The sequence below is a fragment of the Limanda limanda genome, chromosome 1 (assembly GCF_963576545.1).
Source record: "Limanda limanda chromosome 1, fLimLim1.1, whole genome shotgun sequence".
Lineage (NCBI taxonomy): Eukaryota > Metazoa > Chordata > Actinopteri > Pleuronectiformes > Pleuronectidae > Limanda > Limanda limanda.
The window spans coordinates 31,631,427-31,703,515 of record NC_083636.1 but is presented as its reverse complement, the minus strand read 5'-3'; the positions used below and the strand labels follow the sequence as shown (position 1 = coordinate 31,703,515).

General features: G+C 41.4%; 2 protein-coding genes across 2 annotated transcripts in view; both read left to right on the top strand.

The window, feature by feature from the left end:
* Nucleotides 1-29,453: 29,453 nt before the first annotated feature.
* sema4d (sema domain, immunoglobulin domain (Ig), transmembrane domain (TM) and short cytoplasmic domain, (semaphorin) 4D) lies at nt 29,454-59,337 on the top strand (the record flags this gene model as incomplete). Its single annotated transcript, XM_061071222.1, has 16 exons — nt 29,454-29,513; nt 36,701-36,759; nt 47,972-48,105; nt 49,270-49,415; nt 49,501-49,563; nt 49,658-49,756; nt 49,875-49,968; nt 50,162-50,278; nt 52,012-52,163; nt 52,933-53,108; nt 53,258-53,414; nt 53,577-53,799; nt 54,509-54,621; nt 55,040-55,212; nt 55,432-55,478; nt 56,379-59,337. Coding segments are annotated over 16 exons (2,814 nt in total), but the record flags the coding sequence as incomplete, so codon positions are not given.
* Nucleotides 59,338-70,648: 11,311 nt separating this feature from the next.
* Nucleotides 70,649-72,089, top strand: part of shc3 (SHC (Src homology 2 domain containing) transforming protein 3) — a 12,653-nt gene continuing 11,212 nt past the window's right edge. The window contains exon 1 of the mRNA XM_061075759.1: nt 70,649-71,287. Within this exon, the coding sequence (XP_060931742.1) occupies nt 70,649-71,287 (639 nt within the window). The remainder of the gene's footprint in view (nt 71,288-72,089) is intronic.

Sequence of the window (72,089 nt, the reverse complement as noted above, 5' to 3'; positions counted from 1 at the left end):
AGCAAAAAAGGAAGGAAATGCTTGATAGAACAGGAGAATGCTAGTTGTTTAACAGAAACACCTGAAATGATAAAAAAACTTGTACATTCTTTTTTTGTTTTTTACTAGTAGCATCAAATGAAAACATGATGTTGAAGTTTGGACAATGGCAACATTTCCTCCTGTGTTTTCTTATGCACAAGACCTTAACCTCATAGTGCTGACAAAATATCAATTTCTTCTATTCAAAGCTGATACGACATAGCTCTCAAAAGCAAAGAGGTGGAATAATTGTATTTTGTTGCTGGATTACACAAAAGAAAAGTGAAGTTTATATTTTCATAGCTCCATACCCGTGCAGCAGAAGGCCTCATGTGTCTATGGTGCATGTCAGGTAGGTTATTTTTAAAACCATCCTGATTGCATTCAAGGTCAAAGACATCACCCAGTTACTGCTGAACACAAGCACTGGACAGAAGATCTATATTGTGCCCAACCTTATTTCAACCACTTACCAGCGGGCGCAGTTAGATTGTATTTTGGGAAGTGAAAGGATCTTTTCAGAACAAATCTCTCCCCACTAGTGTCATACTCACTCTGTCTTATAAGTAATACCTTCATGATCTCATATGTCGCAGCACAGATGTGTTCTTTACGTCACTACAACACAATAGGCACAATAGCAGGATTTGTTGAAACTGTTTTAGAGAGGTAATAATTTGTTGTAATTCTGGAGGTCTGCAGTTTGTAATATATTGCATTGCACTTTGTGTTTCCATAATTTTGTCAACCCATTTATATCAATGCGGATTGACTAAATAAGTACATAAATAAATAAGTAAAACCTGGTCATTCACATCACAAATAAACTCGTAAGACACTTACTGAACTGTTGATTCTTTTTGACACTGATCACATTCATCAGTGATGTGGTCAGAGGTGTAACAACGTTTTCAGGAGAGCTTGCTGTTTCTCAGCTTTCTCTGAAGCTACTCTGTTAATAGTATGGGTGAAATTTAAACTAAAAATCTCTCCAGGTGTTTTGTTAAACTCAAACATTAATATTAACACTTGGCTCTTTCTTGTGTTTCAGTTCCTGCCAGTTCACAGTCCGTCAGGAGGAAACTCTGCCAAAGTCGTAGTTGAGAACCTGGATTTTATTTTTTTCGTCTCATTGATAAATTATTTCACTTGTCAGTGGTTTTCTGCTACGAAAGATTGTTATCTGTAGCTGATAGATCCATTGTGTGGTTGTATAGCGACTTTGTGTTAGATTCATTTGATGCAGACAAATAAGTGAACGAACACTATAATTTTGCTCTCTCTCCGAATGGAGGATCTGTTTTTAGGTAAACGTGAAAGACTGAATGTGAGCTTTCGCTATAGATGGCATCTATTTAAATTATTTGGGATCTACTTTACCATTACTTCCTCGCTACTTTGTTCTTAATGAACCATTCTGTACAGCGATGCCCTGTATTACCAGGTGTCGGTTTCAGGCCAATTCTCATTTCAAAGGGAGTTATCTGTCCATAGTTAGAGGACTCCGGGTTAAAGATGTGTGTATGTGTGAATTAACAGTTATCATTCACTCTCCTGTTGTTTCAGAGCACTCAGAGTCCCAGCTACAAACTGGGCGGTCTCTCTCTCCCACTGGTCTCCCGCCAGGAAAACGCTTGAGAGAACCTTCATCCTTTCTGAAAACAGTCACTGGCTTTAATGAATGCGAAAATCTAATTACTGATAGTTTACCTCTACTCCAAGGTACAAGCTGTTTTTGTTGACTTCTTGAGCTTCACACATCTAAGACATCGTTTTGTTGTGGTGATGTTTAAACTTCACGTAAAGAAAAATTGGTGCAGCTAATAACTAAATGTCATAAATATACGATTTGTCAATTGTAGCCATAACATTTTCTATTTAGTTTCTTGTTATGTATATGAAATGTTCTCTCCTTTTTTAAAGGTCGAGGGATTAAAGAACAAACTACCCAGTAAATCAATGTTTATCTTGTGTAAATTAAATGTTTTTACTTTGTGTGAAATATCTTGATATTTAACAATGAATTAAACTGTCAAAAGTGTGCATTTATTTGAGACTTATGGCATTGGTACATTGATCAAACATCTTCCCTTTCTGTACGCCCATCTGCGTTTCTGTCTCCACACTTTCAACAGGAAAAAGTCTCGTAGGTAACTTCCTTTTCAGCCACTTCCGGCTCTTGATTGGAGGCGTCTTTTCGAGATCTTCTCCTTTTGTATTTTACCCGTTTGTCACACTCTTTACGGATGATTTTAATCCATTCTCCCATTCCCTCTTCTCCTGTGAAGGTGATTTTTGCATCAGTGGAGGGCTCATCCATCCTATCTCTTTGGTTTTGTAATTTATCTGTTTGTCATACTCTTCAGCCATCATATCAAACCACTCATCTAATCCCTCTTCTTCTGGGACAGAGCTGTTGGCAGCATTGGAGGCTTCATCCATAATCTGCTGAGACTTTGGTGGATAACACTCTTCAACTAATCCATTCTCCGTCTCTTTGGCTTTGTAACTAATAAGGAAAGCAAAAGGTGGATATCGGCAAAGTCTTCTTTGGCCATTTCATCCAGAATATCAGAAACTGACGACATTGTTGTTGAATTGTTTGCATTGTCTGTTTGTAGTCAATGTTGAGCCACTTCCGTTTCTGGATTCGAGGCGTCTTTCGTAATCACAGCGGGTTCTTGTGAGTTTGAACCATACTTTTACGTAGTAAAAAATATTTGAAACATAATTGTTTAGGAAATACTTAAACTTAAATTTGTAACTCTTGCTTTTTTCAAATATTTTTTAAGATAGTTGAATGCAAAGCTCTTGACCTTGGGACACGGAGTCAGAGATCATCTTCCCTTTCTGTAGGTCCATCTGTCTCCACACTTTCACCAGGAAAAAGTCTTGTAAGACACTTCCTTTTCAGCCACTTCCGGCTCGATTGGAGGCGTCTTTTCTCATCGACAGCGGGTAAAGGAGTCCTTCTTGGTTTGAACCGTACTTTTACCTAGTACAAAATATTTGAAACAAACATTTTTAGTAAATGCTTAAACTTCAATATTTAACTCTTTTTAAAAAAATATTTTTTAGATAGTTGAATGCAAAGCTGTTGACCTTGGGAGGGACACAGGGAGTCTGAGATCATCTTCTCCTTTTGTATTGCTGATTTTTTTCTTGGTCCTGGAACTGCATACTTAAGTCTTCCTCAATTGCAAATGTCTTTTGAACGATATGCTTCAATTCCTCTATAGTCTCTGGGATTCCTGAAGGCAAAGGAAGCTTCCGTATTTCTTCTTGCAGTATGACTCGAAGTTTGGCAGAGATGGTCATGATTCTGTAGTTGAAGAGAGAGACGCTGGTTATGCTGAATTTGGGCATGGAAAGAACCAAATTCCCATTTAAAAGAGATTAGGTAAACATAAAAATACATTTTAAAGATTTTAGTGTGTAAGGTTCAGTGTGCAGAATTAAGTGACATCTAGTGGTAAAGTTTCATGTTGCAGCTGAATATCCCTCACCCTCCCAAACATACGAGAACCTGTGGCAGCCTTCAGTTGTAATAAAATTATGATTTAGTTTGTCCAGTTTGGACGACTGTAAAAAAAAAAAAAACATGGCGGACGGTGAAGAGACGACCCGCTCTCGATGTAAATATAAAGTATTTAAACATAAAGGTCAGATTCTAGGGTAAAGACAACAAATTTTGACAATTTAGATGAAACACTCGCGTGAAATGTATAGTGTATGTATCTACCTAATCTTGCAGGGGAATGTGATGCTTCAAGGTGATGAACCACTTTTGCTGAACAGTGTATGCTGCAAGAGGATAAGATTCTGTTAACTCTTGCAGCTTAAGGACAGTCGCTTGTCTTGTGGATTCCAATGCAAAGGCCCTGAGGTGCTCACAGTACTCACACAGCTCGCCAAGGACAATGAGGATTAGACTCAGTTCAACAAACTCTGGAAGCCCTCCAGTGGATCAAAAATATGGCAAGATCATTCCCACTGAGTAACTGGTGCCATGGCAAAACACTGTATTGGCCACATGAACACATGTCTCTCCAGGAAACTTTCTTTGTACCGCATTCCTGTACGTTTTCCTTGAGGACATCCAAAGGCACTGTGGACAGATTTGAGACATTGAGGGCAATGTGTCACCTGTCTGTAAGTGGACTTTGCACCTAGAGCTGCAATGATTAATCAGTTAATAGATTTGTTTTCCACCATTACATTAATCGCGAAGTATTTTGATTATTCATTCATCATTTTAAAGCATTAAAATAAAACAATACTCATTTAATGATTTCTTTACTCTACTAGGAAAGTAAAAGATTTTAGCACATCATCTTGGGCATTGGGTTAGACTAATTAACATATTTTACAATTTAATGGGTGATTAATCAATAATGAAACCAATAATGAAAATAGTTGCTGTCCAATTGGTATCCTACACAGCCTTGCTGAGTCAATAATTGAGCTGTTTTATTTCATTAAAAAGTATTTGAATATTTAAATCAGAATTTCAAGATTTTTCAAGGATTTCCAGCAGCTGTGTAACCCTGTTTGTGAGACGATGGTGGATGGGTCTGAATAATTGGCTGTAGAAAGGATCAAGAATCCAGACCGACACCAGTCCTCTTTGTGGACCTGTCCCCTCTGTGCAGCAGACAGAGAGAGGACAGGCTGCTCTTTGAGTTTACAGCTGAGTTTACAGCAGTTTCCCTCGTTTTAAGATTATGTTTTTAAATCGTTTTGCACCTTGGTTTTGAAACTTGTTCTCCACCGCAGCTTCTCTTCGTGTCGCGGTCTAGAGAGACAGACAGAAAGAGCGAGTGAGCGAGCGAGAGAGAGAGAGAGCGCTGGAAGGAGGGAGGGAGCGAACAGGACGCACATGTCACATGCGTCCTGCAACAGCCAAAAAAGACACTTCCCATTTCGGACATGTTTATGGCCATTTGCAACGTCGCACCTACGTTAAAACAGTCTATGGTTAAAACATGGCACTGACCATAGCAGCTCGCCTGCACAGCCGCGGCCCAACGGAAGCCGGTGTGATTAACTCACAACCGCGACACGGAGAGCAAACGCGAATACTTTTCTTTAAATATAATTCGTGTAAAGCCACTTACTAATATTGTCTTCACAAAAACCCTCTTGCATTATTTATATTTCTGCAAAAATGTGAAAACTGAAAACACTGTAGTAAATAACCTTACCTTGAAGTTGTAGTTCAGCCGTCGATGAGAAACTGGCTTCAAGATGCACAAAGTCCGATGAAACTTTAAAACAAGTCAGTGCTGATTAAAATGAAACCAGAGTCTGTTACTGCAGTGCATATTTCAGGAACATATTCTAGAGGAAAGTTTACCTGGTCAACGCGGGTGATGGGACCGGTCGCCGTGCTGGAAAGTTTGAGCCAAAAGTAAGCTCCGCCTCTTGAACTCTGACCGGCAACAGGCACAGCCTATGGCAAAGCACTACGCAGTTGCAGGAAATCACGTGACTTCCGCTACGTTGCAGCGTTAATACAACAATAAAATGTTTGTTGCATAGTTGTATGGAAGAAGATTGGTTGAGATGACGTAAATACATTTTGTTAAGAAAAATAATCATAATCTCCTTTTTTTTTCAACAGATGCAGATTAAATCCACAAATTAATATATATATATTTATGTGAAGCATCAGCAAAAAAACAATTAATGGTGCTGACAGGGTCTTAATGGTGGTTTTCATTTATGCAAACAGCTGACATGCCATGGGAAGTTTTTTTAAACGTCTCTCTCTCTCTCTCTCTCTCTCTCTGCCCACTTTTACCTAGAAAACAGGTGATGTGAAGTTAACGTTAATGATAACTCAAGTCCTCAGAGTTTTTCTTTCTTGAAAAGGCTAAAATGACAGTTAGGCCTACTGTGTATCTTAGTAAAGAGTTAATACTAGTCAAACTGCTGTGAACTCAGCTGCAGACACAGAGAGAATGAGCTCGGAAATAATGTCCTAAACTCATTAAAGTAAAATGCAGCTTTAGCAATCACTTAAAACAATATGAATGAAAGACGAAACACATTGTCTCGGATGAAATAGTTGTGAAAGCATAGCTTTCTTACAGCTTTCTTTATTCCACCCAGTCACTTGCCCAGTTCATATTTTTCTTTATTAATCAGTATTTGACTGCCCTCTTTTTATGTGTGTTTGACGTTTTATGTCACATGGATAATGTGTCTAAATGTGTCAAAACTGCTGTTTTAAGGCATACAACTTGCATAGTGTTGCTTTAATGGAGCAAAAAGGTGACTGACCATGTGTTTTTCATCGGGTCATATTTAAATGCCCAAAAACTTTAAATCCCTCATCATATCTGCACGGCAACAAACAGTTTGATTGAGGATTTTTGGGGGGAATCCTTTGTAATTGTATGCTTCCCTGGAAAGACCGATGTAGCCCACATTGGAAAAGCAGTGACAATACATTGAGAGAGAAAGAGAATGTACACTTAAATTAGGGGTTCATTTGGTGACCTGCTGTTACATTTTCTAGCCAGTAGAGGGAGGTACCAGCCATCCTCCTAATCTGATCTGTTTTGAGTTTTTTTTACCTGTCGACCTTCCTGTCTGCCATTTTGTCGCTCAAGCAAGAAGGACACTCCCTGCTTTGCTCAGATCGTTATCTGATGATTCGTGTCGATGTGTGAGGTAACCCTGCTGACCTGTTGAAATGTGCAGGGAGTCTCACTATTCAACGGTGAGTAGTCAGACATCCGTAGTTGCTCATTAAGAGGAGATTTACAGTAGAACACGGAGCTAAAAAAGTCCGCTAGCCGCTATGCTAACAGTTAGCGGTTGCATTGTAATTCCACTGTCATTCGCTAATTGCCTTAGCATGTGAGATATGGGGGAAAAGTTGTCAGCTAACCGCTATTCGGATCTTTGTATGTTAATTGTCCTTTGTTAAATGTTAATATCAAAAGCTACCTTGTTAGCTCGGTTGTTTATAGAGGTTATTAGGGCAGATTTAAAACACCTCGCCATGTTCATTTACTAATGTCAAATAGCTGTGGAGTTTCTACTCATTGAACTTCAGTATTAGCATATATTCATTGTGTGCCTTACACGAGAAAACCATAGGACTGATAATATATGTATGAATGTATGCCTTAAGTCAATGTGATTCTGTTTTGATATTAATACTTGAACTTTATAGTATTCTAATTTAATTAAGCATTGAGTTTTATCTAAAATAATTATATTTTGTTGTAAAACAGAGCCAATTATAGGCCATAACTTGTAGTGGAGGCTGTATGTGTGTGATATTTGAGCAATTGTTCATGTTAGCAGATATGGTCAAGATATTACTAGTGTGTGGATGATATTCCGTATTCACTTGTGACCTGTCTATAGGTCAGGTTTTGGGTGAAAAACGAATTCTCCGGTGCAAGAGAGGACATCAAAGAACCAAGATTCCAGTTAACTAGATGGCGAGTCGACTTAAAGATCCTGAGAGAAAATGTTGACTTCCATGTTCTTCACTCCACGGTGTGGTAGGAGAGATCCTGTACAAAGATGGATTGGGCCCCAACGATCAATCCACAAATTTGACTTTCAAGACTGGACTTACGGACTTTAAGTGAGTTTTATGTGCACACTTTATTTCATTTTATTTAATTTATTTTTGTTTATATTTGGGGGCAATTGTTGCTGTATTCTACTGTCAAACAAACTTGAACTGCAGTTTGTGTTCAAATACAAGTTCATTTAAAGAAATCCTGTTGTGTAATTCTCATTACTGATTCTCAAGTTTAGGGCTCCTACTGACCTAGAATCTCCTATCCTGGTCCACATAAACTCGTCACGTTTACTATGCTACAGGACGGTTTAATGCGACAAGATTCAAACACACACTCATTCAAAAGATGAGTGTCTTCTGGGACAGAGTTGTTCATCTGTTTGTCATACTCTGCAGCCATCATATCGATCCACTCATTTAATCCCTCTTCTTCTTCGACAGAGTGGATCTCCTGTTTGTCATACTCTTCAGCCATCATATCGATCCACTCATCTACTCCCCAGTTTCCTGTGACGGAGATGTAGGCAACAGTGGAGACTTCATACACACTCCTCTTCTGAGACTTTTGTGGATAAAACTGTTCAACTGGATTCATCCATGATCTCCTTCGCTTTGTAACTAATAAGGAAAACAGAAGGTGGATATCAGCAACGTGTAATTTGGGCGTTTCATCCAAAATATCAGAAACTGAGGACATTGATGTTGAATTGTTTGCGTTTTCTGTGTTTTTTTCTTTTCGTGTCTTTTCGTAATCCACAGCGGGTAAAGGAGTCCTTCTGAGTTTGAACCGTACTTTTACCTAGTACAAAATATTTGAAACATACATTTTTAGTAAATGCTTAAACTTCAATAATTAACTCTTAAAAAAATTATTTTTTAGATAGTCGAATGCAAAGCTGTTCACCTTGGGACACAGGGAGTCTGAGATCATCTTCCCTTTTTGTAGTTTTTGTAATTTACCTTTTTGTCAGTCTTTTTACGGATCATTTTAATCCATTCTCCCAGTTGCTCTTCTCCTGTAAAGGAAATTTTGGCCTCAGTGGGGTGTTTATCCATCCTATCTCCTTGGCTTTGTAACTAATAAGGAAAACAGAAGGTGGATATCAGCAAAGTGTAATTTGACCATTTCTTCCAAAATATCAGAAACAGAGAACATTGTTGTTGAATTGTTTGCGTTTTCTGTTGTCTTTTTTCTGTGAGAAGAGACATTAAAAAACAGGGTGTCAAAATGTTAAGCACCTTCCGTTTCTGGATTGGAGGCGTCTTTTGGTAGAGTCCTTCTGAGTTTGAACCATACTTTTAGCGAGTAAAAAATATTTGAAACATCATTTTTTAGTAAACGCTTAAACTTTCACCAACTTTCAGCCACTTCCGGCTCTTGATTGGAGGCGTCTTTTTTTCATCGACAGGGGGTAAAGGAGTCCTTCTGAGTTTGAACCATACTTTTACAGAGTAAAAATATATGAAACATACATTTTTAGTAAATGCTTAAGCTTCAATTTTTAACTCTGCCTTTAAAAATTATTTTTTAGATAGTCGAATGCAAAGCTGTTGATCTTGGGACACAGGGAGTCTGAGATCAACTTCCCTTTCTGTACGTCCATCTGTCTCCACACTTTCACCAGGAAATAGTCTTGTAAGTCACTTCCAGCTCTTGATTGGAGGCGTCTTTTTGTCATCGACAGCGGGTAAAGGAGTCCTTCTGAGTTTGAACCGTACTTTAACCTAGTACAAAATATTTGAAACATACATTTTTAGTAAATGCTTAAACTTCAATATTTAACTCTTGTTTTTTTAAAATATTTTTTAGATAGTTGAATGAAAAGCTGTTGACCTTGGGACACAGGGAGTCTGAGATAATCTTCCCTTTTTGTATTGCCGATTTTTTTCTTTGACCTGGAACTGCATACTTAAGTCTTCCTCAATTGTAAATGTCTTTTGAACGATATGCTTCAATTCCTCTACAGTCTCTGGGATTCCTGAGGGCAAAGGAAGCTTCTGTATTTCTTCTTGCAGTATGACTTGAAGTTTGGCAGACATGGTCATGATTCTGTAGTTGAAGAGAAAGACATTCATTATACTGAATTTAGGCATGTAAAGAACCAAATTCCCATTAAAAAGAGATTAGGCAAACATAAAAATAAATTGTAAAGATTTTAGTGTGAAAGGTTCAGTGTGTAGAATTTTTGTAGTTTTGGTAATTTACCTTTTTGTCAGTCTCTTTACGGATCATTTTAATCCATTCTCCCAGTTGCTCTTCTCCTGTGAAGGAGATTTTGGCCTCAGTGGGGGGTTCATCCATCCTATCTCCTTGGCTTTGTAACTAATAAGGAAAACAGAAGGTGGATATCAGCAAAGTGTAATTTGGCCATTTCTTCCAAAATATCAGAAACCGAGGACATAGTTGTTGAATTGTTTGTGTTTCCTCTTTGTAGTTGGTCATTTTTCTGCAGTGGGTCAAAATGAGCACTGGATCAAGTCAAAGTGTTTATCACATGCACCAAATAACAGCGTCATCAGAGCAGTGAAATTCTTATGACCTGGCAGGCAACATCTACGCAGTAGACAGGCAATACAAGATAAAAAAAAACATAGTAACAACATAAGATAGTACAACAATTTAAATTTAAATGAAGGGCAAGCAGCAGTTTACAGGGTGAGTAATATTAAATTAAATAATATGCATATATGTGTAGTAAGTGATAAGTGTAGTTGTATGAGTCGGCAGCAGAATGTACTTGGTGATTGTGACTGTTCAGTGGGTCAGTGTTGCAAGTTCAGAAGCCTTACAGCCTGGGGGAAAAAGCTGTTTGTGAGTCTGGTAGTCCGTGCTCGGATGCTCCGGTAACGTCTGCCAGACGGCAGCAGTGTCAGAATTCCATAGCCTGGGTGGCTGTGGTCCTTTATGATGTTCCGTGTCTTTTGCAGGCATCTTGTGTTGTAGATGCCTTGCACGGAGGGGAGATCCGCTTGCTTTCCTCTCCTTTATTTCCTGATCTTTTGAGACAGCTGTCGGAACGACGTGTGTTATCTCTGTTATTAAAAGTGGTCTCAAGTGAAGAAGGCTGCACTGGATCCATCCTTTATCTATTTGGCTTTGTAACTGTGAAAGGGAAAAGGAAAGGTTGATAGCAGCAAAGTGTAATTTAACCATTTCATCCAAAAATATCAATGAATAACAACAGCTTATTTTTATTCCACCCAGTCACCTGCCCAGTTCATTTTTTCTTTGATAACCAATATTTGACTGCTAAGTTTTTCACGCTGCTCTCTTTATGTTTTATGTCTATGCACCCTGATCCATGGAGGACAATATTTTGCTCCCATGTTTTCTGTAATGTGTGTTTTGGTTGAGACTAATAAAGCTGAATCTAAATCTGTTTAAAATTTCACAAACTCATAGATTTCAGTCCTCTAAACATGACACCTGATTTGTTTTCATCAAGATCCATGAATTATCGTCTGAGAAATCAATAAACATGTTGAAAAAACATCCTGTAATCTCACAATGATGAATGTGACAAGAAAAATCCTGAATTTGCACCAAACTTGCGATGTCTCATTTTCAAACCATGGTCTGTACACGTTCAACATGCTAAACGAAAATGTAAAACTCTAAATTAAATTGTAGCTTTAACAATCACTTAAAACCATATAAATGAAAGATAATACACATTTTCGGTGGATTAAATAGTCGTGATCAAGTTTACCTTTCTTACAGGAGATGATTGGTCTTCAGCCAGTGTTGCAAATATTTGTATGTCATTTAGTTTACTGACATACACTGACAGTTATTAAATGGTGATTTTTTTTTAAATAAATTCCAATCAGGTTGAGTTTGTTTACTTCCAAGCAAAGATGCATAGAAACATTCCAAACCTCATGAAGACTAAATTAAATAAATTTTAATGTGAAATGTTTTAGTTTTTTTTACAGGTTAGTGTCTATATATTATGTTTTATTTGACTAACAGTTTTATCTGTGTATTTTATACTTTATGCACTGGTGCAAACAGCTTACATGATGTTGAACAATGAAATAACATCTTAGTTTCCTATATGAGCTGATGCTATAAACCCAGACAGGACATTATAAACAGTTGTGCTGGAAGCAGCAGGAAACACAATTTGTGGAAATGACGAAAATTGTTGACACGCCAGTTAATTAAAATGTATTCATTAAATTCTTTTTTTTTTTTTTGAACGAATCTTTTACATTTTATTTTACAATTGTGCTTGGCAAATAGTGGATTTAATAAAATTGTATTTCCTTATTAGGGCCCGAGCACTGAGAGGCACTGACAGACAGTTATTGAAATTGTAAGGATTATTATTAGATGCTCAAATTCTTACCAAAATTTGCAAAAAAAATTGAAAGTGGTGAAAATTTACTTTTCATTTATTTTCAGTTATTCATTTATTTGTAATTTTTTTTTGTATTTATAATTTTTTTATTTACCTCCTGCGCAGAAGTCGACTGCGCACCTCCTTCGCAGAAGCGAAATAGGTGGATGAAGTCCTGTCAATTTTAGGGGTTCATTATATTGCCATGGACACTTTGACATGCAGATGGGGAACTTTCGAATTGAACCAGCAACCTTCTTATTGGAGAACAATCACTCTACCCGCTAGGCCATATCGTCTGCTCATTCCCCTGAGAAACTAATCACATTAAGATACTTTACTAGATATATTTGACAGCCTTACTTAAAAGTTACTTTTATATTTTGGGATTTTAGATACTGGATGATTTAACATGCTTTAAAAACCTATTGTTAGAGAATAACCCAGTAATTTCCAACCTTGGCTTCTGACGCCTTGCAAGAATCACAGTGTGGGACACATTTAATTTAATATATTTCTGAAAATTCATGCAAATCCTTCTAGTTTATATTCAGTGATCAAATAAATTATATATTGTTCCAATCAACTAGCACAAGGAGTAAGGGTCATTCCTTACTCTCCTATCCTGGTCCACATTAACACTCATTCTAGTGTAACCAAGGGTTACACAAGTCACGTTTACTATGCTACATTCACAGGATGAGTTTGTCTTCTTGGACAGAGTTGTTTTTCTGTTTTTCATACTCTGCAGCCATCATATCAATCCACGCATTTAATCCCTCTTCTTCATCTTGGGCATGGTGGATCTCCTGTTGTTCATAGTCTTCAGCCATCATATCCATCCACTCATCTTCTCCCTCTTCTTCTTCGACAGAGGGCATCTCCTGTTTTTCATGCTCTGAAGCCGATCTCTTTGGCTTTGTAACTAATAAGGAAAACAAAAGGTGGATATCAGCAAAGTGTAATTTAGCCATTTCATCTTGAATATTAGAAACCAAGGACATTGTTGTTGAATTGTTTGCGTTGTCTGTTTGTCATTGGTCATTTTTCTGCAGTTTTTCTGTGAGAAGAGACATAAAACAACAGGGCTCAAAATGAGCACTGGCTGGACCCTGGTACCTGGTGAGGAGGCCTGGAGGTTGTCTAGAGGTGGATAAACACCTAGCAGGAAAGAATCTTCATACACCCCCCATTTAGCAAACTCCTCAGGATTGAATGCTTCAAACTCTTCATCGAAACAAAATGTCCTCTCCTTTATTTCCTGTTCTTTTGAGACAGAGCTGTCAGAAGGACGTGTGCTATCCTTGTTATTAAATGTGGTTTCAAGTGAAGAAGGCTGCACTGGATCCATCCTGTATCTCTTTGGCTTTGTAACTGTGAAAAAGAAAATGAAAGGTTGATATCATGCAAAATGTAATTTAACCATTTCATTCAAAATATCAACAAATAAAAACAGCTTCTCTTTATTCCAGCCAGTCACCTGCCCAGTTGATCTTTTTCTTTACTGACCAGTATTTACCTTTCTTACAGGATAATTTTAGTCTTCGGCCTGTGTTGCAAATATGTGTGTTAGTATCTGCTGTTTTTGATTTGCTATATTCCTTTATAGCTATTCTTCCTTTATCAATGTCATCAAAGGAGCCTTCTCTTGTGTGTCTTTAATCAAGCTCTCTTAAATGAAGAAGGCTCCTTTGATGACATTGAAGAAAGGAACATAATAACTGAACAGTAGATTCTATATTGTGCACAACCTTAAGAATCCCAACCTTAGAAATCATATTTCAACCACCCACAAGTGGGTGCGGGTAATTTGTATTTTGGGAAGTAAAAGGATATTTTCAGAACAAATCTCTCCCCAGTGTCATACTCACTCTGTCTTACAAGTGTTATACCTTCATGGTCTCATATGTGGCAGCACAGATGTGTTCTTTACGTCACTACAACACAAACTGACCAGAGGGACCCAATTGTAGGATTTCAATACACATTAAAGTGACGTGTTAGCACAATACTAAGGTACTTCCTGAAGTCAATGAAAGAAATAGAGAAGCAAACTGACCAGAGATTAAACACTGACTGGCCAAATTATTATGTACACTTATTGCTGAAATAACAGAAAGACCTCTGTATAATACAATACAATTGAACATAAACAAAACTTTGAGCTTCTTTGAGGGTGGATAACTAACAGGGCTGTTATATTATGTAGCATTAGCTTTAGTGTTCCTTCTAATGGACAATTGTCTGTTTATTATGGTAATATGTGTTATTATAAGCAATTGTAGTGTGTAGATAGGTCATGTTATTTAACTCAATAATGAAAGTAGGAAAGTAAGCTTCAAATGGCACAGGCCATGGGTTACAGTGATGCAGCTAATGTAAATATTAGTTGCGATGAACCTGGCTGTAGTTCAATGCTTTCTTTGTGAAGTTATTGAAGTCTGCTACTTGACAATGATGATGGAACTTCATAAAGTATTGAACTACAAACAGGCTCATCACTTTTTGGGTCCCCTGGAAACATTCATGGAGTTGTCTTCACTATTTGCAGCACGTTTCTGTACTTGCATGTGTTTTCTTCATTTGCAGTGTGTTGAGCTCTCATGGCCACCGTAGTATTTAATGGCTATATCACAAATTAATGAATCAATAACTAAGTAAGAAATTATTTTAAAAACGTGTGAGCAAATCTGATCCCTCTCGTGTTGCCAAGGTATGGCTTCTCAACTGGATGTGTTCTCCTGTTGACTGTATAAACTGGCAAGTCAGAGATCTTTACAAGCAACGATTTATTTTTAATTTCCTGACGACAGACATTTTGCACTTCATTTCCCTCATTTTTAAGTAGTACCAGGAACATGTATTGCAAAATGCTGAATACTGATTATGTTTGAAACACTGAATCCACCACTATTTCTCACAATAAGAAGGTAATAGATGTTCTGAATGTACAATTCAGCGGCTTTGGCTGAAGCTCAAAGAACAGACGTTCAGGGAATGAAGGAAGAAACATTCTCCATATTCTCAGTCAAACATCAGACTCACTTGAATCAAACTGCTGTTTTAAGGCTTAAAAGTTGCATAGTGTTGCTTTAACGGAGCAAAAAGGTGAATGACCATGTGTTTTTCATCTGGTGATATTTAAAGGCCCAAATACTTTAAATCCCTCATCATATCTGCTCTGTTTCCTCAGAAAACCTGCTGCGAGGGCTGACGACCCAACCGACCTATCAGAGGGTGGTGAACGAATACCTGCACCTGGAGGTGGGCTCTCACCTGCCATAGCGATGTGCACAACGACGGAGCGCTGAACGACAACAAACAGTTTGAATTAGGATTTTTGTGAGGAATCCTGTTTTTTTTTTTACATTTCTCTGGAAGGACCAGTCCCGTTTTTTATGCTACAGGACGGTTTGAATCGACAAGATTCAAACACACTCATTCACAAGATTAGTGTGTCTTCCGGACAGAGTTGTTCATCTGTTTGTCATACTCTGCAGCCATCATATCAATCCACTCATCTAATCCCTCTTCTTCTTTGATAGAGTGGATGTTCTGTTTGTCATACTCTGCAGCCATCATATCGATCCAATCATCTAATCCCCCGTTTCCTGTGACGGAGATGTAGGCAGCAGTGGAGACTTCATACACACTCCTCTTCTGAGACTTTTGTGGATAAAACTGTTCAACTGGATTCATCCATGATCTCCTTCGCTTTGTAACTAATAAGGAAAACAGAAGGTGGATATCAGCAAAGTGTAATTTGGACTTTTCATCCAAAATATCAGAAACCAGAACATTGTTGTTGAAATGCATTTTCTGTTGTAATTTTTCTGCGGTTTTTCTGTGAGAAGAGACATAAAACAACAATGATCAAAATGAGCACTGGCTGGACACTGGTACCTGGTGAGGAGGCCTGGAGGTTGTCTAGAGGTGGATAAACACCTGGCAGGACAGAATAGGTTTCATTCATCCCCCATCTAACAAAGTCCTCATGATCTAATTCTTCAAACTCTTCCTCCAAACAAAATTTCCTCTCCTTTATTTCCTGTTCTTTTGAGACTTCTTTTGAGCGGTCAGAAGGACGTGTGCTATCTCTGTTGTTCAAAGTGGTCTTAAGTGAAGGAGGCTGCACTGGATCCATCCTTTATCTCTTCGGCTTGGTAACTGTGAAAAGGAAAAGGAAAGGTTGATATCAGCAAAGTGTAATTTAACCATTTCATCCAAAATAACCCAGTTCATTTTTTTCTTTGTTAACCAATATTTGACTGCTAAGTTTTTCACGCTGCTCTCTTTTTATGTTTTATGTTTATGCACCCTGATCCGTGGAGGATCACATTTTGCTCCCATGTTTTCTGTAACGTGTGTTTTGGACGAGACCAATAAAGCTGAATCTATTAAAATTTCACAAACTCATAGATTTCAGTCCTCCAAAAATGAAACATGATTTGTTTTCATCAAGATCCATGAATTATCGTCTGAGAAATCAATAAACATGTTGAAAAAAAGTCCTGTAATCTCACAATGATGAAGAATCTGACAAGAAAAAAACCTGAATCTGCACCAAACTTGCGATGTCTCATTTTCAAACTATGGTCTGTACGCGTTCAACATGCTAAACGAAAATGCAAACTTCTAAATTAAATTGCAGCTTTAACAATCACTTAAAACCCTATAAATTAAAGATAATACACATTGTCGGTGGATAATAGTCGTGATCAAGCTTACCTTTCTTACAGGAGATGATTAGTCTTCAGCCAGTGTTGCAAATATGTGTATATTCTTTTATAGCTACTCTTCCTTCTTCAATGTCATCAAAGGATGACACACAGGAGCCTTCTCCCGTGTGTCTTCAACCCAACTTTCCTAAATGAAGAAGGGGTCTTTGATGAAATTAAAGAAGGATATTGTGCACCACCTTAAAAATCCAAACCTTAGAAATCATATTTCAACCCCCCACTAGTGGGCGCAATTAATTAGTATTTTGAGAAGTAAAAGGATATTTTCAGAACAAATCTCTCCCAACTAGTGCATTACTCACTCTGTCTTACAAATGTTATACCTTCATGGAGTCATATGTCGCAGCACGGATGTGTTATTTACGTCACTACAACACAAACTGCGCAGATGGGCACAATTGTGGGATTTCAATACACATTAAAGGGATGTTTGATTTTCGCCTCTAGATGGTGCTGCATTGACACAAAACTCGCATAATACTCAGGTTACTTCCTGAAGTCAATGAAAGAAATAGAAGAACCAAACTGACCAGAGTTTATACACTGACTTGCCAAATTATTAGGAACATATAGCTGACATAGATGATGCATTATACATGATTGTGTATTATATTATATCTCATTCAGTTATGGTGTCATAAGAAATTGTAGTGTGTAGATATGTCATGTATTTTTACTCAACAATAAAAGTAGGAAAGTCAGCTTTAAATGGCACAGGCCATGTGTTATCGCTTAAATGAGAAGCACACAAAACTGTCTTTGTCCACTTTTGTGCAAATGTGTGAAGGTGTCTGGTATGAAATAGGCAGGATGGCCTGCTTCCTCAGAAACTATTTCTATCCAATGGGTTTCACACCACCTGCTCAACAACAATCTTAGCAGGTGTGTGGACAAGAAGAAATCATATGAAAGCTCTGTTGCAGTTAATTGAGATAGTGTGTGTGCTGTGTGTTGCTTTTTCAATTCTTTCATACAGCTCAACATGGTGGAACTCATAGTGTAAATCCTGTCCTGTACCAGTTGACACACACATCCACTCTCCCCTTTGACTGATCTCAGACCAGTGCTGGCCTTTCCAGTGTTGTGAATAATTGTGGCCTGCCTTGTAGCATGGATACACCAGCTAGGACTCTAAATATATCACACTGGTGTGTCTGAAGAGCTCGGGCACGAAGATCATATACTTACACTTGAAATCTACACCTTGCTCGTCCATTGTGCGTGTGTGTGTGTGTGTGTGTGGGTGACTTTGTACATGTTACATTTACATTTTGGGCGTCTATCTGATGACATTATCGAGAGTGGCATAAAAAAAGGGTTCACTGTGAAGTGGATTTGTGTCTCTGTGTTTGCATTGGCCTCATTATTCAACATCTGCACTTTGAGCATTAACATTTCATTCAAACGCAGAGCTACAGTAAAGTAAAGGCCAAAGTCACTTTAAGAAAGAACACACTGACCAAACAAGAAGGGCCCACAAAGACAGAGACATTTCTAGAAAACAGACACATGAATAAAATAGGTCTTCGGGAATACATATCGTCCTAAGTGGCAACAAATCATTTTAGCTCCAGTATTATGTTTGGGTTTCAGCACACATTCCTCCGTCACCTGTTTTCTCTTAGCAGCACGTCAGAGAACGAGTGAAGATAAACCCAGCTGCTTTTCGTATTCATTTCAGGCAGCACTTACCGTCCCCTTTTAACTGCGGCCAGCCTTCACCTCTAAGCTCTCAAATCACCAGGGGCTGATATGAATATAAACAATTTGTAGTTTAGCCAATGATGCCTGGGAGGGTTAGCATATTTAAGGATGTGGCTTCATTCGACTCTTAAAAAAAAAGGACATAATAGACTTATTCAAGCTCAATTGGGCAGGTAAATTTCCCTACATTTGTGATTCAGTGAGCCCACAAAGCAGCCACAGAGGTACGTGGCGACGCTGTTCGGTCTTACGCCAGCAGCGATCTGTCTTTGACTCAAAGATGGTATTGTATTTGGCCCGCAGTGCCATGGAAAGCCCCACTCCCTTCTCCTCCGCCCCTTGCACAATAAGACAAGGGTCAGCCTGTCTTCCTTCCACTGTGTTTTTGATTCACTTCTCCTTTAGGAAAATGTTGTGTAACCTTTGACCTCCCGCCATGACTTTTTAAACCCACTGGCTCCACCCACAGAGTCTCCTTCAGCCGGGGTTTCAAGGCAGCTGATTCCTTACCACGACTGAGGACTCAAGGTCCTTGGATGTCTGGTAAATCTTGGAACTTCAATGACATGCTGATCTGGTTTGGGTGATTTTGATAAAACTCACTCATATTTGGAGCTCTGCAAGATGGAATGTGGACCTTGATGTTCATAAAATCCTGGCTATAGGACCTTGTTCTTTGTGTAAAATACAAAGAAAGGTCACTGAAATAATATAGCCTACGTGCACCATATTGCTAAACACAGAGTGTGAATTGCCATAACTCTTTTGCAGCTGTCTATTATGGTTGCAGTGGTGTTGGAGGAAAGATCCAGGTCATGTACTTAAGCAAGAGTCGCAACGCAACAATGTAAAGGCAAGCTACTACAAGTTCAAGTTCTGCATTTAAAATGTAAGAGAATAAAAAGTACAGAGGTTTTAAGAGCCTCTTTTCCATCATGTCCAAACAATCAAATTCAAAGTAAGTGCAGAATGGCAGTTTATGATGTTATATAATCAATACTGAATTATTATTACAAATGCATTGACATACAGACACAATTTCAGTGTTGTAGGTGCAATTATTTCCACACAGCACTCATAGCGCAGCCAGCTAGCAGGTGGGAGAGACAGCTAGCCGACTGCTTGGCATAAGGCCGACTGGGAGATGGCACTTATATTGTAATCACTGGAAAAAGTGCATTTCTGAACGCAAATGTCTGAGGGAGACGCCTCGCAGTTCCTACGGACTTTCTGCGCCTGACCTCCTACAGAGTCTAAGAAATCCAGCAGAAGTCAATGTGAGAACACAGCAGGGGAATTCAACCAAGACATATGCCACAAAACCAAAACACTAAAAGAAAACAAATATCTCCGGGTGAAACCGATGTTGCTCTGTGCAGGGAACCAACTGCTGTGTTGTGCATGTTTGAAAGCTAAACTCTGTAGCCAATTCACCGGATCTTACCCGGGGGTCATGTCTGAAGACGACAATGGACTAAAAGTGAAGCCAAAAGCATCTTGATCACTCCCTGGTGGCGGGCAGCAGTATAGGTCATTAATCCCACCTGTACTTACAACAGTCTAAATAACCCTCCTTTTTTTTTTTTTTTTGCTTTTTAACTGTTTCCTATTGGTTGCATACAATTTGGGATTTGTAACTTGTAAAGCACCTTTTAATTGTGTCTTGAAAGGTGCTGTATAAAAAATATCATTATTATTATTATTAGTAGTAGTAAGTAGGAGTAATATTTCAGAATCAGAATCAGAATCAGAATCAGGTTTATTGGCCAAGTAAGTTTGCACAAACAGGGAATTTGACTCGGTAAAGTGGCTCTCAGTGTGCTTACACAAAATACACATCACAAAACAAAACAGTACAATACGAACAGTCACAAAAACAATACAAAATACAAACAGTGCGACAGTCTAAGAAAAAAAGTGCAGGTATAACACGTATGTGAATTACGGTTATACAGTGAAGTGAAATAAGATGACCATAATTAAATATGAGTATAATATATATTATATATAATATAATATAATTCCGGGAGAAACTGTACACTGTTTATTATAAAGATCCAGGGTTATTGCACAGTGTCAGTGGGTTGGCTGTTCAGAAGTGAGACAATATTTATTCTATGGTGACATTTTGTACTAATAATCTAACCTGCAAAGTTCTGCAAAGTAACTCATTCTGCCGTGTAAATGTAACGCAGGAGAAGAACACTATCTCCGGGTTGGATGTGTTGAACTTTGTTGAGGAGGCTGCTCTCCTCGGTGCACCACCTCCTCCTCCCCCCTCCTCCCCCTGTCTGTGGATCTCGCAGCCCGGAGAGGTTTGAATCCGCTCTCTGGCTCCACCAGTCGCCGCCATGCTGAGCTGAGGGAGAGCGAGCTCACCAGACCTCCGTCACCCTGCTGCTGCTGCTGCTGCTGCTGCAACCCTCCACCTCCTCCACACACACCGGGACACCGAGAGGAGCCCACCCCGAGGTGAGTGCCACACCGGCGGCTTCGGGATCCACAGTGTGATTGAGGCTTCGAGGGAAAGTAACGACGGGTTTAGGGTTAGGAGTTCTTTCATTCTGCTCCTCCTGCAGCTCGTACTCGTGCGTGCCGTCGCGGACTCCAGCTGCACTTGTTGCACCGTGCCCCCCCTCCACCACCACACACCACCGACACTCTTACGGCACAGAAACACGCAAAATTCATCACTTTCTTTCCTGAACGTCTCAGAAACTTTCCAAGAAACTTCCTTCGCGACGTTTCCAAAGCGCAATTGCGTAGAAACCAAAAAAAGACCAAACACAGAAACGTCGCCTTTGCGCCCGAAGAGTCCATAACTCGCGAATATAACATAACGTCGCCACGCAAAATCTTTTTTAAGATCGAATTCGCTACCCCTCCCCCCCACACTGGCACCCTGTTTTCTCTCTGGCACCCGAGGGGTCACTCAGGGGTTTCCACCCTTGGCATGCATAAATCAAGGGGTGCTCCTTCCTTTCTGGAGTGCAACAACAAAAGAGCTGCACTGACAGCGCTGCTGCGACAGGACCGAGGTTTACAGGAGCTCTGGTCCCGAGCATCGAGGGGAATGAATACCTGCACCGTGCACGGTGGGGTCCCCGGTGCAGCTGGGGCCATTCACTGCCTGCTCAGAAACCTCTCACCTGCACGCATGGCCAGTCTGGAGCTGTGCGGACCTGCAAGCAGCAATTTGAGGCTGTGAGTGTGTGTGTGACCTCTCTTGGCTCTGTGCACTGTAATTTAACAGAACACTACCATCAACCTTGGGTTTGAAGCCTTCTGACACACAAACAGAGGCCGATGTCTTCACAGGGTCAAGGTCTTCTTTGTTGCACGGCTGAATTGATCACAGGAGTAGTTGAGGGCTGTAATCTTGTGAAAGTTGTTATCATTCATGTGCTGATCTTTCCTGATCTTCTGAAAAGTGCACGTAGTAGTTTCCCTGATTGAAGGTGATTGGAGATACCCCCTTTTTCTTTCCCGATATCGATTCCAATACCTGGATATAGCAACTTGTATAACATATTTAAACAGTTTTATGTGAAATGTTGCTAAATTCAGTTCTTCCTCGCTTCTCTAAAAACAGTAATTGCCCGTGGCAGTACAGCGCAGGTGAAACTAGAGATGTGGTATCGGTTCTGTACATAGACATGCGTACTTGCCGACTTGACATTTTCAAAGGTTATCGGAGGCATTTCCCATGCTGGTATCGGAACATCTCTAGCTGTCAAACTGGTTATTGTCCAAACAACGGTCTCAGTATAATAAAGTATTCACATATAGATGTTGGAACAGGCAAAAAGATGTTTCATTTACTTTTAAAGATCCAGTTCGAGGACACATTCAAATAGTGTTTCTACAGAAAATAAAAATTGCTTTATAATTATTCTCTGTTACTAATTTTGTCTTTGAAATAGGCCTGGATGATTAAACAATAATTACATATTGATTCCAGTTATTTTCTTTTTCTAAAGGTCGATTGATTTATTGATTAAAAGAATATACTTAGTTTTAGTATACTAGTTTCATCCCTACTCCTTATACTTGTGAAATGCCGTCATTTGCCTTTCCTCACGCCCTTAAGCATTTTCGCAGTTGTATAAAAGAAAGAGCTTTCTTCACTTAGGATCAAAGGAACGCCCCTCACATGATATACAGGCTTAGTTTACATGGCATAAGCACTGAGGAATTCTGCAGCATGCAAGCTATTTAGTTTGTCACTAAATACAGCTCTTGTGTTAGTCCTTCCCTGGGTTGCTGAGGCCATGGGGGAAGCCACCCGGATCTTGTCAATATGATCGGGCTGGATGGCCGGCGCTCCGGTGGCACCGGGGGCGAGCCAGAATCATGTCAGTCAGACCCTCGAGGGGGGGGGCCCGGCAGAGAACTAGCCAGAACAGGATATTGCTGTGTGATCATTCACCAGCAGCAGACAAATCATTAAACAGCTGCGTGCTGCTGAGCCGCTCAGGCATTTCTGTCTGACTTTCCCTCAGGTTAGAGGTTGTGTTTGTGTTGCAAGGTTGTTGACGCTGCAGGTTTTTTGGAATTGCCGTCGGAAAGAAGGATCAATCCGTTAGATTAAGGAGTTTTCGTGAAGATAGACATTAGGAGCCCAACACAATAATTTGCTCAGCTGTTTTTGCTTCCAGCTAAAGCTTTGATTTGTTTTGCAGATTTCTGTCATGTTTGTGCAGCTTTATTTCCTCTTACCTGCGCTTTATGCGAGGAAATCTGTGCACACACGCAAAGCTATCCTGGGACTTTCCATTTTAGGAATGCGAATTAGCCTATTTATAACACGTGAGACTGTAGGTTTCGTTGGAATTCTATTTATAGAGAAACCGATACTGTCTGTTAGTTGTTCTTTGTCTTATTTCCCCCCCTCTCCGTCATTGGAAGCACAGGATTCACATGTACTAAATGAAATTACACAGAATGCTCCTGCTTGTTCATGATAACTACGCCTTAGCACACAAACCCTTCTTTAGAGTCCTCTCTTTTTTTAAATCGATAATCAATTTAAAATGGGTGGGAAAACAGGGAATCCAGTCAGGAAGTGCAGGGCTGAAAGGGAGCTTTGTTTTGAACATGAACTTTGTGCAGAAATGGCACTTGTTTTGGACGTCAGGCGTTATTTACTTGGAAGGCATTTTTGCATCTCAGCCCAAGCTCTGGCTGTTTTTCAGATTTTTTCTCTTGTAAAAAAAAAAACTGGGAGCGCTAAAATCGGTTCTCACTGGAGCATGTCCAGTGTTGCATATAGGGCGATCGCATTTAGCACACATACCGCATCTCTGTGCTTTCTCCCTCTGATCCAAATGCACTTATTTGACCCCCTCCTAAGGAAACCCTCTATTTAAGAAACGTCGCATTTCTTCACATGCCCACAGCGAGCGACTGTCAGGTAATTGAATAAACTCTTAATGGATCTAAGGGAGACCATTCATGAGCCGTCAGGAGCTTTCCTCTCGTCTCTTCTGCCGAGCTGGGTCGTCAGCCAGCTCCTCGCGTACAATGGGCTGGGATACCTGCTAACGCCGTGGATAAGCAGCCCTCGGCGTCCCGCTGTGAAGGTCACTGTAAAAGGTGTCATGTCTGTGACGCGGACACACACAACCCCTCGCTGTTCCCTTCTGCTCATTAGCAATCTAATTATCGGGATTCTCCTGGTAGACGGGCAGGCAAACTGGCTCTTTCTTTAATTAAAAATCATGCACTCCATAAGAAGATGGGACATGGAACAGCGCATTGCTGACCTTTCATAAGTGCCTATTGGATGTCATGCGTTTGGTAAACAAGGTGGAATGGGTTTGATGCATGGCTTGCAGCGAGCGGCCTCATTGTTGTGGTCCTGCAGGAGTTAAAAGGGGCCAATCTGGGCTGCTCTGATGTTGAGGTGTGCTGCACTGGTTTTATAAAGCAGACATCTGGGTGCAACCCCCCATCTCCTTTTGAAATGCGTAACCCCCCCCAGCCGCCACACCCTAGTTCCCCCCGACACCCCCGGGCTGGAATGATTTCCTATTGGCGAAAAGAGAGCAGCATCTGGCTCTGTGTCGGCCGCAGACAGCAGCATGTGTAGGCACTCTGTGTGTCTGGCCATGAGTTACTGGCCATGCATAATGCATCGCTGCATTCCATACACTTCTCAGCAAAATTGTCTCATGATCGAATGGTGGTTTCAGATCAGCTGATGTAAGGATAAACACGGGATGTTTTGGTCTGATTCCTGTTTTTCTTCTTTTGGTGAAAAGGTGAAGACCGGTCCACAACCTGGAAGCCTCAGACGCCTGAACTGGTTTCAGTGTTTTAAAAGTGTTCCGACAACAACATTAGAAATAGCTCTGATACTGCAGAAAATGTTGGCATTTACGATTACGTGAATCTATTTACCGTTCCGATACCAAGTCTTTAACTTCTATTAGTTCATCCCAGATAAATGTGCAGTCATCTTTTCGCAGAAATCCCCTCTTCCTCTTCGCTGCTCCTAACAAGCAGCTACAGTACCACTGTTAAGTATAGGAGAGCGGCAAAGAAGAGGGGATTTCCGATAGTGAAGCATAAGCCACAGCTTGCTAAAATATCAGTTATATTTCTCACTGGAAAGATACAGACAAGAGGTATTTTTTTCTAAACTGCGGCTGCACGTTCTTCCAGATATATTCTGTTTTGAAGTTGCTGTTGCACCTATATCATACTGTTAATGTCCTGTTTAAAACGTTGTCTATCTTTTACACTTATAAATCGTGGTTCCACTTTAAAAGCTATTTAGTGGAAGTAACTGTTGCCTGTTCCTGGATGATAAAAGAGGCTCTATGTCCTTCATTATCTGTGTGTATTTGATTTCCAAAGACTTTAACCTCGGCCAGGCCATATAACAGTGGTAACAATCATTAATTCCATGCAGAGTTAGTAACATACAGGTGATTAAGTACATTATACAAGTTGTTATATTGTTAAATACAGTGGTGTTAGATTGAAACCAGTTATCAGCTGATACGCAAAGTCCACTTCTTGGTTTCAGGAAAGGAAAAAGGGAAATTGGAACATCTCTAATTAAAAGCAGTCGCATCATTATCCATGACACAGCAGAGCCTACACTGTGCATGAACTCTGAAGATCCCCAAGATGCTGTTCCCACAGCTTTAAGTGAGTGTGGGAAGGTTACTGATGCGGCGCTGCAACGCTATTGACAGCTCGCTTGATATTTTGAAAAGGTTCCCAGCGTTGTGTCTCTGAGAGCAGGGAGCTGGAAGGGAATGGGAGTGTGGAGGGCCGGACTACATACAGTACATTCTGTGACTGAGGAGGATATCACTGTCCCACACAGCTGAGCGGAGAAGGTGTCCTCTGACCTTGTGCGACTATCATCTGTTTACGAAGTGGTTTGGCAGTTGCAAACCCAGCAAAGTTTTGTTTATATGTGATAGAGCCTCTGTCATGCAACAGCTTCTATTTGCAGTCAGTAGATCTTTATCAGTTCTGCCTTTTATCGGGTTGTTGTCGCTCCCTGTTGGATTTGTTTGAGGTTTGCATAGGGAGAGAGACGTTTCTGCATCAACGATCCATTGCCCGAGGACTCAAACTGCCTTTACAGCTAACATCTATGTATGTGTGTGTTTTGTGTCTTTCTGCGTGTGTGTGTGTGTTTGCAGTTTTCATCGCCCAGGGCTCAAAACAGTGCTGAGAGAGGGAGCAGCAGCTGGACCTGCACTCCCCATTCATTCCTTAAAGGAGGGAGAGAGGAGAAAAAAAAACGTCCCCACAACAATAGACACACTCCCACAGATGCACATACGCACTACCCTAACCTCTGCCCCCCCACCCCCTACTCACCGACCACCCCCAAAAGTCCCCCCTCCCCCCTAGGCAATTGTGTGCATTGACGCTTTCCAGAGGCGCGATCCTGTTCGGCGTCGCTCTACACTGGCGATCGCGCTTGGCTGTTGTGACAGGCGGGGGGAGAGAGATTGATAGAGACAGAGAGAGAGAGAGGTGTTTTTTTGTTACACGTTCAGATGGAGATGGACTCTGCTGCTGACATGCTTTACAGTGAAACAGCCCTTTAATGCAAGGGCTGTCTCTCCACCCTTGGCAGCCTCTTGGAGCATTTGCTTTTCCACTGTATACATCGTGCAAGAGAGAGAGAGAGAGGCAGAGCGAAGGAGAGAGCAGCAGCAGCAGCAGCAGCAGCAGCAGGAGGAGGGAGGGGAGGAGGTGAGAGACTGCTGGATGATCCTATTCTATTTTCTTTTTTGTGTGTGTGTCATCTGTCATGCAAACCACTGGTGACTTTCCCAGTAATGACAGTGTGTCTGTGCCGGCTTGGAGGAACCTCTCCGACAGCGTTCCTCTTCTCTCTCTCACCCTCTGCAGGATCTTCCCACACAGATTATGGTAAGATTCACGTCGCAGACGGCTCGTGTGGACGCGCGCCAGTGTGTTGACTGCTGGAGTCTCAGTGTCAACACCTTCTCCTCATTGTTCCTCCTATAGCAATCAGACATGGGTTTTCAAAGCTCACTCTGTGCAGTGGAGGGAGCTATTTTTTACTCATCTGGGAGGTAAATAATTCAGTGTGCTGGATGGCAGGTTGTCATGATGCAGTGAGTGGGGCTCTGCCTTGCCTCATTTTGAGGAAATGCCCACACAGGTCACTTGGATTAGCTGCTTTTTGCTTCTGCTAGGCTGCATGACTTAGGATGTGAAATGTTTACAGAGGAGACAAGGGAAGGATTTTTATTATTTCCACTATAGTATAGTTGAATTTGTTTACAGCAAGATGGAGAAACAAGTGTATATATATCCCAGCAGGCTGATGTCTGGAGTTCATGAATCTCCTGTGAAAGGGGAAGGAGTGGCACCACCCTCCCAGTGGACATTTCAGATTTCCCTTCACTGCACCACAAGTTGCTCTTCTTAACTGGGCATTGAAGAACTCAGAGACAGATGTTGGGTGTGATTAGTTTACGAGTGCTCGGTGCAGGTACATGAAAGCTATCGCATCACTTCAAATGACACTGGTCTTCTGGCTCTGAGTAGTTTCATATCTCTGCTGTGCACAAATAGAAACCACCCTATCAGTCACTGGTGACCTTTTCTTTAAAACTTCAGCTGCAGCACAGTTTGAGTGCTCATTTATGTGGGTCACTCTGTGTTGGATGTCAATCCTGGATCTAGACACTGGATTAATGCTGCTTTCAGACGTGCACTTAAGTCCAGACATTATTCTTGACCTTTTCCGAAGGGGCTGTGTGTGAGAACGCATATGTCAGAGTCGGTTGCTGCGGACAGTTTCCAGAACTTCTCTTGCCAGCGCCCAAGTAGAATGTCCGGAAAAATGTCAGAACGAGTCAATATGAGACTACAGCTGGAAAATTCTGGAAGTGCCACAGACGAAGATGTCAATGAGATCCAAGAGCTTTTGACTAAAAAGGCAGATGTTGGTGTCAATGTGCTGTAAACAAAACCATATGATTTCTGCAGTGGAATTAATACGTCATCTCGTGCTTCCTGCATCTTCTAACCAGGCTTCATCCCTCGTCTGAAGGCTCCAGACATCTTCCTGTTGTTGTGAACGCGACTGGCGTCTTTTCGGACCTAATTTTTCCAGACATTATCCAGAGTTCATGTCTGAAAAAGGCTTTAGATATGAAATGCACCTTTACCCCATTAATTTAATTCGTCACTCAAATTAGCAATCATGCCCACTCCATCACCAGCACTTTTTTTTAGTGCCTCTTTTTAATTATATGTCCCAGACACTTAAGCTGAGCAACCAGAGGAATTGGAGCTAAATTGATTACGGGAGATAACTTGGGTGTTTGCAACTACTGCCTGTTCCTGCACTGACGACACATACGTAACCTAAAGTTCAACTCTCTGTTATTCGGCGGTTAATGGAAATGAAACAGATGAACTGCTGAGAAAATGCACTCTAAAATCAGCAATTAGAAAGGGTTGAGAATTCAGGAGAAAGGTGAATGGAAAGAAGGCACATGTACCCGTTTAGCCATGGTCCCCACACAGACAGTCTGCCGCTGGCTGGCCGACTGTCTCCGAGCCTGGTGGCTGTCTGCCTGGGTTTGAGGCTGACAGGATTGGGTGGGGTTGAGACCTTACCCCCACTCCTCTGCCCCCCCCTCCTCTTGTAGCCCTAGCAACTGAAGCGATAAAACCATTAAGTCTTATTTGGTTGGATTATTAACTGAAATAGACTTACATTTAATATTAAAAGCTTTAATGTTCTGCCTCATCTCTATTGTATACATCCGACTGTCTGTGAATTTGTTTCTAACCTTTTATCTGCTTAGTGAACCTAATTCCCTCTCTGGCTGATCACAATCTGTGTTATGCCAGCGTGCTGACACATCACAGGGTATAATCTATGAATCTAATGCGCTGCTGCCGTCGTAATCTTCGATTTGGTTGATAAGCTGTTGAGCTAATGCCATATTGGGTTTTGGAGATTTCCCATCAGCCTGCAGGACACAGGATGCGTCTCGTCTCCGTCGGCTCATTAAAATTTCAGAATGCTGTCAGTAAGCATCTGCTGAATTTACAGTACATGCAATCACAAATGCATTGGCAGATGTGTGACTTATGGGCTATTAGTTTGATAATTTCAGTTTTTTTAATGATGTTCTAATTAGTCTTGATTGATGTATTATTCATAGTTTAATGCTGGATGTTAATGAGCTCCACTGAATCCATAATTGCTCCTTAATAACACAATGCATTCTTCATCTGTATTTGGGTTAATATTGTCTGCTAGCTAGCTGGCTGGTTGGCTGCCTTGGGTAACCATAGTAACAGTATCCCTCAGAAAGTTACAGAGACCAGAGCTTGCCAGATGAGTTGTGAGCGAGTGAAGCGTGTCTGCAAAGTTAGGCGTTGTCCTAGGCACGAAACCCAACACAATGAATCACTACAGAGGCTGCTCCTTAGCATAAATTTGTGTGGTTTTGTTTCTATTATTTATTGTATTATTGCTTTATTATAATTCTAAACTTACATTGATTTCTCTCTCTCTCATAGATAACTGTTGTCTTCAGTCCCAGGCCTCTTCGACCGTTTCCAACTGTGTGAAGAAAAGTGAAAAGAAGTTTTAATGTATCAGTATTCGCTCGCCGACGCCATGACGGACAAGTAAGTGGCTCATCTTCCTCGAGAGTGTGTTTGTGTGAAGAGCCCACTCGGGACACTGGCCATTTGTTTCAATGTGAAGTAAGAACATGACGTTGTCTCTTGTGATTACACTTCTCTCGCTCGGCACAAGATTGTCTGCTGGAAGTGCTTTGGAGTTACTACAGAGGAGGAGAAAGGGGAGGGTGTCGATGGTACAGAGGGAAGTGTGTTGCGGTGGGGGGTTGGTATAAAGACAGTCTGTTTGGCCCCTGAAGACCTATTACATTTGCATCGGGGCTAATTTGCATTCTTGTTCACTGTGCTGGTATGTTGCTGCTGTTGTTCGTGGGTCGTTATTTCCCTGACAAAATAGTTCATTTATAGGGTTTTTGCACCTTTGCCATACCACCTCTCCTTTGCTCCTTCTCTCTATTCTCCCACTTTTTCTTTTCTAAGATTACTTCTCCATCTTCCCCCTTCCCCCTTTTCGTATTGGACCAGTCCTCTTGCCAATGCTCCCTATCTCTTTTCAAATTTTTTTTTTGTCTCCATTGTCAACTTCGTCTTTGTCTCTTAGTCCGGTGTTGGTTGAATTCGATCTATAGACGATGGAGAATTTGGGTGCAGTAAGCAAAATAATCCGCTGTCAGCGTTCATAATAAGCGGAATAAGTGGCGCAGGGCAGTCAGCTGGAAGGGATGGGAGCAAAAACACGGTGGAAGGCCAAATAAGGCCGGGACTATTATGTGCTCGAATTACAGAAAATGAAAGAGGAAGTTTTGAAGAAGAAAAAGAAAGAAGAAAATTAAAAAAAAAGGTTGGCCCACGACAAAACTATAGAAGCAGGTTGTTTTCAGGTCACTTTGATGTTACGGCTCAATTTGAGTAAAGTAATGAATGCTTGTGCAGTGAAGAGGTAGAGGAGAGTCATTTGCAGAGGACTGTTTCCATCATAATGTTGGTCGATGGAATGAAGTTGATGTGATTTACTGTTTGCGTGCACTCTCCACTTATTACTTATGCACCTGTTGGTCCTTTCAGAGCGAGAGAAAGAGAAGGGGAGAGGTCCGGTGAGTCAGACTTTCTACGAAACAGGCCTCGGGGTAGTTTCCCTGGCTAACACCAGAACACTGAATAATGTCGGCAAAGGATATTATGTTGGTTAGTAGAGCCGGATAATGCTATATTTGCCCCGAGGGAGAATTTCTCTTGCAAATTAGAAGGTTCTACCACTTAAGGATGCCTTTCACTTTCTGCAGTGCCAGACGTTTGGGGCTCGGAAGTTTTTTAACTGTTTTGGATGCAAAATAAAAGACTAAACATGAAAAAGATGTTCGTGGAAACTTTACTGGCTCTGCTGGACCAAAAATCAAAGTGGAGGGAAGGTTGGGAGTTTTTCTAAGTAAGTGATGATGTTGTTGACAAGCTGTCCCATTGGATGAAAGGTATCCAGGCAACCACAGCGGGGCGAAAAAAGGGGGACGGGAGTGGGGCGTAATTGTGTGCTCGATGCTGGTCCATGTTGCAGGATGATTGTTTGTCTGGGAAGAATGATAAATGTTACGCCAAAAGGAAGTGAGGAGAAAAGTTGGAGGACGTGCCCCCCGACAGTGATGGCGAACAAAGCCCCCCTCAACATGGGACTACTTAAGATTCATACAAAGGCAGAAGAAGAAGGCTACTTATTCTCTCCCTCTCTCCCTCTCTCCTTCTCTCTCTCCACACACACATGCCTCTTGTTTTTCTCTTGCACACTCATAAGCAAACATTTACACATAGCAGGATATCAGTGGACATTCCTCCATGTGCATTCCTCTAATGGCATTCCCAGATACAAGCTGGCCTGCAGCAAGTGGAGCATTTGGCATTCACAAGTTTCTGGTATTTTCCAGCAAAGTACATGATGACCCTGGAGTGCACACCATCCCCATTTGTTTAGTGAAATGGTATAGACCCTGTGTTCTCCCTTTCAGATTGATGCAGGAGCTGATCCATCCATCTACAAATGTGCTCTAGCATCTTCAAAACTTTCAATTGCAGGATTTGAAGTTCAGCCCTCGAATGTAGTATCAGGGATGAGGAGAGTTTCTAAAGCCAGATTTGCTCCGTAGTGTTTGTAGATGGGGATTCTTTCTGTTAGAATTCAAGCATGCATAATCCTCTTCATCACAATGATGTGTGTGCATGTGCATCCATATTTGTGAGTAAAGCCCCTTTACAAATGGTCAAAACCGCCACTAACATCAGGCTTTCGTTTGCATTTGGAATGGAAACAATGAGCATTCACTTCCGGGTCAATAACTGCATTACAAACTGTTTTTATCGGCTGCAAACCTCCAGGTGTTTAGTGCTTAAACAGCCAGACACGTTTGGGTACAACACCAATTTATCTTATTTCTTTATTCTTATATGTATTGTGCAAAATGCATGCCGCTTGTGATGCATCGGTTTCTTGTGCGTTAGTGACGTTGACCATCAGTCACAGACACAACACAACAAAAGAAACTTTAACCAGTGTGCACTGTATTGCATCATATGGGATAGTAGGTCAGACAGACAATGCCCCAAATCCAGAAAGAGAATGTAGTTTTGGATTTCTTTATTTTGTATTTAATCAAAAACACCCACAAACTGTAAAACGTTCTGATTTGTGAATTTCCCTTCAAATTGGTTGCTTCCATTCTTCAGGGAAATGCATAAACAAAACCAAGATGGAAAAATATGGTGTTCCTTTTGCCCTCAAAGCATACGATCATATTTCTTTTATGCACTGGTTTCATTCCTGTTTTCCATAAGGAGAATCCTCCGCCTACTCTCTTCTCCTTCTCTTTGTTCTCACTCTTCCTTCTCTACAACCTCCGCATGAATTTGCTGGCTTGAATGTCCTCCCTCATCCTAAAGCCTGTTTTCTCTCTCTCTTTCTCCCTCGGTCCCTCTTATTTTCATTTCCTCCCCCCACCTGTGGTGGTGCACGCTGACGGCCCCGTCAGAGACTTGGGTTGTTTACAGACGGACAGTAAGGATGGCTGTACAGATGAGAGTGTGGGGTGGGGAGGGGTGTTTGGCTGTTACTGGAATGACTACACTGTCATAGAGACGAGTGGCATTTCCCAGTCTACTGTGTATCTGGATCAGTCAAGGTCTCTCATGTGTGCCTATTCATGTCGGTCTCATGGGAGCGAGCATCTAAAACCACCAACAGAAGCTGGTTAAGTGCTTTGTCACTTGCTGCTGAACACTCAGATGTTCAGACCCTTTAGATTAATAATTGAATTTATGAAACATCAATGACTGCATTGCTTTTAACAGCATAACCAAAAACATAACTCGACTATTGTTGAAATATAGGGGCGCATCATGGTGGATATCCTGGAAGAGGACCTGCTCCCGATGTAAAGGGATCATTCTAACGTAATGAAAACACAACAATTCTTAGTTTCAGGTGATAATGTGAAATCTGCCAATACATCCTCATAAATCCTACTCACAGCATTTGAACTGAATCCGGAACACCGCACATCATAGTCTGCATCATAACGTTTCCTCCATGAGGATATCCCACAAGACTACCCTTTTAGGGAAAGAAAAACCAAGTGCTGACAAAATAATTGACTGGAACAATTTGTGCGGAAAGAAAATAGTCCCGTTGGTTTGTCAACTTAAACTTTGACCGTGGACTTTTCTGTTACGCAACAAGAGGGGGGAAATAAAAATATCCTCTCAAAGTTTGTGATGCGATTGTCGACTCAGATTGATAATGGGACCATTTTAAGGAGTTGGTTGCAAACACTTGAATTAAATGCAGCACTGTTGTGTTGCAGAGCAGTGTAGCTGAGGTCATGGGATACTGACCAAAGCTCATGCAGGGTCCTTTCTATCAGCTTGGGGGGAAAATCAGGTGTCACAGTGGACTGAGCTCAATAGCCCATCCTGTCACTATGTTTACCATAGGCTGCGTTTCTGAAGTAGGGCCATTAATAAATTTGTTCTGGCCTGAAAGCTTTTCCCTCTCCTCAGTCAAGTCCACTCATCAATTTAAAAAACACCCAGAGCCGTGACATCTGCACTTCCTCTCTGTGCCCTCTCCAGACCGCCGTGTCACCAAGGGTGTGGTTTGGACAACGCTGGGCTCGAACCCAGGCCCGACACCCACTCGCGACATAATGAATTGAGACGTATGAAGGCGTGGTGTCACTGGTGTCATTGGGAATCGGGGTAGCATAGTGAAATCTCTGTATCAGCTGTCACAGGGTTTTGTGGGAGCCGAGGGAAGCCAAGTCAAAGTGCTTCCTAAGGATGTCGAGGGGGATGCACCCTTTGGCCCCCAGCTCATCAATCTTACGCAACTGTCATCTTCTCCCAGTGCTTCTATTGATGCTGTCGGACGAGGACGAGAGGCAGGGACTCGTTGCCTCTTGTGGTCATGCTTGTTTGCATACGTGTTTTCTACTTTTGTGTTCGTGTCCCTGAGAGAAGACGTGACTGGAGGATGGGGAAGGTCAGGAGGAAGATGTAGAAATGGAGGGTGATATGTTGGACATGTATTGCCATGTCTATAAGTGGCTACACATCAAGTTTGTCTCTTGACCCTGATGACTTGATGATTTTCTTATTGTAAGTCGCTTTGGATAAAAGCGTCAGCTAAATGAAATGTAATCTAATGATCTATGAGAGAATAAAATAAGTTTGTGGCCTCACGAAACTGATCTGAATATTAACGCTCAGCTAAAATCTGTACCTGATGACAGAAATGTGACGATCGATCCTGATATGGATAAATATTCCCCACCGCAACCAACTCATTACAGGAGACGGTGGTCACCAGTACGATCAATGGGAAACCTGAGACAGTTGTAGCAGTCATGCATGGCTCCCATTATTGAAAAGCCGCAGTCCCAAAGCTCCGTACTGGACCCGTTATCCGCCATTATCCCCAAGTCAAATCCAGACCCGCTCTGTCCCATTATCAAATGACGCACGAGCCAACGTTGTGTATATTTCATAGCTGTCAACAATTACCCGTCAGGTATCTGTGACCCGGTTTGTGTACCCTTAATATTCATTTTAAAATGTGATCAGATATAAGTGAGCTGCCAATGTTTGCAGTCTGGTGTGCATCATCTCTACTTAACATAATCTGATTACTCTTTTATACAGTTGAGCAGGGGGGGGCAGGAGGCATGCATGATGGTGGCTTTCCCCCGCCAAGCCAATGCTAATGAATCTGCATATTTGGGTTGATTTGGGTGACCTGAATTCACTTGTCTGGAAGATTTGTCTCCTCAATTGTTCTGGCACTGTATGTGTTGCACTGGCAGCCGTGTCATTCAGTCTGTTAGTTTAAGGTTGTAATGACTCATTTAATTGTTTACAGATGAATTAGGTATTTTTAGGAACTTTTGGGAAATGAGGCCTTGATTCTACTAGTCCCGGAGTCCTCGTCAAGGCAAAGCAAATATGTGAGTCCATGTTTTTCAGTGAGAGTTTGATTCTAGCAGACTGTGGGAGTGAAGCTTGTGCACCTCTGCAGGGAGAATGTATTCAGCTTTGTTGTAAGGGTTTTCATTTTGCTCAGGGAAGCGGTCTAAGGGAACGGACTGGAAAGTGTAGTGAATAGAGGCCCAGCCATCTGTCACAAAGGCAATAAGAAGATTTCTACTTTCCCTCCCTTTGACTTATAAAATCTGGTTTTCATGCACTTAAAAGAAGAGCAAAATATTTTCTTCTGCTGACTCTTCTGTTGCTCTGATGCAGATTATTCCCTAATGTTTTTGTTCTCTAATTCTTTGTTTCACCACTGATCCACAAGTTTTAATGGCCTTGAAAACAAATTCTCTCGATCTGCTTCATTTTATGATCAATGTGGTTCTACTTGAAACCAACCAAAGTCTTTTTTCAAGTAAGCCAACTCTGTGTGTGCTGTTTGTGTCTGTGATTTTCTCTTTGGTGGATGTTACATTCTTTTAATTAGGACTAATAAGGATTTAGCAAAGTTTGAATGAAAATAATCTGGTGAGAGGGTGGTGGGTTTTTTGTCAAGTTACAGGCTCTAGCTTGAGTCATCTTTTCCAAACTATTATGACTGTTGCATATTAACTCTTCAACACTCAATGTTACGAAGCAAGTTTCCAGGGGGGTTAAAGGTAGAATAGTATTGAAAACAAATAGTTTTGACCTGTACCTGCAATTACAGAAAAAAATATATAAAAATGAATGGCATTTTAGTTAATAAAACATGTCTTAGCATTCCACTTTCAAATTGACGATGACCATATAAAATATACAACCTGTTCAAAATAGAGGTCACACATGTTTAAAAATGGGCCACGAGTCTCATCTCAGCCAGAGAGCAGATGCAACTCAGCAGTATTAAGTTGAGTCTGAGTCTGGCCCCGCTCCCATTCAGAATCTTGGAACTGGTCAGGCCAATCATGTGAAATCGTTTAACTTCTAACTATGATGGCGGCTGCTGATGTAGAGACGTCTGTTAAAGTCACTATCCAGGCAGGAGTAAACAGACTGGGTGGTATATTTCTTCTCAAAGAAGGAAAAAACACTTCATGCTGTGGTCTGTTTGCATTTTTCCGTCTCCTTTAAATTCACTTGTACAGCTGAAGATACCCGACCTGAGCCCGTCAGGAGTTGTTAGGCAAACATTTGGAAACAATATTAAGGTTTGGGTCTGTTTTTTAGATCTGTCATCGGTTACATCAGTTTCTTTCTTACAGCAAATAGAAAAATTCCTGTCGGGTTGGGGTTGGCTCGGTTAATTTCCTCTCAGGCTCTGACAGGTTTTGACAGAAAACTGTGGCCTGAACTATATTGTAGTCACAGAGCTGGAGGAAATCAATATTCCTCACCATAGCTTCCTCTGAGGAAAATGCTCATCATTCATTTTGTCTCTTGTCTTTGTGATAAATGTCAGGACAACATGCTGGCAGACATGATATATGGATATAACCATTTTCTCCTTCCTAATGCTTATCCATCATGTTTGTGTGTGTATTAGATGTTAAATATCAGTTTAATTGTGCAATATGTGTTAACTTCATCATTATATGTATATAGTCTAGACGACTAACCACATGTACACACTCAGAACACAAACACTCGGACACTGCTTCCTGCCACTTGTACATGCAAACACACACACACCACATAACTGTCTTGTCTGATCTGTCTGTCTGTCTTCTTCCCCCCCTCCCTAGCTTGAGGATTTTATAATTCTCTCCGGAGGAAGAGCGTCGCATCTTGTAAGGAGCCACAGGTCAGAAACTCTACTCCTCTCCCTCTCTCCCTCCCCTTTGTCTTACGGTGTGGACCCTCGCAGGTCTGCATGCTTCAGCACGAATGCCGCATGCTTCTCCAACACTCCCTTATCCCCCCCTCAGGGCTTTGCTCCCTTTTTTTTTTATTTGCCCCTTGCATGACCACACCTGGGCAACCCAGCTGATTTGGTCCTGCTTGGCTTGTGGAGTGTTTGGCAGTGAAACCTTCCTCTTTCACCAATCATTGTGTTTTTTTTGCCCAGGTGATTTGCATTTCCTTCCCTCTTTAAATTGTGATCTGCTTGTTTTTATCAGTGTGGAAGCAAAACCGATGCTCTGTGTTGTCTCAATGATGTTTTAGGGACAGACATTGTGTATGCACGTGCAGGTCGTCTCTTTTACCCCTTTTTGACCAAGATCAACCTGGTGCAAAGGGCTGGTTTGGATTTGATGTGAACCTTTTAAAACCAGTTTGTTCCGCACTTAAGATGACGAGTACAGAACAAGTAGACACTTTGTCTCATCCACAGACCTTCAGGTATAACAAATAATAATAAAAATTATTAATAATATATATATAATCCAGAACCAGGGTTAACTAGTTCTACACCACCAAACAGGAGCAATTTGGTGTTTTATTTCTCGGCCTGAGACGTTCAGTTTTTGTAAAATCAAATACGTACCCATTAAATGCCTGGAGTCAGCTGTTCTTTCAGCCTATTAAAAACTATTCAAACTATAATCTATAGTTGTAATAGTTATATATTTTCAACATTTAGTTATTTGACCAATTAGTTGATTGGCAAAACGTTTTGCAGACATTTCTTGAACACACATGCACAAACAAGTGCCCTTTTACACCTTCTCAAATGTAATGGTTTGATGCTTTTAGTCCCATGATAGTTAACTAAATATTTTCTGATAATAAGCATGTTTTACCATTCTCCTGATCTTTTAAAGGACCAACAAATTACCAATGGAGAGAATAACTAGGAGATTAATCGATAATTGAGTTGGTTGCAGCCTTGAATTAAAGCAGCAGTCATCAGCTAGGAATAAGAAGCCTGCTGTTGTTTGTGAAATCATGGACCAATTATTCTCAATTATTTTTATTTTGAGTATTAAATCTGCCTGTGTTATTACAAACTGCATATACAATGCTAGTAATGAGAACTTTACACGCATGCCGGTTTTAAAGGAGGGAGGCAGCTCTTAGCAAAGGGTCAGTTCATGCAAACACCTGTGATTAGTACTTTTATAAGTCCTGCACATATGTTTTTCTTCCTTTCTTATTCAGCTGCTTGAATTTTAAGTGACCTACTTTTTATGAATGCCTACGATTATCTTCGTTAACACAAGGATTGAAGTGGGTCCAGAATCTGCCGACCAGATCACGGAAAAATCTGCGCAATTCGTGTTTAAAAGTTTCAGTCTCGGCCTTGTGTTGTTTCCCTGAGGGGAACGGTGAAATTGTTGCTTTTATCTGCTGGCACACCAAGTTCAGGAGGACACACTGCTAGTGTTGTGGCAGCCTGTGGGTGAGGGGGTGAGTTTTCACACAACACTCCAAAGGAGGGTTTTGTCTCCGCCGGGCCAAAATTACCAGCATGAAATCAGTGCCTGCTGAATACTGCGCCGGGAGAAAAGCACGAGAGAAAGGAGTTCTCCTTAAAGACAGAAAGGAGAGAGAAAGTACAGCAGGGTTTTAAGTGAAGTTTACAGCCCCTCCATATGTCCCCTGACTGGTGGGAACGCTCTACTTTGAAAGATGGCTGCCCCGCCAACGAGGTTATGTTTTCATCTGCGTTTGTTTGTATAGGCCATTTTCAATGTTTTCCTCAATTTCCCAGAGAGTTATTCATCAACTTGATGGGGAGGAAAAAATCCGGCATGTTTAAAGGGGCTGATATTTATGAGGCAAGACAGTTTTATTTATAAAGCACATTTCCTAAACAGAAGAAGATTCTGGGCTGTACAGGGACATTACAAACAAAATAGATGAAATTCAAAGAAATCAATTTGAAATTGGAAAGCAGGGTTTAAAACTACTTTCAAGGAAAAGCAAATGGATTAAAAAAGTAGGTAGAAAAATACAGTAGGTAGAAATGTATAGAACAATCAAATAAAAGTAGAATAATGTAATAAAGAATAAAGTACGATGATGGAGTGCCCTGTAAAATTGTTTAGTTAAAGGCAGTTGTGAATAAAAAAGGTTTTCAATCTGGGTTCAGACGGATTGGATGGAGCATTCCTAAGACGATCAGGTGGTTAGTGTGTGAAATTTGGTGCCGATCTGATTAAAACCCAATTTATAGACTTAAAGATAAGATAATCCTTTACAACAGGGGAATTTGCAATGTTACAGCAGCAAGAGGGCAGTCAAAATAAGACATCAGAATTTGGTGTGAGAAGGGGACTCTGGGGCCTCGGCGGAGGTATGCACTCTTCTGAGCGCCTTTCCAGTTTTTTTTTCTTTCTTCCTTCTTCATCCACTGCTTGGAAAACACTCCACACACTAAAACTGGAAATAAGGGAAATGCCTTTTAGATATTTTTATTCCACTTCCGTTCAGTCGAAACCTTGGGATTTTATTAACAACCGAGACATTTATTCCAGTCCAGCAGCTAAAGTCACCTGCTCTTATAAGTGCTGCTGTTTAAACAACCACCACCAATGTGACTGGACCACTCACCAGCTTGGGACCGCAAGACCTTCAGCTGGGGCTCTTGCAGCTTCCCAAAATAGTCCCACGTTATACGCCCGAGGCCTGGCTGGCATCATAGTCGCCTCAAGGAAACTACATCAAGTGAAAGGTTTATGACTTAACTGTCAGCGGTGGTTTCCACGTGACCAAATACCATTTAGATTACTGTATTCACCCAAGGATGAATAACAAAAATTATGTTTTCACTGGGTTTTCCTCGTTATGTGCCATATTTTAAGAAAATTACATATCTGTGCGTTATTGTTGATATTGACTTTTTGAAAGTAAGATGCCATTCATATAGAAACAGAGAGAATTGGCTGTTATGTCTTAAGTGGCTCCAGGAAACAGTTTATTTAGCATCTGTATGATGACAAAAACATTTATTTTCAGACTTGTAATTGCTCAAGAAACACCTGTGTCTTTTCTAGGTGATCCTTGAATTTGAATCCCTTCTTATTGTAATTTTGTGCCGCTGCAGATGTCAATAGTAAAACTCCTCTGCATTTTCTTCCTCCTCTAATTAAAAGAAACCACGCATGGTGATTATGTTTTCATGTTGGACTACAGAGGCACATTCGGTCCTCGCATGGGGAACACCACACAGCCGTGCTTGTTCCTGTAGTTATCCTTCCACTTCACTTTGCCCGTATGTTTATAGGGAAGTTTTTCAAATCTTCCACAACCATGTGACTCAGGGAAAGGGTGTGTTGTTTTTAAAAAGCTCGCCATCAACAGACTAAATATACCCTTTACTGGACCTGACCCCTCATTTGCCTTTGCTGTGGCCACTTTAAGTCCACATGCTAGCTCAGCAGGGGCCCTACAACTGGTAATTACATAGGAGAGCTCCCGTTTTACCTCCCCCGTACAGTGTTGCCTTCACACTAGCTCTATTCCTTAATTTAGCTGGTTATTGATGGTTTACCTACATTTAATTCTGCTTCCTTCTCAATATACACAGAAAAACTGTAGTTTCTGTTTGCAGCATGTAATGCATCAGAAATGTGCTCATTCAACGGTGAATGTAGATGTAAAATTAACGTCATGAATGAAGTGGAGTAAGACCTTAATCCTCGATCTGGCCTTTTAACAGTTGAACTCTTCCTCCCATCTGTCATCCGGCGAGCCCACCGCGGATATCGTGATGACGGCGGTGTCATCTGCTGCAGTTTAGATATGATTTTCTAGGTATGACCAGCAGTCAGCTGTGCAGTGGAGGTCACACAGCTGCTTCACTGGGCTTCAGATGACTATGTGGCTTCGACACGGTGGTTTTGCACTTAACAACTGAAGGCTTGTCTCTATCTCCAGTGAATTCCAGATGTTGCAGTCCAGAGCTGTGGATTTTGTTTGTGATAATTTATCCAGATAACAAGAAAATCAAAGAAAGTAAAAGAGAACAAACAGAGTTTACACATCAAAGTCAATTTACAAGCTATTTTGTGGCTTCATTGGGAATATAAATTGCCTCAAGTGATGTCAACTGAGTTTAAGTGTGTGTGTATGTTCAGGCTGAAGACTGAGGGCAGTTTCACACTTACCTTGCTTGGACCAGGCGTTCAGAACCAAAATAACAGGTGTGAAAGGTGCCTCAGACCACAGCCTGGACCAACGGAATCTAGTCTGAGCAAAACCTGGTGTTGGTCCAGATCAAACAAACCTTAGTTCAGAGTTTTTGCAGTGTAACAAGCTTTTTTGGGGAATTTTTGGACAAATTGCAGGAAGTTGAGAAAGCATTAAATAACAGAAGAAAAATTAGCATGAATCATTTGGAGGGATTGGTTTGCAGTTTTGAACGACAAGGACGTTTATTTTGGTGGTAGTGTTAACAAAATTTAAAGTTTGAAACTAAGTCTGGTTGTGTGGAGTTATGGAGAAGAACGGGAGAACCTCAGATCAAACGCCATGAGAATGTGAATGTAACAGGGGTCCATCAACAAAACTGGGAGAGTGAACGTTTCCTGAGAGAGACACAAGAACTGAAGATGGACTGTAGCTTTAATCATCAGATCAGATAGAAGTGCAGCAGTCAGCTGGGGATGTACTGCCAGTAGCTGAGTCAATACTGAGAGAGTATAAAGTCTTGGCTGCCTACACTCAAAAATGTCAAAAACGGTTCATCTGCGTGTGGCGAAACACAACCCAGAACTGGGATGCAGCTGGTAGTATTTTGAGATGGGCTCCTGGTCCCTCTCTAGGCTCATAGGAGGGATTTGATGCCCACAGTTGGCATAACCGTGTAAACATGTGAGCGTGCAAGAGTCTCAGTCACATCTATGGCCAAACTCCATTAATCTGTGAAATGACATTGGAGCAGGCATCTGTCCCCATCAGTGTGGTCTCTGTATTTTGTTTCAAGTGAACGCTCTCCCGTGGCTCACTTTCTCAAACAGGCCAGTCTCCAAATAACTCGTAATACCCTTTGGAGATTATAAGAGCGACAACTTCAAGTAGTCAAGAATACACAGAAGCCCTCCTTTTTTTCCTGTAAACTAAACATACTGATGTGTTTTCATAAATATGATGTGGCATATCCAGACAAAAAACATAGTCTAATGCCCAATTAACATCTACACGTGCAAATATGCATTATATTCTATTATGATGTATGAGATCCTGGAGGCCGATTCTAGGGTTACAGTGATTACTACAATTTCAGAAGTTCTGAATTGTTTGGTCATAATAAGGACAAGAGAGAAAGAAGCAACTGAAATGTTTTGTTGGATTAAACATATATATTCATGCTCAATTTATTACCACATAAGATGAAGAAAACCAGCATATATTGACATTTAAGAGGCAGGAATCATATGGGGCCAAAGTGTCCCATGAGTTGGACGCAGCAAACACTGCAATTTTCCCCTCTGGTTCCCTGGTTCCCTGGTCATCAACAGGCAACAACATCAACAGGCGTGTGTTTCCATCCAGCCCCTTGATTAAATTATGACTGGACTATGAGAGGGCGTCAGTAAAGCAGGCTGATTAATATAAGCTACTGGTGCTCTTGGGTAATCACTCTTTCCACAGCTGGGCGGGTACCGTACAGATGGTCCCAATGATAAAGCATCAGCAGCAGCCTTACAACAGCCAGAAATGGTGACTTGACAACAGCACAAATTGGTTTCCCCCTTTAGAAGTAACAACTTGGAGCAAAGTTTGAGTGCAGCACAGTATGGAAATAAAATACTGAACTGCCAAAAGAGACATTCTTTCCACAAAATAAACGAATCACATTTCCCATTGCAGTTTGTTTGTGTTTGGTCAGGCCCATTGGTATTGTAGCAACAGACGGAGACGAGGAAAAATCTGCCTCTTGGCGTGCTGCGGCAAAAGGAAGAAGAGCATTGCTGTGCATTGATGCCGATGATGAGTGAGAACATGGAAAAGAGAGCCAGCAAGGCCAGAGAAGTGTTGGGATGGGGACATTGGCAGGCAGGGACTGTCCCTAACATCACCCTGCACCACACTCCGTATCCTCACTGTGCTGTGTGCTCGCAGGATCTGCAGCTTCTTGTCTAAACGCTCTATGAAATGAAGGCACATGTTGTGAAGTAGGTTCCCTGTGACAAGTCGTCCTAAGGTTTTATTTGGGACTTAGACTCTGAATCGTCTTAATGATGATTTCTGTAGAGTTTTTGATTGAAGTCGCACTGAAACGTCTTGTACACCTTTAATTTGTTCCTTTAAAAGGACTTTGTTAACTTTATTCTTTTCAATAAAGCTATAGATGTTCGAACTCTGCCAATGATCCGTCTGTCTTCCACAAAAACTTTTAATTACTTTCCAGATAGTGGTGATATATTTTTCTCTCTTTCACATGTTCAAACTTCTTGTGCAAAGATAGGCTGAGCTCCAGTTTCCCCTCCCCTCTGTCTGTCCTCTGTCCTCAGTGGGCAGCCTGCCAGTAGCTCTGCCCAGTTAGCAGCGCAGTGCTGGGAACCCCAAGGCCCCAAGCAGGTGTCAACCTCCCAGCCCAGCCAAAGGGGCTGAGAGGGGAACACAAAGGGCTCAAAGAGTCCTGCCAGCATGGTTACCGTCTTAAATATCCCCAGCCCAGTATGGCTACTCCTCTAAATCTCTCAGTAGCATAGGGTAGATGCCAGTATACTCTTTCTGCTACTGTAATGCTGACTCTCGAAGGGGTTTGAACCTTTTTTTTAAAAGCCCTAAATGGGGAACATAGTGGTGAGATTGACAGAGGGCGTCGGGAGTGCACAGACGGAGGGCAGAAGTCTCATTCAAAGCTTTTATTTATGTAGCGTGCCACCAGAGGTTTTTATTCAAAGGACACAAACAGAGAAATTTGGTCCGTCTGGGGGTTTTGTCATGGATTTACTTTTGTTATCTCCTCCACTCGTGCTACGCCTGCGTCACGCCCGTCCTTTCTCTCTGCTTCCGCTAAACAATCACAGCTAATGCCACCGTCGCTGGACACTTCATGGATCATCTTTACGGGATGCGTCCACATCCCGAGCTCATGGGCCTGTGTGATCTTTGAAAACCCCGGCTCGGTTCGGTGGCTTTCCTCGAGGCTAAGCTGTCCTGGCATTTAGATTGGCAAGAGCGTAAAAGAACTGGATGTGAGGGAGACGTGATGTTGTTCTCCCTCTGTCCCCTCTTTCTCTCTCTGTTCATTGTTGAGCACTCTGCGGTGATGATGTGGATGTGATGGGGGGAGGAGTGGAGGGGAGGCTACCCTCATCTTCAGTAAACAATAGGTCCTTGTGTACTTGACCCCCTCTATAACCGAGTCCATGACTAAGGCTGAAGCCAGGATGGAATTCCATCTTCGCCTGATTTAGCCAGAGAAAACCATCGCCAAAAAAAACCAACAAAAATTCTGGTATGTGGGGGGTCAAAGATCTGGGGTCATTTGTTCTCATTTACAACCAAATCAATAATCAATTACCTTTCTGCCCCCATGGCTGGGCAACTGATTACTAACCTATATTTGAGTGGAATTGGCCACAATGGTGCTACTGGGTCATTAATACGTGGTTGACAATGATTTATCTGTTTTTTGTGATTGAATCGTTTGCTGGTTATTTCTGGTTGAAAAAATATAAACAGAGAACAAACGACCCAGTAAAGGAATTTGAGAATTTCAGCTTGGTTGTAATATATTATAATATATAATATATTAATTTGTTTGTCTGCATTATGCAAAAACTCAAAAGGGTAACATTGGTGCGGATGGAGGAATATTTTTTTTACCACTTTCTTTATTATGGCAGGATAGCAGGTGTTAGTGAGCAGATGCATATTTTTCTAACTGATTTATTGTTCTGGTTTGATTATTTGATCAGACTTTGTTCTTTTAGTTTGTTTGAATTAAAAAAACTGAAGGCAACCGAATTAGTGATTGGTGTATTTTGATTTGGAAGTTTGAACGTGTCAAGAAGCAGAGCCCGGTTAATGTGGCAAAGTTTAAATGAATGGAACGGGCCACAACAGGGTTTTGTTTTGACAGTATCACAGATGTCCAGTGCCATTCTAGTGATTCACTAGAATTCCCCTTCAGCCACCTGATTGTGGACATCATTCTTGAATGCTTATTAAGCTCATGTTTCTTCAGACGTGGTGATACAGGTTTTCGTTTCCTGCCAGTTTATCTTGGTCCTCGTCTTACCAGACATCCGATAACCTCTTATCCCCGTCTTGGCCCACCCATTTTGCGGAGGTGTGTGCGGCTTCCTCCTGAAAACCAGAATAACCTGTTTTTTAGGCAGATCATTTTACACCCTGAGAAAAGTGAAGCGAGTCCATTGAGCGGTCAGACCCACCTTCCTCCTGCTTGTTTCTTTTTCTATAGACTCCAGTCAGGGCTTATTATCATAAAAGCCAAAGTTATTGTTGTTAAACATGAGTAAAGACGGGTGACAAGGCCGGAGACGCTTCCTCTCATTGGATGAAGAGAAAGGAAGAACATCAGCCTAACGATTGAATTATATGAGCTAATCACTTTGAGTTAATACCACATCAGTGTTAATGATATTTACACAAATTCGCTCTGTCCATCTCAGAGCGAATTTAGCCGACAGTCATGAAAATTGACCTCGAGGTTATTGTGCATGTGGCCTTCACTGCAGTAAATTTACCAAACATGGCTGTATTACAAGCAGGATTGAAAACAGATTTAAAGATTTATTTTAATATTTTACTTTAAGCTTTAAATCTCATGCTTTCCCCCCAGCTTTTCTATTGACCCAGAACTGTCGACTTTAAACATGGTGTGTTCAACTATTAAGTTACTAACTATTTCACATAAAAAAACAGTCTTTCTAAAAGGACAACAAAGTGCAACAAAATGTCATTAGTGATAGTGACCAACTTCTTCATTGAGATACCAAAATCAACATGTGTCCTAAATTTCAACATCAGAGTTTTTTTTTGTTTTCAGTTACATAACGTCATGATTGTTTGAGGCTATTCATTACATCACTTCCCAGTATATGGGTGTATTTAAAGACATTTTCAGATATGAGCTGTAAATGTCAGCTGTGAATGTGAGGAATATCGGATCTGGACATTTTCTTCAGTTTTCCTTTCACATAGGAAGAACGCATAAGGAGATTGTTGGCAACAATCACAACAGACAAATGTCAGGAACATTCAGGCGTGAGGTGGCATCTGAATAGAGTAGCAAGAGGGAGGGCATGACGTGTAGATTCAAGTGTGGAGAGCATTGGGTTTTTGTTTACAGCTCATCAAGGCATCGCTTATCGCCAAAAGCTCTCAAACCTCATTGACTTTCCAAGTTGACTTCTTGTCTATGTCTTCTACGTGTACGGCAGCTATTTTTCATCCGGAGATTTGATCTTCTACTCGTTTCACTTCTGTCATGCTTTAGAAACATCAACCCACTCACTTGCTGTGGATTTTTCTGCTGTATTCTCACATGGGCTCACTCTGACATTTTCTCAGGAGGCTGGCAGGAAAAGTTCTTTCCGTAGCAACTCACTTGGACATTTGGTTTTCTCACATACAGCCCCTTTGGAAGAGTTCAGAAAAATGTCTGGAGTACAGTGCATGTTTGAAAGCAGCTATATTTGAGTGTGCGAAAGAACCTGCAGTGACTTTTCGCTTTAAAGCTTAGGGAACAGATTAGCTTAAGGTTTCATTGAATTAGACATCATTTGTGTCCTAGGGTGGGTCTGGATAATTTAACTCACACACGCACGCAGCACTGGGCCCCCTAATGGAGTCCTTATCATACATATCCTGCGGCGAATGCAGCGGGAACGACGAGCCGCTAAAAGGCTGAAAGATCACGATGCTCCACAAATTGGCAAATGGAAAACAACACCTGCACCTGATAAGAGCTGATACTGTAGCTGCCAGGAATGCTGTCGTCATCATCCCACATCATTGTTACTGTCTCCGTCGTCGTCATGAGGCGAGGCGTATACACCCATTACTGTGTGGGAACAATGCTGCCGTGCAGAGTAACTAGTAAAAAGGGGATTTTCTTAAGCCTGAGGTGTTAGGTTGTTGCATAACTGCAAACAGATTTTACACACAGATATGTCAGAGAATCACGCCAGCTGCATGTGGGTCTCTACAAACTAGTGATGGGTCATGTAAGTTCAGGGTGTCGTCATGCCCTCGCTCCCCGCCGCTGCCTCTCTGGCTCCTGGAGTATCCGGACGCAACCAATTAAGAGGCAACTATTAGATGTTCTTCCTTTAGATTAAAGTATGAAAAATGCAAATGCCTTCGTTGTTTCCCTTCACTGGTGAGATCTTATTTCCTGTTTTCTGGTGTAACAAATTCAATAAGGGCTGATTAATGAACATGATGAAGAAGAGACGCCAGTAGTTTGAGTCCAGCTGACCGTTGTTTTCACTGTTTCCCTAGACACAACACAAAGAACACTTGAATTTAATTAAAACATGAAAGATTCACATAAATATCCAGACTTTTTTAGTTCATATAATAAAATACATGTATATATACGCACACAGTAGTTGGATATTTTATATGTGCAATGTGGCATTCCCAACAAATTTAACTGTATAGGGCAACTAAGTAATTATCATTAGCTTGCAGGTTATTTTGTTGATCAACTGATTCAATAACTTATTCAGTTTATACATTATCTATATTTAAATCTATAAACTGTCATATACGTGAAGGAAAACATTTATCTCAAAGCTAGAATCTGTACATTTTAAAATGAATCAACTATGCAGCTCTAATGTTACGTGAAAACATGGCACCATTTTTATTATTTTAAGAGAAGTGGTTTTATGCTGTCTCAGTCCAAAAGATCATCTCTCATGGATGTGACTGCTCCACTGACCCTCTGAGCGTCACAAAAGAGGATGAATCAGTTCTGCCAGCTCACAGTGTGAGGGAAGTGGATTTGATGCCAGTCCCCTTTTTATTTAGATAAGTTCCGGCTGTGAGGAACTTGCTCGTCTCCTCATCTTCGGGAAATGCTTTTTTCCACTGCATCAGCTGTGTTGCTTCACTTTTGTCCGTCCACATGTGTGTCTTTGCAGAGGAAACTTCACCATTCCGAAGTCATCAGAGTCTAATATGGGATTTGGCGTGCTGGGAGTGTTTCTGGGTCTGCTCCTGGAGGTCTCCACCCACGGACCCCACGCTGTGCCTCGGACGTCCTGGAGACACCAAGGTGAGGCAGACTGTACAGAACCTTGTCCAAATTAAATATGATTGAGAGATGAAGCAGCAATTTAAGGGGCAAATACATTGTTTGTCATTTTGATAACTAAAAAGCTAAGTAGTATAAAATTATAAATGAGCCAATATGTTCATAACTAAGTGACAATTACATTTAAAGACATCAGGTTGGGTTCTGGTCACTTTTATTAGGTGTTTAGTTTTATTTCTACATGATTCATATGTGTTAATCAATCAAATACTTATGTATTAAATATGAAGTTTGTTTTGCAACATCCATTTGAATTAAAGTGCGTTATAAATGGAAATATATTTTGACTTGCTTGGTAACATCAGTTTCCCTAATTTATCTCCTCGGTCTCAGACTCTTTCACCACAGGCTCTTCAGTTGTTGAGCTTTTACCGTCAGGCGGACGTTGTGTTTGCTTACCGCTGTTCACATAAATAGCTGCAGTTACTCAGTGGCTGTGTTAGACCCTACGCAGCTCACCCTTTAACAAAGTCTCTCCAGTCACTGTTGCAGTCAGTCAGTCACTGAGAGTATTTGCTTTCATCATTGCGGTGTTTATGTCCAGGCACCTGCAACCTGAACCCACTTGCACCTGGCACAGCCAAAAGCCATGCGAACACAAACTCTCCTCTAGGTTTGAGGCTCCCAGCACAACGAGACGTGCACTCAACAGAATTGTGTCTCATTTGCTCGTACGAGAGTTCAGCTTCTGCAGTAATCAAAGCTGTGTGTAAGGTGGCCTTGTCGTCCATGTTACATCTAGAGCCTTGTGTTGACATTGTTAGAGTTCATCAGGGGTACGGCAGTAAATACTAAGTGCAACTTAACCCTGCTGCAACTGGAAACGACCCGGACGAGGACAGTGAAAGTGAAGCCAAACCAATAAAACTAGTCCTGCACCATAAAACAAAAACAATAAGCTGAAAGACATTAAAGCGAGGTAAATCTCTTTAATTTAATCTAAGTGTAGGGTAGTAATTATCTGTTGATTTATCACTACAGGGGACTTCTTTCATATTTTAATGTAAAAACGTTGATCACATCAGCTTGAAATTGAATGCTTAATGCAGATTTAGAAATGTAAAATGTGCATTTTGTGGTTGTTGTGGTTGCTAAACCAACGTGATCTGATCCTGCTGTGCACAGATTTAGATCTGTTGGAGTTTTCGGAGCCCGGGATCTACAACTACTCTACGTTGCTGCTGAGCGAGAAAAAGGATGCGCTGTATGTCGGAGCCAGGGAGGCCATCTTCCAGCTCAGCAAGAAGAACGTGACAGTCCGGAGCAACAAGGTATCAACGAGCAAATACGATTTCTGACAAATGGAGATTCAAAGAAACATTCATATGCATTGAAAAACTCTTTTTACCCATCAAGGTTGAGTGGACAGTTGCAGAAAACCCCTTGTTGATGTGCACGCTTAAAGGAAAATCCAAAGAGGTTTGTTCAACTTAATTGTTTCAGAATAATTATCTCCAGTGTTGATGAATAATAAAACACAAGAGTAATTTTATTTGTTTATGACTCTTTCTAGAAGGATTGTCTAAACTACATTCGAGTTCTCCAAGCGGTGGATGACGAGCGGTTGTACGTCTGCGGCACGCACGCCTTTCAACCCCGGTGTGATTACTTGGTAGGTTACCGCTCACTCCCTCCACCTCAGTCCTGCGATTATAAACTTGTCCGGACTCGCTGTTCAATGCAGCAACCCGTGAACCTGTTAACTGAAACTGAATCCCCTCCGCTCTCAGAACCTCGCTGACTTCTCACTGGACGGTCGGGCTGAAGATGGCCGGGGACAATGCTCCTTTGACCCGTCGCAGAGCTTCACCACCGTCATGGTCGGTGAGTAGCAGAGTCCGGTTTTATCTTCTTTCACTAAGAGTTCATTGGGTCGTCCGCCTGCAGTAAAAAAGCATAATAATCTTCAATAATCTCTTCTTCTCTCTGGATTGGGGAGGGCATCATGGATTCACTGGACAATAAATTGCTCTTTTGTTGCTTTATTTTTTGCTTCTCTTTTCTGCTTCTCTATCAGACGGAGTGCTGTACTCTGGCACGGCTTTTAACTTCTTAGGAAGCGAACCGATTATTTCCAGATACTCTCCAGACCAGTCCCTGCTCCGAACGGAGTACTCCACGTCGTGGCTCAATGGTGAGTTGGAACAGAACGTGACAAGTGAACATCTTGAATACATTTTAGGAGTGTTTGGTTTGGAGGAGATGATTTTCCAAAGCGTCAAAGATTTTGTTTCGGGTGAAGATGTAGCGCCAGTCCTGTGTAGAAGCATTTGAATGGATCTGTATCGGCAAACTTAAAGGCTCCAACTCCACTGCTGTCCTTTGAAAGACAAAAATATAAAAAATATTAAGTTTCAAAGTGCAAGTGAAAATGCATAAAGCTCAGCCAGCTGTTGCTCAGGGGTTGACCACTAACCAGAAGGTCGATGGTTTGATCTACGGCTGCTCTAGTCCACATGTCAAAGTGTCCTTGGGCAAAATACCGAAACCCAAATTGCTGCTCTGTTGGGAGAGGGTGATAGAAGAACTGCACTGCATGAATGGGTGAATGTGACTTGTACTGTAAAGCACTTTGAGTGGTCGATAAACACAATATAAATAGTCATTTCATTCAACTTATTTAAGGGTATTCTGACACTGAGATTTGCAAAATGCTCAGATAATCAGTTTCAGTGTGCAAAACATCCATGGACTTGCTTTCAATGGTTAAAATAACAAAATCTGCCCCTTGGCACGCCATCGATAGTGTTCACTCTCTGTGTAACATTTTCATTTTGGCAATTCTGTGTCATGTCAGTTTCAGAAGCAGCATTCTCCCTGTTAAATTTCTGATATGATATGAATGAATGTTTAATAGTTAAATAAATAGACACAAATGTAAAATTCATGTTGTCATACGTGGAATACAGATGTACTGACCGCTGCATTCATGACACTAGACTTGCTATGATTAATTTATCAATCAGTTAATTGCTTTCATTCAGGCTTAGCAACCATTTACTGGTCCTAGCTTGTAAATATGACAGTCAAAACACAAACATTTACATATAAATGCTTTGTAGACTAGATTAACGTGATAGTTTGGAATCAGGTAACTGTTTGGAGAACATTGTGAAAGATTAGTTGTCTGTTTCATATGTTACGTGATTCTAAGTCCTTGTTGAGACCTGGTATAAACATCGGTCCTGAGTGATCCGGTCGCCAGTTTTCAGATTGAAGATTGAAGTTCAGGTCTGAACGCATCTGAATGTGTCCTAAAAGCTGAGATCTGATAACCTCAGACCACATGCGCAGGTGGTCTCAGCTGGAGTCCTCTGATCTGCTACAGTTTAACAAAGAATAATGTATTTACATCTCTCTTTGCCCTACCAACACACCGACACTCTGGAGTCTGGACACATCTGTTAACTCAAAACTGCATTATTTGCAGAAATGAATTACAGAAATTACCTTTTTGATTATTTGCATATAGAGCGTAAAAGTAGATCCGATCACTGGAAACGCATTCAGGACACATTTTAATGCCAGGTGAGAACAGAGCTGTCGACTTGTGATCGGATCTTTCAGGACGGACGTTAATACCAGGTCTGAAAAGGGCCTAAGTATTGGATTTGTATTTGGTATCAGCAAAGACCAACTATTAAAGGACTTGGATTAGGTTTCATGGTCAAAGAAAAACTTGAGTGGGACATCCCTAGTGTCTAGTTGTTAGGGTTGAAAAGGGGTTTCCGCTAAATTATGTGTAATAGCACCCTTAGGAACAGGAACACAATGAGGCTTTCACAATAACAGATCAATTATCCTGGTCTTCCTCCATTTTCACCATCAACTTTCTCTTTCTCTCTCCCCTCTCCGCCTTCCTTGCAGAGCCCAGTTTTGTTCACGCCGACGTGATCAGAGAAGGGAGGAACCAAGCATTTGGGGAGGACGACAAAATCTACTACTTTTTCACCGAGGTGTCGGTGGAGTACGAATTCTTTGGCAAGCTGCTCATCCCCAGGGTGGCGCGCGTCTGTAAGGTCAGTGCACGTCATGCACCATCTGTACATACCAGCAGCACCTGCCTTTATAGCCCTGCCCCTCCTGCTGACTGTGAGCGCAGTCTTCCTCGCCTTCTTTTGTCTTGTTTCTCTTACCTGAGTTCATATCATAAATTTGGTTTTTCATTTTGTCATCTAAATTCAGGAGCAAAGTCCACATCTATAAAGACCTCTGCTGCAGAGAAGCATGAGTCGGACAAGAAAATAAAACTTTCTACGTTTGATATTTCTTAATTTCCCCCTGGATCAATACAGTTGTAAAATTGGAAGCAATTAACTTAGCCTCCTCGTCTAAGATCACAAAATGGTCCCTTTCTAAAATATATACAGGTACCTCACATAAGACTCTAGAATACATTCTGATCAGGACACTTTCAGGATTCAGGAGGCAATATGACCACATTTCCTGATACATTAAAATCAGCTTGTGTTTAGCATCATAGTTACGACCCTCTGTATAATTTCACGAAAATATCTGAAGTTCAGTGTTTGACTGTGACTGATGACCAAAACAGGAGTGAAATTTTGAACCCAACACCTCTAATGAACTATGATACCATTTGTATACATCCCAAAAAGCCAGAAGCGACACATAAGCTCATGTCAGCATATAATGAGACTGTAAATGCTGTTGTATGAATATTTAAACCTATACACCTGCCATTCCCTCTTTTCATCATCTGTTATCTTCAACCTCTTTCTTCTCCCTCTCCCCACACTGCCTAATGTCTTCAATATCCCACCACAGGGCGACCTCGGGGGGCAGCGCACTCTGCAGAAGAAGTGGACGTCCTTTCTTAAAGCTAAGCTGGTGTGCTCCATGCCCGAGCTCAACTTCGTCTTCAACGTAGTGCACGACGTCTTCATCCTGAAGGAGTCCGACTGGAGGGACACGGTCATCTACGCCGTCTTCACCTCCCAGTGGTCAGTGATTTGAAGATCTTGAGCTGGGGATGAGGAAAGGGAAAACAAAGTGGGGTATTATACAATATAATGCAGGTTTTATAAATTCACCTCTCCTCCCTCGTTTCTCTCTCGACACCATCATCATCATCATCATCCTCGTGCCTCAGGGGTAACGTGGGCCTGTCAGCCGTGTGCGCTTATAACATGACGGCTGTGGAGGACGTCTTCTCCAAGGGCAAGTACATGCAGAAGGCCACAGTGGAGCAGAGTCACACCAAGTGGGTGCGCTACAACGGCATCACTCCTTCTCCACGTCCCGGAGCAGTAAGTACTCTTTGAACTAGGAAGACTGAGCTCAGATTCATGGAAACATTGGTGTAAACTTTGTGTAGCTCAAAGTTGCTCATCAGATATGAATACACTCATCCACCAATTCAGTACTTAGTAAATGTGAGTTTACAATACAATCTTTATTTTCTCCACCAGTGCATCAACAACTTAATGCGACAGCAGAACATCAGCAGCTCCCTCCACCTGCCGGACAAGACCCTTCAGTTTGTAAAGGACCACCCCCTGCTGGAGGACCCTGTCCTGCCCATCGGCAACGGTCCTCGTCTCATCACCAAAGACGTCAACTACACCCAGATCGTCGTGGAGAGAGTCCGGGCGCTCGACGGGAACGTTTACGACGTCATCTTTACCGCAACAGGTCACAAGAGTTTATCAGTTAACATTCATTAAAATGTCAAAGATTTGTCAGAGTAGGATGTATTTATAGCGGCCATTTGTCATTTTGAGTATTCATGTGCTGGTACTTTGTCTCAAAACTAATGTTTTATTTTTTTTGTTGCATTCACTATGCAGTGTATTAAACTAAATTCAGCTTACACAGGGGAATATGCTTAACAATGTATCACTGTATCACAACTTTCCATTTTGTTTTTTTTACCAGATAACAAAGTGGACAAATTGTTATAAGCAGAACAGTGACCTTATTCCAATATAGGTTGTGTTTAGTTTGTCATATTGTCGGCTGACTTTTGGAGGCTGTTCCTTTTATACTTAAAAGTAATTGCAGACATTCCAACCATTTTACATTCTTACAAGACGTTTCATTGTTAAATCATGTGGAAAATGTCAGTTTACAACACACATGACGACAACAATAGATGAAAGATGGAGATTAATATTCTAAAATGTACAAAGTTAAGACTTTAGTAGGTTTCTCTTTATTACGTTCTCCTTTCCTCCCCCATAGTGAAATACACGCACACACACATGAATTCTACACAACAAAAGACATCTCTCACACACAAATATAATACCTTCTTATTTTCCTTATATCTTTTTTGTTTTTCCTGTTGCTGCCGCCTTATACCTTGGCCGACTGACTGACATTTGACCATGTTCCTTTTTAGATAAGGGCATCTTGCACAAGTCGGTGGTGTACGAAGGAGACGTTCACATGGTGGAGGAGATCCAGCTTCTAAAGAACCCGGAGCCCATCAAGAACTTACTGCTGTCATCTGAGGTCAGTGACTTTCACACGAAGACACAGCCACACCTTGAGAAATAGAAAACAATGTCTAGGTGTTTTCCGAGCTAAACCACATGTTATGTTTGGTGGTATATACTATACGTGTGTGTGTTTTTGAGATGTGGTTATTCTGCTGTGAAGATAGGAAGTTACTGCAGAAGATGTCTGCAGCAAAAGCAACACTTCCTCTAAATGGAAGCCTGCACGTTATTATTATGATAGCGTGTGTTTGTGGTTGACTGGAGTTTGTGTTGCAACCTATACAGACCATTATGACGATTTCCCTTTTAAAAGTAGATGCAGAATTCTGTGTCTTTAACCCAAGTGAAGTTCCAGACTTCTTAGTATATTGTACCTTTTTTGTGTGCAGTTTCTTTGGCATATTATAGTGAACCACCTTCTGTTTCCACAGACACGATCCCTGTACGCCGGTTCAGACTCGGGCGTGGTCCAGTCACCCACAGCGTTCTGTGGCAGGTATCCGTCCTGTGATGGCTGCGTCCTGGCCCGAGACCCGTACTGCGCCTGGGACCGCCGCACCGCCGCCTGCATCAACATCTTAGATGCTCCCAGCCCACAGCACGGGTAACGCTGATCTATCACCATCTACTCTGTACATGCCAGGACTCCAATCATGCATTATTACAGCGGTTAACTGAAGACAAACCAGAATCGAGTGGCGTCTTTGTTTAAACTCCATCCAGTCTGACCTGCTTTACATCCTTGCATGAGTTGTTTTTCTGTTTCAGGGTGGGTGCATAGATTAAGACTCGTGAAAATAATAAAGATGTTTTGTTTTTTCAGGAAGCTGATCCAGAGCCTGACTGGGGACGCAGACAAGTGTCCTTCAGGTAGGCTGCAACATGTTCATATACTACACAACAAAGGCATTTTATTACACGGGCTGACATGCAATCAAGAACCCACCATGTAAATCATAAAGTGCATCGATCTGGTATAATATTGCTAAATAACACAAATGTTTTAAAGTGAAGGTTGTTTTTATTCTTAAGGCTGCATTGGTGGAGTTAAGTGAAAGAATTAATTTCTCCACTTCCTTGACCATTTTATCACATTACTGAATGGTTTCTGAATGTAGTCCAGCATACTGTCATCTATCTATCTGCTAATTCTGTCTGTCTGCATGTGGCTTGTATATCTTGAGAACCGTTCTTCTTATCGGTTTCACACTTGGCATGTGCCACCATGGCACCAAATTCAACACTGACCCATTGAAGTTCAGTGTTGAATTTGGTGCATTTAGGACATGTGATGATAAACTTTGCATGAACAGGGGTCCAGCGTTTGTTAGCACCGGCGGCCGGGACTCTTCAATGTAAGTGACATTATTGATCACTACAACAGCTGATTCTCCAGTTCGGGGTTCTGCATACTGAGTGAGGCTTCACTGAACTGGTGGATCAGCTTCAGGGCTCTGTGGACCGAGTCCTGCAGCAGGTCTTTACTTGCAGCGACTCAATAACCTCAGATCACTTTTAAAGTTAGAGAAAATTGCTACCAGCTTAATTACAGGCTGAGTAACCAGGCAATTCCAAATAGGCAGGTTAAGCATCACCCTAGTGACATCTAAATCTAGTAAAGAAATAAAGCAGGATTTTATTTTGTTGGCAAATGTAAAAAGCATGTCTTGTCTGATTGTTCTCTCATCATCTGCTTTAAACAAGACCTGTTACTAGACGAGACTTTAACTATGCAAAACTCATTATTCTCTCTCTTGTTTTGCCTTGCAGTGTCAGGTCTGTTGCTGAAGGACTACCAGCAAGTGAAGGTGAAACCCGGGAGCTCTGTCGAGCTGCCCTGCCTGGTCCACTCCAACCTGGCCCATGTGATGTGGAAATCCAACAGCTCGGTTCTCACCGAGGCCTCTCTCTTCCACCTCATAGGTGAAAATGGTCTCCTCATTTACAGCGTGGCACCAGAGGATCAAGGTCACTATGAGTGCTGGTCCGTGGAATGGGCCGCCGCTGCCGGGAAGAACTTCAGTCGCCTCCTGGCTGGATACGTCCTCACTCTGGATCTCCCGACCAGAGCCCCCCACCAGGCGGGCCACCGCACCACCACCCTCGGCAGCCAGGAGACACCTAGCTCCCCTGAAGGTAATGATGAGACAGAAAAAGCCCCACTAACTTCAGCCCTCGCCCCCCCCACCTTCCCAGCCTCGGCCCTCTTCACCTCCCCGCCCCAAACTGACTCGTCACTAACCCCACCCCCTAGCAGCACAATCAAGCTCCAGCCAAAGTTGGAGGCTCTTCCATCAAGCTCCAACAGCGCCCGCCCTGACAACCGGGACCCAGCGGCCGAGTATCTGCAGCAAAACAACAGCATTGCCCTCCTCTTGCTCTTCCTCCTGTTTTTCCTCCTCTTCCTGGCTGCGCTGGCCTACAACTGCTACATGCAGTACCTTCCAGCTCCCTGCCTGCGCATGCGAGCTGCTCTGCTGGGCAGCCACAAGAGCGCCAGTCAGCCCGAGTACCGTGCCTGTGAAGCAGGTCTGATGGAAGCGCCCGCGACAGACAAAATTCAAATGACGGAGCAGCCGACGCAGAACGGCAGCCAAACCACACACCTGCGGGCGCTCCGCGACACAGGGTACGAGACCGAGCCAGAGTCCGGCAACGGTCGGATCCCCTCCCACAACTTCGGCGAGGACAGCCAGTCGCAGGAGAAACCCTTCGACGTGGACTGTGAATCTCAGCCCATCCAGTTTGCAGACGAAGATGAACCTTACTGATAAGCAGGCGCCTGCTCTAGTTTCTCTCGGCATCGAGAGGAGTTACAGGGGGTCACGTTCTTTCTGCATCTTCCCACTGCTCCCAAGTCTTAAGTGTTGTCCTCTACATGGAAGCATGTTCAGTCAGTGTCCAGCATTGGATGACGTTTTATCATTACAAGGCTTAAGGCGGGCGCCCCAATTGTGCAGATTTACCTCCTGCTGTCTGACTTAGAGCTTTTTCTGATAAAGTACAACTGTGCACATTGAAGCTGCACCATCTCAGCTTAGTCCAGCAAGTGAAGCTATTTCTTAAATTCCAAACTGGAAACATTGTTTACCAAATTGGTAAGTTACTGTGATGTTTTCCAAATTGGAATCGTTTTTTAATTAGTACACACAGCCTGGGTGAGAAAAAAATCTCTCAAAGCTTTTGCATTTTTTTTTTTCCTTCAAAGCAAAGCGTTGGCTGTTGAACTTGGGTAAATGCTTCACCGTTAGTGTTTTCTCAGGGAAGATTTTCTCGGTACTTTGCAGCCTCGCTTGGTTGTACAGTGTTGCCGTCTGCAGAGCGCCTTATCTCACCAGTCGAGGCAGAGAAGTCGAGTTTGAAACGTCAGAAAAAGAGAAAAACATGGATTAAAATCAAACCACTGTCTTGTTTGGACTCATCCTGCGCAACAATCTGGAGTCTTTGTATTCAATTTATTTTCCCTCCCTGTGAAGTAGACATTCCTACGTGGATACAACTCCTGACAGTCCTGTGTATTAACCTCTACTAGTCATCTGCCCTCATGTGGTTTGTTAATAACGTAAATATGGTTTATGATGATATCAACCGTCAGTTGTTCTTTCCTCGAAAAAAAAAGCCCTGGAAATAATCTGAAGTTATTTTTTTATACTTATTTTTAATTAAAACCTTTATTTCAGTTTTAGAACATTTTCAGATAATTATTATTTAAGACGTCAAATCTGTGGTAATGTCATTTTGTCCCTTTGTGCAAGTTCTGATTTTTTCCTTTTTTATTTTATTTTATTTATTGCAGCAGATTTTCTTTAGTCCTATTCCTCATTCATTAGTCGCTCCCTTCTGTCTTTCTTGCATGTCCTCCCTTGTTGAGATTTCCTGTTTTCCTCAACACTCTTTTCTCCATCACTCCCTCCCTCACAGCCTCCTCTCCTGTCGACACTTCATTCTCCCTGCTGGGAAGTAGTACTCCCTCTGTCCTCCCTTCTTCTTCCTCCTCTTCCTCCTCCACCTCCTCCTCTACCAAGCCCCACAGTGTGGAGGCTCGGGAGGCAGAGGTGAGACTCTTGCCTCCCTTGCTGAAGGACCAGGCCTGGGGGGTTCACGCCCACGAGGCCTTCCTGCTCTTCTGCCTCGCCCTGGGTGAGTGGTGCCTCTGGCGTTGACTCTGCTTACACCCCCCCAAAAACCAAACCTCCCTGTTTGGAAATCCTCTCATTTTAACCCTCCCTTTTCTCTACGCCATTTCCCCCCTTACTCATTATTTCGCATGCCACCATTTCACACCACATAAACTAACTGGGAATGTGTGTGGGTGTGTTTCTGGATTCTGCATAAAACATGCCTGCCCTTTTTTTATTTTTATTTTTTAGAAGTAACAGACAATACCTGTATCATAAGTGAATGTAAAAAAAAAAAGACAAATCTGGGTTCAAAATTAAACTGTCCTTCCGCTGTGATCTGGTTTTCCTCACAGTTCTCGATTGTATGTCAATTAAAGGTTGGCTTTGATGTACATTATTGTGTAACAGAGGAGCGAATCCTTCTCTTCTCTCCTTGGAGCAAATAAATTTAGGATTTAGGACATTCATAGTTCAGATGTGTGCCTGTAAACAAGTGTAAATACAGTATATTTGTATATATGGAAAAACACTCTTTGAAGATGTACATAAATCTAGGGGACATTTTTGGGGCTGTGGCTCTTAGGTTAAATAAATCTTGTCAAACTGTTTCCATCTCTGGCTTGTTCTTGACTTCAGTCGTTTTTTTTCTGTATTTTTGTGTGGATACGTGCAACAGAACACTACTGCATGTGGCTGAGAAGCTTTGATCTTTGTGCATGACCTGAAAAAATGATGAAGAGTTTTGGAAAATAAGTTGTGCAGCTCATCAAGTCTGGCTTCATCAGTAACTCTGTTTGATCCAACAATCCAACAAAAAATTTGCAACAATGCAAATGAAGGAGGAATTTAGAAAATATGAAAAAAAAATCAGAATCCGACTAGAATGGCACTCAGGAGAGTCTATACCTCTGCCAAGGTCGTGCCCCTTAAATTCTAATGTAGTTTTCAGACATGAACGCAGGAAAATGTCCGTAAAATTGGTTCCAAACGTTTTCCATATCAATAATGCAGCAGGAGATTGTCCAGGTCAGTCGCGTTCACCACAGGAAAAGTCTGCATCTCAAGGCCCAAGAGAAAAATTCATTCAAGCCAGACCAAACTGCACTCACTCAGATCAATTATCAATTATTATTCTCGGAAATCAGTGAAAATGTCCGAACACGAACAAAAAGGCAAAAGAAAATGATTAGATCCGCCCCTTTGTCTGGATCTGCGCCACTCGGGTTCGTTCTTGGCCCATGTCAAGTTTCATGTAAATCCGTCTAGTAGTCTTTGTGTAACCCTGCTGACAAACCAACGTACTGTACAAACAAGCAGACGGGGTTTAAACATTACTTCCTTGGCAGAGGTCAAAAATATGGTGCCAAGTTTACTCAACACCACAAAAGGACCCGTCAAAGACGAGCGTTCCCATTTCCTGTACCTTCCGTCTACGTGGAGTATCCGTGTCTCCACCGTCATGGGTCAACAACAAGTGCGATTCTGTCCCCCAGGTCCCAGTGATGTCCACATTCACTGGCTAATAAACGGACACAGTCTGGAGACCCCCGTAATGGAGTACCGCCAGCCGCTGGGTCAGAGAGAGGTGCTTGTGAGCAGCTGGCTCCGAGAGGGGCCGCTGATCAAGGACGCCCGTTACCAATGTGTCGCTGAGGCCAGCACAGGGAATGACATGTCTGAGGTGGACCTCCGCCTCACTATTGGAGGTATCTGGTGTTGAGTGGCTGTAATGATGTCCGGTGTGCAGAGTATGATGGGTTTTTTCAGTATTAAAAACCAAATCATGAAATAAAATGTGATCACTTAAGGCATGAAGAGTGATAATGGAACAGGGTGCCAAGACTCGGCCTTTGGATTGGTTGTATAGTTGTCCTCAGATGGATTTGTTTTTAATGGTTTACATCCATAAAAGATGTGGTTGTTCAACAGATGAGGAGAGCATTCCATCCAGGGATTTGAACCAGTGGAGAGGAGCACTCACAGAGCATGAGCAGCTGCTAAAACGATGGGAAAAGGCCTGGGTACGTCTATGTTCTCGCATGTTGAGTGAGTGTGTTTTCTCACAGTCGCTGAAACGGTATTATGCGGTTGGCCGGGTCGACTTGCATCACACGCGCTGGTTTTAACCCGCTCTGCATGTTTGGCTCCAGCTGAGTGGTTTGAACTCTTGTCTTTGAACTCTCACTAGAGAAGTGCAAAGTCCAGATTTACTGGGCCGTTGGAGAATAACTTGGAGCACCAAGCTACAGGCAGCCAGTGCATTCATTCATCACGAAATTAAGAGTTTTAGTGTTTCGCGATTTTTATTCTGCAGCGTGTTTTCCACTGTGTGAATAAAGGTGTTTGCCCTCAATGAGCTAATTCAATTACCATCTGTTATAACCATTTAACCTTGATGCATTTTACTGACTACATTCTGTCCCACATGATCTATTAATCCCATTCAGCTCATCATATTGTGGATAATGCAACACTCATGCTTCACAAGGATCACAAGCTTGATTCATTCCAAAAATCCATGCACAGGTCATGTGACATGAAGTTTTTTTTGTGAACAAATCTTTATTGCTTCCGATGCAAAAATGACACACACACATTATCTTATATTTCACAGTGGTAGAACATTATTCCTCCTATTATTACAGATAGATATTTCCCTCCTTTTGGTTGAGTTTTTACTTTGATTGCATTTGTACTACTTGCATGTTTAAAGGCAGTTGGGCCAGTAAAAACAATTAACAGTTTGGTTTGGTGAATTAGTTTTGCTCTGTCCTGATAATTAGGCTGAATCAGTTTATATTTCTTTAATATTTACTTCCGGATCTACTTGTAAAGAACAGCTTTGCTCGTCCCTCCACAGGACAGCTGTGACGGCCACTGAGCTCCGTGAAGACGCATTGAGCTTCACTCCTGTGGGCTGAACCTTGGTGTGAACATGGTCCTCAGCCCAGGTGGAGCATGCTTTTGACACTGACGCCATCATAAACTGCTACAATACACAAAGATCGTCCCAGTGTTACTTCATGTGTAGGAGTTTGATGGACAATGAAGCAAAGAATTTACTCCTGCCTCCTGCAGGGGCTCACCTGCTCGTGATGATGGACGGGTGCTGGGACTCCTAACCCAAACCCGGCGAGGAGGTGGAGCTCATTGATGGACTCGATCTGGGGACGTGTGGGCTGCCTTCCCACCAAAGATGCATTTAATTTTATTTTCATTAATGTAATGAACGTCCTGAAAGCGGCACTTGTATGGAACAGATGGTGTATAAGGGAAGCTGATAAATATATGTACATGATGTAGCATCTGTGGCAGATCAGACCTGTTCATAGTGTGAGTTATTTATGATGTTTGTACCTTCCAACGCCTGTTTGGTCCTTCACAGCTACAGTGTGAATGTGTCCCTTGAGATGATAGTGTCTTTAACCTTTACTGGAAATATTGGATAGTGGAGGCCCAGGCTTATTCAAAGGATTCAATCCCAGGAATAGACCAGGTTACTGTGAAAAGTCTTTTCAAGCACAGTTAGAATAGCTCTAATGTTTGACATTTAGATAAGGATATCACCATATATGGATTTCAGATAAAGCCACAGCATCCAAAAGGAATTTATTCACACAATCTTTGTCCGTAGTCAGTGTTTCTTCAATTAAAGCTGTCACTCAGTGTTTGAACAGAATTAAATGGGGAGTGTTTTATTGATGCTTATATTGATTTAAATGTCATAACGGCTCATTTTTGTCAGGGCATGTTTACCTTTTGATATCTGTTGGTTCAACAATTTAAATTTAAGACTTTTAAAGACAATTTTAAGTCCAAGACGGATCCTATTATTTAGACCTTCCCATAATGGAAGATAAGGTGAAGTAGCCTGGTAGAGAAACACATGCATGCCGGCAAAACATTTCTCTTACAAAAACTAAATTTTAAAGCATGATGGAAGTAGCATTACATGAACATTGATATGAAATGACCTGGTTAAAAGTATTTAAGCCCTACTTATATATAAATATTTTAATGTATTTTAAGGTCCGAGATTCAGATAGTGAAAACTTCTTTAAGACACTTTAAGACCCAGCGCAAACCCTGTATTAATCCTGCAGGATCGAACTAGAGTGCTAGAGTGATACATCAGCCTTTTTCCACAGGAACACTCTACCATCTGAATTATTAACCAAACACTTCTATTTTAAAGCCAGTTGTGCCACTTACAGAGGTTACAACTGATTCTTAGACTGGAGAGATACAGCTTTGACCAAATGGACCAAAAAGTATGATGAATTAACGAAGAATGATTAAATAAAACAGCTAGACTTTAATATATAAAAAATATATGCAAACTGTGAAACTGTAAGAAAAAACATGGTTCTGTAAATATCAGCAATACAGTGTGCCATCTACCACAAGTGGATCCACAGCCCCCTCTTGTGACCAAAGAAAGGATCACAACAGAAAAAAAGGAGAAAAACATGGCCTGCATGGGTTGTTGGGTTATTGTTTATCAAATAGGCCGTGATTGACGTGTTACAGCAGCAAAGGTATGTAAATATTTTTATGTAAATCCATTTTTTTTTCAGTTAACATGGTCTGACAGAGGTTTGACAATATCCAGTCAGTAACAATAATACAAGAAAAAGCAGCATTATGTGAGTATATTTGCATCATCCACACATGTCCTGGTACTGACACAAAGTCACATGACAGTTCTCTTCCTGCTGATTCCATGAAATCAATCAGAAACAGACATATCGTGCAGATTGCAGCTAAGATGGCATATCAGACTGTAGTGTGTAGTGTTGTTTAACAGCCGTGGAACCAGTTGATGGATTTCATGACCATGTTTACTGAAAAAAACTTGATTTACATTAAAATATTCCCTGACAGAGTCAGTGTCAATGTGCTGCAAGGTTTTCACACACTCAATACCACGCAGCCATATCTATATCATATGCACAAATCTTGTTTGATTGATTGTAGGCCTTGAAATATACATATATACACCTTGCATATTTAAATGTCCTTGCACCATACCTTACAAATCAAATCGAAACTGATTTTGTAAAAGCTACAAACATGACTGACGTAGTCTGTAATTCCCACTTTTTGTTTGTATGGAGTTTTCAATTTGATTGGACAGGGTTGATAATAACTGAAAGCTGTTGACCACCTAAATATACAGGTAAAGTGTTGTCTCTGTAATGAATTGCATTACTTACAAAGTTTTAGATTGAAATTAAACATTCAATATCTAGATTAAAGATTTAGAATTAACATTAAGATTAAACACCTGACATTATGATGTAATATGTACTGCCCCCTGAGGCCGGAATGTAGACAACACTCGGAGAACAGCAATTTCAGTGCTCAGTGGTTGTTTTCCCCCCTAAGGCCACAAGGGGCACCAACAACCCAGTTCCACACTCCTGCAGTAACTTCATCAAGCGACACAACGTAAAGGTGAAGTTTATACTTTTTACTTAAAGATTTGAATCCTAGTTTCCGTGTTGACAAAGGGTAAGAAGAAAGAAACTCGTGCTTATGGCAAATCACGTCTAGTTTAACCATAGACTGTATATGAAAATAAGTTAAACAGGCTGACAGGGAGCTAGCTGGTAGCTTAGCAGTACGTAAGACATGTTCGTATTAATCACCAGTACTCATAATGCTCGTCACTGTATTTGCCCGAATAACATAATTGGTTGCGGGACATATTTTCCGTTAAAGTCTAATAACAAAACTGACAGCACGACCCACGTGGAGCGTGTTTGCGTGCAAATTGCACTAACGCCTTGATTGGACGATTTTAGTCATGTGACCTCGAAACTTGCTTCAGGTCATTATATTTCCCAAAAGAAGCATGGCAGCATAGTCAGACAAAAATATATTAACATGTTTGATATCAATAATTTATCACAACAAATGTCACGTTAATATTTATTTTTTAAGACAGATTTTTGCTCCTCAATAAAGGTTGTGGTTTTAAACTCCTCTTTATGAATGACAAACAAAACATTTTACTAATCTGAGGTCGATCGATTATGTGTTATACTTCCTCACGCTGCTTGCACATAAATAAACATAAATCGATGTTTTGAATATTTATTGCTATTCATCAAACTTTCATGGTCCTATTTATGGATATTGTTTTATTTCCCAGCCCAAGTTTATCCAGATACGAGAAAGAGATTGTGAAAGGGAATTGCATCATAATAATCAGTTTTCCTTATTCAATACATTAAACAGAGGAAGTCCTTTTAATAATAAAAAGAAATAGCCTTTTTCCTACATCCGAGCCTGTCAGCGCTGCCGTAATATTAATTATAATTTGTTGAATTACTTTTCTAGAGCTGCTCTTTGTTGAGCTGGTTTCCTGAAGTGGCTTGGATAGCAGAGGTTAGAGGGTCTACAGACACAAACACACTCATGCATATTGATCCTCTTGTGTCTCCGCCTCTTCTTCAATGAACCATTCACAGAAAGCTCAGATGATGCCCACCTTGGACAAGATTATGAAAATGAGCTCTCGAGGCTTTAGATGTTATTGTCCCCATAAAAAAAGCGTACGTTGTAGGTCATAAATAAATTAAAACATTTTGTTTAGTGAATAAAAACCAAAGAGAAAGATTTAAAATTGTATTATTAGCACTGTGTCTTCCTTTTTTAGACTATTGGGGCCAGGAATAAGAAGACAGTAGTTGAAGACTCCCCCCCATTTTTCTAGAATAAAATGTAATCAAATGTTGAGAATAAAATATGGCTAAACCTATTGAACCGGTCACAGAAGTGTGTTCCAATCTTTCCAAGCTTGCGTGATTTCTATGAATTTATAGTTTTCAAAGCAACCTCCTCAAAGAACTAATACTGATACTGTGTTTATATGTTAGAACAGAAATGATCTATACGATAGTAACAATAAGTACAATTTCAGCAATATAATCTATAAAGAGGTTTTTGTAGAGAAAGCAGTATCTGCTAACATAAGCATTAACATCAACATTAGCATAACATTATGTTGAAATTAAATGTATTCTTGAAAATCAAGATTAAAAGAACTCTCTTATTTAGTTCAGCTTTATTCTAGAGACCATTTGACAAATTTCGTCACATTTCAACTTTATTATACAGATGTACAAAACATATTCCCCCTCTCATTGTTTTCTTATGCCTGGTCGTTATGCTCCTAATAACACCAGGACGTTGTATTTGGATTTAAACCTAAAATTACAGTTTTTCGCCACTGGGGGGCAGCAGAAAACATTTGTAAAAACAAAATTGACAAATCACCTTTTTCAGTTAAAATTAGAATCTTGTTACTACACTGTTGCTCTTGTTATGCTTCCAGCGGTTTAAGAGCCAAATGATAATTTATTGAGGAGTTGTGAAACCAATACTCACTCTCTGATTTCAGTGAAATCTAAAATTTGTTCAGACTCCAGAGAATACATTTAAAATAGCCTCAAAGAAAACAGCCTTTTCAAAATATATTTGGTATGAAATTGTGATAATGATACAATTTCCCCAATTGTTTTAATCGCTTGTACATCATGTCCATGTTTTATTGTGACTATTAAAATTCTCATTGAATATTACAAACCTAAATCATGAAACAAATCTCTGGAGCTGCTTGTGTGTAATGTTTAAAAAAGATAACGAAAATGTTCACATATAACCCGTTGTTGGTGTCTGCCCTTTCTGTAACATTGGTTATTTTGCTTCTCGCTCTTCTTAAAATAACTCTTTGCTTTTTTGAATGTTTTTGGTAACCTGGCAACTGTAGTCAAGTGGAGATGTGTCTGCTGCGTTCCTCGCCAACGGATGCTCTTTTCCTCTGTCTCTTTCTCATTTGCACTTAATGTATAAGTGAGACAGAACACTTGTATTAAATCACACATACTCACAGTCAAACTTACTAAGAGAGATATTTTTTCACATATATTACATCCTATGAACTTATATTTATCTTTTGTGTGTCCCTTCTTCGTTAATTCACGCTTTATGAATTGGTGGAAGCAGCGTTTTCCCACACAATTCCTTCAATCTGTTGCAATAGTGGGGGTGCACGTGCACGAACGTCACCCTCAACGTAACAAATTCACTAATGTGACACACACACACAAGAGTGAAAGACAACTTATCACATGAGAGAGAGAACTGTACTGCATGCAAAACTGCAGCTGGCTGTCTGCATGCAAGGACAGGTACAGCTTTACGGATGATAGCATGAGCGACCACGTGACAAAAAGGGCTGTACACAACTACACCATGGAGCAAAGTTAGAGGTCTTTTATGTTATTATAAGAAGTGTACATATTTTTTTGTCTATTATGAAATTGGAGAAATCGCAGTCCAAAAGATGAATGGGAAATACTAGTGGCAAAAACATGTCAACCTCCCGCTACTTAGTCACCAGTTTTATGTATTTGGAGAAGAGGAGTCCAGGAATCCTTCAATTCTTTATTACATTACATTACATTGCATTATATGTCATTTACATTACATTACATTTCTTTATCATGAGCAGGCTGGTCAGATCCCTTGTTTATACATTTTTTTTCGCTTTATGCTTTGTGACGTGTCCACAAATGGACCATACCCTTGTACGTTAATCTTCCAATAAGCAGCCATCATAATCTTCCATTTTAGATATTCCAGATATAACCACCCTTTTCCATTCAGCTCGGCTTCCTTGTGTTTCTTTCAACAGTGGCGGGGAAATGGCGGGTGGGCCTCCTGTGTCCCGGGATCTCGGCCTCATACTGGACACCTGCTTACAGAGGAGGACGTGGACGTGTGAGCAGAGCTTTTTTCGCCTCCGTCCCAATGGCCACACGGTGTGAGAATAGATATCACAGCTCAATTCATCCATCTCTCTAAGGTATTCTGCGGACCTGTCTCACTTCCACATTTACATGGCAGAGCGAAGGCATAGGTGAAAGTGTTTCAAGACCTTTCGCTTTACATTTCATATATTATACCCTCTGAAAATCAGTGTGTGATATATAAAACGAGGAAAAGGAAGATTCCTCTACAACAGGAGAAAGAATAAGAAAGAAAAATATAAAGAAAGAAATTTGAAAAACTGATTGTTAGGACCATTTAAAAAAAGCTTTATAGCAAAATATCAAGCGGCAACAAATACATATGAAAGAGAATTTTTTCCTTATTGAAGTGATATTTATTTTCTCCGATGGCAAGTTAATAATATAATATAATATAATGAAGATGACAAATACTCACTTTCCCATTATTGTGAGCTGATAATTAAACCTGTGTATTAGGTGAAGAATGATCACTATCTCGTAGATGTGAGTCTTGGAGAGTTATATGTTCTAAATAGACAATAATTACAACTTTTATTTGTTTCAAGCTTCGAATACAAATCTAAAATCATAAAATGTTGCAGTAATTGAGGTTAGATGCTAATTCTGCTTTTTTTATTCACAAATAATGTTCTGAAAAGCAAAATACATGTGTTGTCCTTGTGTGTTTGTACTATTTGTCCTTATACACATAAACAGTAAATTGTTAATTAAATGTGTGGGTGTTTAGCTGTTTACATGAATGTGATTATAAAAAAAAAAAAAAATGATAATGGTGACGGTCAAAATCACGGGGGTGGCATTTTCATTTCAATTTCCATCCTAGTTCATTTTTTGGATTTATTATCCTTTGAACAGCTTGTGATCATTTCAAAATCACGCAAACATCTCAAATCTGACGACGTGCGCAGCGTTTTAAAGGGTATTAAGGAGAAAACAGAACGTACACCTGCATTTGAAATGGTCTCTTCCACTATTCTGCAAGCCTCCCCTGAATGAGTCATCCAGCCGGCTCCTCATTGGACAAGACCATGCCATCCCTAGGGATTGCCTTGCAGAGGTAGAAAGGCCTTGCTTCCATTCACAGAAACATTGGTATGCCAGCCTGCTATTTCATTCACATAAAAGACTAAATATTGCATGATTGTTTTTCTCGTCTTCTGCCCTTTTTCTCCTTTGTCTCTTCGCCTCCTCCTTTGATTTGCGAGGGCCTGCCCGTTTTTCCTCCCTTGCTTTTGTGTTAGCCTTTGTTTCTGAGCAGAGAAGGCAGACGTGCTGTCTTTTTTTTCTCTTTTTTTCTTCTTCTGTATTTGCCAGGCAGGAAAGAGAGATGTTGGGAGGGACTGCAGTGCGAAATCTGCAGCAGAGAGCGGAAGCTGCTTATGAATGAGTGTCAGTCTTTCAGCTTGGCTATATGCTCCTGAGGACATTTTTACATGAATGGTGTCTGGCTGTCTGCTTTCCGCTACCACGGAGACAAAGATGCTCCGTAGCTGCTGCTGATGCTGATGCTGCTGATGCTGCTGATGCTGCTGATGCTGCTGATGCTGCTGCTGCTGCCAGGCTTTATCTGTTATCCTTTCGCTTGTTTCATTGACTCATCTGCCTGAGAAACATGTCGTTCGTTCTGTGTCGTTTTAGATGGTTTCATTCATGTTGTTCAACCAGGACCGTTCCTTTGTTGCTGGTAGAGATTTAGTGTCCATGTTTGATAAATGGTGCCAAAACAGCTTCATGTCAAAAGAAATATTTATTCTTCTTGCATTATTGGAAGCATGTTAATATGTGGTGCAGAAACAGCTATAATGAGACTATTATCGAATTTTCTGAAACCTGATAGCAGGAGTGATGTCTACCTATATTCTGTAGCTGTTATGAAATTAACAAAGCCATTATATTAATGATATTGCAAATTTCATGCTAAGATTTTACTTTATTTCATCTCTCAAAGATTTACAGAGGTTTCTTTGTCACCTTCTAAAGAAAATTACGTCCTTATGATCAACTGAAATGTTTTCATATTTTTTGTTAGAGAAGCTTTTCTGTCACTGTGGTCATAGCTGCCGGTTACTTATTTCACTCAATTTATTATCAATTCTTTGATTAATTTGTTATTTTTGTGTTTTTCATCCTAATATCATAACTTTTATCAGTTCGTCCATCCTTTTTTATAGGACATAAATTGTTGGACATACATAAAATAATGCAAATTATTCTAAGCGATCATTTTACTGTGTTAAATAATCCAGCTACCTCTCATTCTTTGTTTCTCTCTCTCGGTAAAACAAATAACAGGGAAAGAATTTCATTAAATTAATATCAGACAGGGGAATTTAAAAATTGATTGATTCTAGTGTGCTGTAAGTGGGAGGTTTTTTTTCCCTCTCCCTCCAACAGGAAGTGATTTGCAGTGTTCAGCAAGCCTTTTGTTGAGAAGGTTTTCTCAGATCAGTGACTCATGCTTTAGCTCTGAGCCGGCAAGCAGGCAGGCAGGCAGGCAGCAGCAGTCAGTAGAGAGTATTTTTCTCCTCCCTCGCAGCATCCGTGATCAGCAACAACATAGATCTTTCTCTGTTCTCTCACTTCTTGGATTTTTTTTTTTTGAGGCTAGAGATCGGCAGCGGCAGCAGCAGCATCCCCACTGGAAACCAAACAAGCTGCAACACAACACTGGCAGAGACCTTTTTTTCCCTCCTCTCCATCCTTTCTTCCTCTGCCTCACTGTTGTGTTTTCATGGATTGTGTCTGTATATTTCCTTTTTACGGATCAGATTGCAGCTCTGGATTTTACTGACAGCAGATTGGAGTGTGGTGGCAGCAGCAGCAGCAGCAGCAGCAGCAGCAGCAGCAGCAGCAGCAGCAGCAGCAACAGCAACAGCAGCAGCGGTCCAACACAACTGCCACTGTAACCTCAGCAGAGAAAATTACAGTCAGGTGGCCTGTGATTGCTAAAAGGCGTTTGCTGCCTGTACCGCTGCTGCTATGTCACAGGAGAGGGTAATCAGAGCGGCTCAGCCACGTCTGCCAGCACACTTGTGAGAGAGGCAGGCTGTGCGTGTCGGCTGGTGGAGAGAGGGGAGAGAGCAAGAGAGAGAAGGGTATGCTTCACCGTACCAAATACAACCGCTTCAGGAATGAGTCAGTAACATCTGTTGATGATCTTCTCCACGGCCTGTCCATGAATCCCAAGGTCTCGGCTACCCCCCAGTCTGCAGCCGAGACATCTTACACACCCCCGACTGAGCTCCAGTCCTCCACCACCACCACCACCGCTCCCAGCACTGCCACCGGCCATGGGTCTGACCACCTGGAAGATGGAGGCACCCTCTGCACCCTCATCAACAAGGTGTCCAGCCTGAAATTCAGCAACTCAGGCAGCTTGCTGGGCATCAAGGGTCTGCCCTCGGCTGTCAAGGACCTGGCTGTGTCTAAGCTGCAGGGGGGTGGGGGATCGGGCCCAGGCAGCTCCGGTGGCCCGAGCCCCAGTGCGGCATCAACAGCAGCGGCGGCAGTCTCTGGCGTGGGCGGCTCTCTGTGCAGCTTGGCCTCCCATTCGACCCCCTGCTCGCAGCCGGAGACAGCTGTCAGCATGAGCAAGAAGAGCAGGCTGGATGAGCTCCAGCCCGGTGGAGAGGACAGGAATACAGGTGGAGGTGGTGGACTGGTGAGCAAACCCTCCAGAGGGTGGCTACACTCGAGCGAGAAGATCTCTGGTCCAGGGGTGACATACATTGTGAAGGTTGGTGGTCTCTAGTCACCCTGTCATTTGTGTTTTTCTCCTCTTCCTCTTTCCTCCTCTTTTCTTACCACGTCTCATTTGTTCTAAAGACGCATGCATAGCTACCTCCATGTTGGGTTTAAAGAAGAGATAATGTTGATCATAATAACATACTGTTGAGTGGGTGTATGTAGGCAGGCTACAGCAGAAGGCTGAGCGAAGGAGGAGCGGCCAGAAACCAAACATTGAATAATTTAGAAAACAGAGAAGGTCAGCATTGGAGAAAGTGAAGGAAAAACTCAAGATGTCAAAATATGAACAGCGATCATTTCCATTTATATTTCTGTTTTGTGTATGTGGAGCCACAGCTTTATGCTTTTGTAACCATAGTGATAGTGTTATTTCTGTACATCCGCATGAGCTCTATGGCTGTTTCAGCTCAGGGATGGAAGACGTACAAACATGTTTGTCTCATCACATCCGTACCTCACGTCGATGCCGTTCAGCCATCATACATCATTTAAAGGAGCACAAGTTGGCGCATAACTACGAGAGCTGTGAATGTCATCATGCCGGCAATGAGTCACTAGCATGAGGAGGGGTGATGCTGAGCCCAGCGCTCCTCAAGGTGTGAGGTGAATCGAGAAAACGGAGCAAACCATTTTCAAATTGAACATCTACCAATGTTATCTTATTGTCTTCCTTTCATTGAAGCAGCGCTTTAAACACAAACAAGTTTTTGCTTTTCTGTGCTGAATGAGTGCAGTAAACAGAGATGCCTCGTTTTGTATTTTCCAAATCGAGTTAGCCAGTGGGATTGGCA